Here is a 72,089-nt window from a genome sequence, read left to right on the forward strand (position 1 = left end):
TCTACAGCTTAGCATTTCAATGTAGACAAGTTCCTTCTGGATTTCCATCAAATTCTAAAGGGATAATTAAGTTTCTACTTCACAATGTGCTATCACTCATAGTTATGCATATATGAAAAAAGGAAAATTTTATTCATAGATTTGCCATTTTTAAATGAGCAAAGATGAAATATACATCTTAAATACATAAACCAAAATAATAAAATTGCTGACAGAAATAAAATTATAAAAATACCAATATAAGCATGTGACACAAATCTTCTACTTATTAAATTGCCCACAAGAAATTAACAGTAAAAGTCTGTGTTCTTATGGAATCGCTCAAATGTATATTTCTATGTCTTTTCTCAAAAAAGTAATTGAAAGCAAAGTTATTAAAAGTAATAATTATTTGCTTAACTTAACTGAATTTGTCATAGACATATTGAATTTTTAGTATAGTATTTGATTATAATTTTCTATCTGTTTCTTCCATTCAGCTTAATTTAATCAATATAGGAAAAAATAAAACTTTAACCTCTCTTCTCTGGGAGAATGTCACATCAGCAAAACTGGCACTGAGTCCAAAGGGTAGAAACTATTTTGATTATGCAATTGACTTATTTATTGAAAATACATGACTGTCCTTGTCATCTAAGGATCATCTTAACATAAACTCTGGTAATTTTTATAGTCTTGCCACTACTTAAAAGTAAAAAGGACAATTGAGAAACATAGAAAAAATATTCCTCTAGTTTGCCTTTCCTTAAAGGTCACTGATGGATAAATTGGGGTTGGTGAACAGATCATTTGGCTTCTGTTAATATGTCTGTATGGTAAGTATCCACTCTTGTGAAGCCATAATGTTCACATACACCACCAAGTTTTTTCCAAGATGGAATTCTAAAACTACAAAACTTGCTTATATACCCAGGAAACAAGAGAAGCAATTTTTATTTCCAAAACTATGAGTTGAAATCAGTACTCTAAATAGAACTTGTGAAAGTGGGTATTATTTTTCCTTTTAAGTAATTTAAATTTTTTAATATTTAGTCACAATATTATAAATCCTCCCACTAGAGATTACTTCTAAGATATGTTGTATAAATAATAAACATTTATTGAATATCTACTGTATGTGAGGAATTATGATGTACTTTTGAGGGATAGTGATTCTTAAGCTGTTTTTATGCAAAGTTCCTGTGGTGGTACTAGCTAATGCCTTATGTCTCTAAAGTATATCCACCTTAGAGAATGTTGACATGTCGTTAACTGAGAGAAGTTCTACCAAAATGATACAGTTTTCAGGTATCAGTTAGGGAATGAGTTAGAAAGGAACAACAAAAGGGTCATGTTATATACTAGTTATGAAGTTTAATATACTTTAAAATTTTGCACAAAACAGTCCATGAATGCCATTTGAATGAATAAATTATCAAGGAGTATTGACTTAGGAAGGGGAAAAGATTACTGTAGATATAAATTTTGGAGCTCAAGACTTAAAAAATTGGCACAGTACAGTTCATAATACCCATCAGAAGTCTCTCAATTGGAGATAAAGATTAATTTAAAGAAAACCTAAAATTATTCTTCTCAAATGATTAAAAAAAAACTTCATTAGGAGGGAACATTTCTAAGATTTTTTTAAAAGGCCAGCAATATCCTAATTCCAAAATCAGATAAATGCACTACAAAAAGAAAATTATAGGTTCATATCCCTGATGAGTGTATATGCTAAAATACTCAACAAAATATTAGCAAACTAGATTCAGCAACACATTAAAATGATCTTACACCATGATCAACTGGAATTTAATCCAGGGATGCAAATCATTAAGCATGATATACCACATAAACAAAATGAATGATAAAAAGCACATGATCATATTAATAGGTGCAGAAAAAGCATTTGATTCATCCAGCACCTATTTATAACAAAAACTTTCAGCAAGGCAGGAATAAAAAGATCATATATGATGCCCTAGCTGGGTGGCTCAGTTGGTTGGAGCACCATCATATGCACCAAAAGTTTGCAGGTTTGATTCCTGGTTTGGGCACATAGGGTGTGGGTTGGATCTCCTGTCAGGGTGTGTATGGGATGCAGCTGATTGATGTTTCTCTCTCACATCGATGGTTCTCTCTCTCTCTCTCTCTCCCTTCTCCTTTCTCTAAACATCAATTTAAAAACTATATCCTCAGCTGAGGTTTAAAAAAAAGGTCATATATGACAAACTGACAGCCAACATCACATTTAATGGGCAAAAACCAAAAGCCCTTTTCTTTAAATCAGGGACAAGACAGGAATGTCTGCTTTCACCACTTATTCAACATAGTACTGGAATTATTACCCAAAGGAATCAGACAGGAAGAAGAAATAGAAGACATCTAAATTGGAAAGGATGAAGTAAAACTGTCATTTGCAGATGATATAATATTGTACAAATAAAACCCTAAAGCCTCCACTGAAAGAAATACTAGATTTAACAAATTCGGCAAAGTAGCAGAACATAAAATTAATTTTAAGAAATTGATGGCATTCTTATTCATTAACAATGAATTCCCCTTTTATTTCCTAAATGGGGAATTAAGAAAATAATGTTTACTATTCAATAGCAACAACAAAAATAAGGTACCTAGGAATAAAATTAACCAAGGAAGTAAAACACCTGTACATAGAAAATTAAAGGATATTGGAGGAAGAAATTGAGAAAAATTCACACAAGTGGGATCCTATTCCATTATCATGGATTGCAATAAATAACATCAGTAAAATGTCCATGCCTCCCAAAGCAAGTAATGGATTCAATGCAATTCCTATTAAAATACTAATGGAATATTTCACAGATCTAGAAGAAATATTTCAAGAATTTATGTGGAACCAATAAAGACCCTGAATAGCCTCAGCAATCCTGAGAAAGAAGAAAAATGTTGGAAGAATCATACTATCTGATATCAAACTATACTACAAGGGCATTGTAATCAAAACAGCCTGGTAATAGTGTAAGAACAGGCATATAGATCAATGGAACAGAACAGAAAGCACAGAAATGAACTCACACTTTTATGGATAATTAATATTTGAGAAAAGAGTCAAGAGAATACAATGGAGTAAAGACAATCTTCAATATATAGTGTTGGTCAGAAACATGCAAAAAAATGAAACTAGACCACCAACTTACACTTTACACAAAAATAAACTCATAATGCATAAAAGACATACATGTAAGTTGTGAAAGCTTAAAAATCTTAGAAGAAAGCATACGTAGTGAAATCTCAGATAGCTCTCATATTTCTGCTTATGTATCTCAGGAAAAGGAAACAGAAAAAAATAAACAGAACTCATAAAACTAAAAGGTTTTTGTACAGAAAAAAAATCAACAAAATGAAAAGTGAACCTAATGAAACATATCATAAGGGGTTAATTTCCAATTTCCAAAATATATAAAGATTTTATACAACTCAATTCCAAGAAGATCAAAACCCCAATTAATAAATGGGCAAAGGATATGTTAAAATCTCCTCCAGAGAGGACATACAGATGACCAATAGACATATTAAAAAATGCTCAATGCTAATCATCAGAGAGGTACAAATTAAAGCCACAATAAGATACCCCTTCAAACCTTCCAAAAAGGTTATCATCAATAAATCAACAAACAACCAGTGCTGGTGAGGATATGAAGAAAATGGAACCCTTATGCACTGTTGGATAGAATGCAAATTAATGGCAACCACTGTGAAAAATAATATACAGTTTCCTCAAACAATTACAAATAGAATTTCATTTGACCCACTGATCCTACTTCTGGGGGTATATGCTAAGAATCTCAAAGCACAGAAACAAAACAATATATGCACCCCTATGCTCCTTGCAGCATTATTATACAATAGCCAAGACCTGGAAACAGCACAATTGCCTGTCAATAGATGAGTGGACAAAAAAGTTGTGGTACATTTACACAATGGATACTACTCAGCTATAAAAAATATGGAAATCTTACCTTTTGTGACAGCATGGATGGACCTGGAGATTGTAAAGAATCTAATGAAAAAATTAAACTGACAAACAAAATGCAAATAGTGGCATGGAGACACGGAACAGAGGGATAGCTGTCAAAGGAGAGGGGACCTGGGGGACTGGATAAAAGAAGATAAAGGAACTAAGCAAAATGCATACATGTGTCTATGTATATGTATGTGTGTGTATACATATACCTGTTGTAAGGACTGGAAGGAATTATTTCATATTCAAAAAAATAAAAAATAAAAATAAAAACAGGGAGATTCTCCAAGATGGCTTCCAAGGTAATCATGCCTCACTTCCTCACACAATTGTAACGGAAACCCCTTCGTGGGTCTATTACTCTAGGATCTTTTTGCCCACCACCAATAGAAACTGTGGCTCTCAATGCCAGAGTTTGGTAAAAAGGAAAAGAACTGTTAATCCAAAAGTTATACAGATTCAGAAAATGGTGGAATGTTGCCATTAAATCCCAAAGTCCCTTTAAAACGCCAACAAACACATACAGTTTTGCTTCTCCTTGCCAAACCAGACCAGTCAGATGTACCTTATCTCAGGAAGAGAAAACAGAAGTCTGTAGCTTAGCTAGGCTTCTATTCTTTATCCAAAACCGTGTGGCAGTGGGAGTCCTTCTACATTCTTTCAAAGGACATGGCCCACACTGTGGTGCATGGTCAAGAGTGAGCATAGCTGCTACATCCTTCTTTTCTGCTTCTTTCTAAGCTGTGTGGTCAAGAGAGCACCCTCTCCACTCCTAAACTGCATAGTTATGCCCCATGCAGCATGGTTGATACACCTGTATTTAAATCCCAATGTGGCTTTTCCTCTATAATTCCATTTCCAAATCCTCCCACACTGGGTTACACCTGCCAGTAGTGTGGTTTCTTCTGCCTTTCTCAGCTGCCATTGTTAGTCAGGACAAACATGGTCCTGTGAGGCAGAAACCACCTCCAAATCGCACTTGGAGGTGCAGGAAGTCCCCGTTGCTTCATCATATCTTGGATTAGAGTCAAATCCCTGGCTCTTAGGAGACACACCTTTTAGCAATGCTAAAACACCAGCCAAGTTCTTCAGATATGCAAAGTACTTCTCAAACACTTTTGATTTGCTTCCTACATCCCCCAAGTGACAGCCATGGGTGCTGTGGGATTTGTTGGAGGGAACTCTAGCTCAGCACCCCCTTATACAACCACATCAAAATTACAATTAAACTATAGTACAAACATCACTTAGAACCATCATAAATTATGCTGAATGGAAGTTCTACAACTAAGGAATTAAAGAATAAACCACATCCATCCAGATTGGTAGGAGGGGCAGAGATGAAGAGATAGAGAATGAGACGATCCCACACCCATGTGTGATAGGTTAAAATCAGGAGGTATATCCCAGGAACAAAGAGTCCCAGCCCCACAGCAGGCCAGCCAAACCAGGGATTCGGTGCCTGTAAGTTAAGTCCCCATAACTTCTGGCAATAAAATCCAGTGGGGATTGAGTCATTAAATCAGTGGAAGAAACTGCTGGATTCCCAAGCATTTCCTCTTAAAAGGCCCACCCACATACTTCCTCAGTCTCATTTCTCTGAGCTCCCATACCTGAACAGAAGCTTGACCAGCACCAGTGGTGTAAGGTGCCTTATAGACAGAACTGCTGGCAGAGGCCATTGTTCCTTTTCTGAGCCCTCCATCCACAAAGCCACCAAGTCTGAGACTCCATCATTCTGGCTCGTACTCTTTGCTCCACCATGGTGACTTCCTGAGGCTCTGCCTCACCCAAATTATGGGGACACCAAATCTGCTAACAGTGGCTTTCCATATGAATGTCTTATCTTGGATTATGCTTCAGATCTTTCTATATCCGGAAGCAGCTGGACTCAGTGAGCTCATGTACCTCTTGCTAAGTTGCCCCAGGCCCAGCACTAGTAGCAGCTGGACTTGATTCACAGCCTGGCCACACTTGGGCACCTCCAAGCTCAGCAGAGTAGCATCCATGTGTAGATCAATTTATAGTTTATTCCAAGTTGCCCCATATAAAACACAGGCAGTGGCCGACTGTGGCCTGTACCTACCAGAAACTCTAGAGCCTGTACACCCAGTAGTCAGCCACAGAAAACATCAGAAAACCACCACCCAACCACCTCCACAAGCAACACACTTAAGGAGCAGACTCAGCGGGCACCGGAGCCCTGCTGAAGTTAGTCCTGCTCTGTGGAGTGGGTTCTAGCACAGCTGATCCTCCATGGAGAGTAGAGATTGGTTGTCAATGGTCATAGACAGTCCTTGATTGGCCGGAGTGAATCCCTCCCATTGACATGAGAACAGCAATCAAGGCTCAACTACAAGAGAGGGTGTACTAATCCCACACAGAGGACACACCTTAAGTGCCCAGCTAGGGTGATAAGGCAGGCTGTGCCACTGGACCTTATAGGACACCTACTGCCTTAGACCATATTACCAAGACAGGTAGTTATAGAAGCTCTACCACATACACACACACACACACACACACACACACACACACAGAAAAAAAAAAAACACACAGGTAGGCTGCCAAAATGAGGAGACAAAGAAACATGGTCCAAATGAAAAAAAACAGATGAAAACTCCAAAAAAAGAGCTAAACAAAATGCAGTTAAGCAATCCTTCAGATACAAAGTTCAAAACATTGATTGTAAGAACCCACACAGTAAGTACTTAGTGGGGACCTCAGCAGCATAAAAAAGATCTAGCCAGAAACAAAGGATACATTAATTGAAGTAAAGAACAATTTAGAGGGGAACAATAGTAGAGTGCGCAAAGCTGAGTTTCAAATCAATAATTCAGAACATAGAGAAGCAAAGAAGAGCCAATCAGAACAGATAAAGAAAAAAATCCAAAAAAAAAATAGTGATAGTGTTAGAAGCCTCTGGGGCAACTTCAACAATTTGCATCATAGGGTTGCCTGAAAGAGAAAAGAAAAGAGCAAGAAATTGGAAACCTATTTGAAAAAATAATGAAAGAAAATTTTCCTAACTTGATAATGGAAATAGACATGCAAAGTCAGGAAGCACAGACTCTCAAACAAGATGGATGCAAAGGTCCACAGAAAGGCACACCACACAAGTCAAATGCTAAAGGTTAAGAATAAAAAGAGACTCTTAAAAGCAGCAAGAGAAAAGCAGTTAGTTAGCTACAAGAGAATTCCCATAAACTGTCAGCTGATTTCTCACAAGAAACTTTTCAAGCTAGACAGGGTTGGCAAGAAATAGTCAAAATGATGAAAAACAAGGACCTACAACCAAGGTTACTCTACCCAGCAAATATATCATTTGGAATTGAAGGATAGATAAAGAGTTTCTCAGACAAAAAAAAAGCTGAAGGAGTTCATCATCACCAAACCACTATTTTATGAAATGTTAAAGGAACTTATTTAAGAGAAAGATCAAAACTATGAACAGTAAAATGCCAATAAATACATATCTGTCAACAATTGAATCTAAAAAACAAACTGAGCAAACAAGAACAGAGAGAATCATGGACACAAAAAGTATTTTGATGGTTGTCAGATGGTAGCGGAGTGTGGAGGAATGGGTAAAAAGGTGAGGGGATTAAGAAGTACAAATACGTATACAGAATATCCATGTGGATGGAAAGTACAGAGCAGGAAATGGAGCAGACAAAGAACTTACACTCATGATCCATGTACATGAACAATGCTGTGGGGATTTCCTGAGGGAGTTGGGGTGTGCTGGGTGGAGGGGGAAAAGGAAGGAAATTGGGACAACTGTAATAGCATAATCAATAAAATATTATTTAAAAAAGAAAAACGGGAACGGGAAATATGGAGTATTTTGAGTGGACAGTATCTTTGGGAATATAGTAGTCAGCTATTTTTACAACAATGGTACACAACTAACCACACTAAAAGCTAATGGTTTGCAACAAAAAACATTTATTCTGATGTGCATGGTTTACAGGCTGATTGTGATTTGCCTGATTTGGGTTGAACTGTGTTGCTGTCTTCAGGCTGTTGCTTGGCTGGGCTTTTTCTCCTGCTGCAGGTTGAATTCAAGATTTCTCTACTGTCTTTGCCGCAGTCTAAGCTAACGAGGAAGAGTTATTTATAGTACGCTTTTTTCATGACAGCTGAAGTTAACTGAGCAACCACATTTAAACCCCTCTTTGTGTCACACTTTCATTTCCTTGGCCAGAGCAGGTCAAATGAACAAGCCCAATTTCAAGAACCTATGAAGTGTACAGTGTCTGGCAGAAGTAACACCATTGAGTGGTTGGTAGGGTATGTGAATGTCTCACATGAAACGTAAAGCAATTGGAACACTTCACCTAAACATCATATGGTGTGCTTGAGTGTGATATTGTTATGTTACAGAACTATGTGCATATGATTTCATAATAAAATATTTTTATATAATAAAAGGGGTGTTATTTGTACTGGACCCTGTGTATTTCATACGCAGTGAGTTTGGGATGGAAAGAACATTTGCCAAAATACAATGCAAACTATCACAGAGGAAATACAGGCCCCACTTTTGAAGATAAGATGAGGGTGATTTCTCAGTAAAGATGGTAAGACTTAAAAAATATAAAAACCACCTGCTTATCATCTTTTTCAGTAAATTATTTAATATTAGAAATGTAATGTCTGCCCTCTTATTCTTTATTTCTATCCCTCTGATGCCTCATTCTTGCACATTTCTTATTTTACCACGAAAGTTACCATCATTTTCAGTTTTGCTCATATTCTTCTTAATTTCTGTTCCATGTATATGTATATGTACATGTGTTCTGACTATCTTATTGTTCCAACCAGGGTTTCCAATAGTACAAAAGATGGTGTCTTAAAAGGGAGGTCAGAGTCTACACATGGCTGATGGGGTAATAGGTGATTATTCTGCAGGCTGTGATTGTAGACGGCTGTAGTCTGGGGTGTTGCAAACTACAAGGAAAGTAAGTGGAACAATTGGTTTTCATGGGAAATCTCTGAAAGTTGCATCCTCACATAAGCAGCAAGTGTAGAACAGTTGAGTAGTGTGACTGATCACAAATGTTGCAATTTAATTTACTGCAGCAAAAAACTAACAGAAACTGTTAATATTTTTACATATTTGTATTAAAACATCATTTTAAAAGCTTCTTAAGCTTTAATGTAATTTAAGTAAAAAACTAAATAAAATGAGTAGGCTAGCCTGATTTGTAAAGAATGGGTTTCAGTAACTATTTAAGGAGCATCCAGCATAATTTTGATAATATGGTCAGAGAAAAAATTATATCTCCTGAAAAGTGGCAAAAAATAAACAGGTAATATTATATATTTCAGATATATTAGTATTTATTAGGTAATCTACTTTCCTGCTGGTGGACCTACAGATGATTTTCAGTTTTGGCTATTATGTATTAGTATTTTTGAACATATATTTTCATTTCTCTTGGAATAAAATTGGTGGATAATAGGAGCTGATGTATATTTAAATTCATGAGAAGCTACCAAATAATTCCCAGTGAGGTTCTATCATTTTATCCCAATTGTGATGCTAAAATTCCTAGCTCCTTCACATCTTGCCCTCATTTTATTTTATCAGTATTTTCTAAAGTTTATTTCAGCCATTCTAGCATGTGTCTAGTGCATAGTGGTTTTAATTTGTATGTTTTCTATAAGTAGTGATAGTGAGGTGTTGAAAGACAAATACCATATGATCTCACCTATAAGTGGAACCTAATCAACAAAACAAACAAGCAAGCAAAATATAACCAGAGACATTGAAATAAAAAACTGACAGTAACCAGAGGGTGGGGGAGGGGTTGATGGGGAAAGGAGTCATCAAGGAAGATGTGTAAAGGACTCATGGACAAAGACAACTGGGGGAAGGACTGATTGAATGTGGGAGGTGGGAGTGAGTAGGGCAGGGGAGAGTAATGGGAAATGGAGACAACTGTACTTGAACAACAATAATTTTTTAAATAATTTTTCTGGTGTTTATTGAGCATTCAAAGTGTCTATTCAAAGCTTTTTACAATTTTTTAAATCAGATTGCTCATTTTATTACTGATCAGGGTTTATTTTGTTGTTGTTCTACACATATTCTGAAAACAAGACAGAGTACTGACATGTATATTTAACTGCAAGTATTTTTCCATGTTACATATTGCATTTTCTTAATGGTATCCTTTATAGAGAGGGAAATTTTAAGTTTGATGGTGTTTCACTTACCAATTAGTTTTATTTATGCTTAGTGATTTTCCTGCCGAATTAAGTATGTCATTTTTATACCCCCAAAACATAAAGCTATTGTCTTCTGGGGGGGGTTCCTAAAAATTTTTGGGTCTGACTTTAACATGTAGGTCAATGATCCAGATTTTCTTGTACAGGATAAAGTAGATACTGAGAACTTGCTGCATTTTATTTCCTTCCTTTTTCCCTTTTTCTTTTTCCTTTCTTTTTTGGTTGATGCAGTTATCCAGTTCTACTGCAAAATTATCTGTTAAAAACTCAGTTCTCTCTGAATTGACCTAGTATCTTTGTTAAAAATCAAATTGACTGTTTCTCTTCCCTTCTAGTTCCCCTATAATTCGGATGTTGGAATGTTTAAAGATGTCCTGGAGGTTCCTAAGCCTCTCCTCATTTTTTTGAATTCTCGTTTCTTCATTATTTTCTGTTTGGTCATTTTTTTCTTCCTTCTGGTCCACTCCCTTGATTTGAGTCCCAGTTTCCTTTCCACCACTATTGGTTTCCTGTGCATTTCCCTTCATTTCAATTAGTTTAGCCTTCATTCGTTTTTCTAATTTGTGACTAAAATCAACCAGTTCTGTGAGGCTCCTGATCACCAGTGTTTTGAACTGTGCATCTGATAGGTTGGCTATTTCTTGGTCGCTTAGAGTTATTGGCTCTGGAGCTTTGAGTTCTTCTTGAGCCATAGTGTTTTAGTCTATTCGTGCCTGGTACATATGAGGGGCAGAGCCCTAGGTATCCAGCAAATCTTTCATTTAGAATGAAAGGGCAGATAAAGTGCTTCTCAGATAAGATCAAATTCAAGGAGTTCATCATCACCAAGCCCTTATTATATGAAATGTTAAAGGGACTTGTCTAAGAAAAAGAAGATAAAAAAGATGAACAGTGAAAGGACAGCAAACTCACAGTTATTAAGAACCATACCTAAAACAAAAGCAAACTAAGAGGACAGCTAGATCAGGAGCAGAACCATAGAAATGAAGATCACATGGAGGGTTGGCAACAGGGGAGTGGGAGGAGAAGAAGGGGGTAGAAGGTATAGAGAATAAGTAGCATAGACAGTAGGTAGAAAATAGATAGGGGGAGGGCAAGAATAGTATGGGAAATATAGAATCTAAAGAACTTGAGACACATGGTCATAAACTAAAGGGGTGAAATCTTGGAGGAGGGGATGTGCAGGGTGGAGGGGAATGAAGGGGGAAATGGGACAACTGTAATGGCATAATCAATAAAATATATTTTTAAAAAATCAAATTGACCAATCTAAATGTATACAGGATATTTAGGGTGGTTTTTTCTTAGACAATCTCCCTTTTTCTTTTTTCAATCTCTTTAATCTAAGGTCTTCCTTAAATTTTCAAATTATTAATATTTACCAAATACCTTAACTAAGGCTCTTGGCTCCAGTATTCTACCACCCATTTAAAACTCTAAAATGAATTCCAACTCATAGACAGAAACTATAATAAAGGCTTTTGTACCAACATTCTGGGGGGGTTAAACTCAGTTTCATTAAATGCCAACATTTAAAATATAACTTGTAGTAAAACCTTTGATACTTACCTTGAAGACATACTTCAAGATATCTGTAGTAGTGATGTTAATTATCAAATGATACCCCTACATATATTTTCCAGATAATCTATCAAAAAGATTATAAAACCAAAGTTTTCCCCATATAGAGTGGGAGTTATTAACATGCATTATCTTCAAAAGTTTTACAAAGCCAGTAATAGTGTAGGTGTATATTAGTTTTTATATGTATGCTTTTAGATATGAATTATCCTTATGTCATCATAACAATTTATACATCAAATGGTACTCATATCCAGAACAATTTCTGTGAACATAAATAGTTTCTTCTATATCCAAATTATTAAGTAATAAACAGAGGAAGTATCATAAGAAATGCCTAAGGAGTCATGATGACTAAATGTGATGTGATATGATATTCTGCATAGAATTCTAGAATCAAAATTTCCATTAGGTAAAAACTAAGGAAATATGATGAAAGTATTAATATTAATGAATAAAAATGCATCAATTTATGTTCATTCGTTGTGACAAATGTATCACACTAATATAACATGTTAAGAACAGAGGGAAATAGAGAAATCTCTGTATTATATCTGCAATTTTTCTGTAAATCTGAAATTATTCTAAAATAAACTTTTTATTTTTTAAAAAGTAAACTCAGGGAAATCTCATATTGGACTTACTAAAATTTTTTCTTAGCCATGTATAAGATTATTAGATATTTCCAATTTAATAAATACTCATGGCATAAATCTCAATATTGGCACATAAATTTGTATGGGACTCTTGCTTGTGGGAGTCATTAATCATTTTTTATTCTTCATAGCATTGGCAAATATGTAAATATGTCATATTTCTTTTTTTTTAGTGTCAGGAAATTAAGAAAGGTAACTTTTTTCTCTACATAGACTACTTTAGTCCACTATAATATCACTTAGCATGTAGTAAGATGTAAATGAACCTTGGCTACTTAGATTATTTCTTTATTATGATTTTTTAAAGATATGCAACTTTACACTAATTATCAAGATAATTAGTCCCATGAACTGCATCAACTGTAAAACTTATTTAACAAATAAAAATTAAAAAGTGATAAAAATACAAACCATATCACAGCAAATTTCCCAGGACCTTGTTCACTAAAGCCTTCACTGCTTGTGGCAAACTGCAAAGCCATTAAGGACAACAGTGGCACAGAGGCACGGCTGGTGTGAATACCCATGGAGCCGCACTTCCACAAAGCTAGGAGTGATGAACGAAATGCCAATAAAACCCACACTTCTGATGTCAAAGTCTTGTTCTAATTTTTATTCTTGCTTTCTTTACTTTTTGATGTATAACTGAGAAATAAAATTTTAAATGCAATTCTTGATGATTTGATATACATATACATTGTGAAATGATTACTACAATCAAATTAATTAACCCATCCATTCCCTCCCATAGTTACTCCTTTCTGTGTGTGACATAAGCAACTTAAGACCTACGCTTAGCAATTCAGTATCACTAACTGTGGTTACCAAACTGTATACTACAGCCTCAGATTTATTCATTTTACAGCTGAAAGTTTTTACCCTTTGACCCATGTCTTCTTGTTTCCCCCACCACTTGGTTTCTGGCTAAGTCTCTGTGCTGTGTACTTCCTTGATTTCTGAATTCCCACTGGTCCATTTTTTTCCACTGACATCATCCACTAGGTTTTGTAATGAAACCCTCACTTCTATTCCTGAATGTGTCCAGGTATCTTTTCTTGAATGCATCATATAGATGCAACTGAAAATTTAGCTGTTATTTAAACCACTTCCATGAAAGCAGGAGCTTCCAACCTTGAAAAAATTCAAATTGTATCTGAAGTATTTAGGTCATCTGCTTGGCTGTGGTTATGAACCAGAGTAGATTTCAGGAGTCTTTTGAGGGTCACACAGACACAAATAAGAAAGTAAAGTATATGAATATGTAATATAAATAACCATATTGTGAATTTATGTATAAATTATAGGAACTTAGACTAATGTCTTTAAAATGATCTTATTGATATTTCTAGCCTAAAAATATTCATATCAACTTTTCTCATCTGCCTTGCAGAAAATGTCCAAAAACAGCCTCAAGCTAGAAATATTTCAATAGTCATGATTTTTTTATATATATTGGTGTGTATGCCTCTAGCCAGCTCCAAACATTAATACTTTAGTTTATATTTGAGAAGAATTTTACTGGGTAATTTTGGCACCTTATATGCATGTGCATTAATATGCTTTTAAACCACAGAATCCCTAATCCCAAATTATTCACATCTTCTGACTGGTAAAGTTGTTCATTCATATTAAAATATTTAAAATGGTATTAAATTATTACTTCTTTTCATTTTTATGTCATTCCATGCACTAACATTCACTTGAACTTTTTCTTCTTAACAATAATCTTGAAAGCGATGATAGAGTGTACATATAGACTGCAGCCACTTTTTCTTTCTAACTATACATTAACAATCCTAGCATAAAATCTGCCTGACTCTCCAGAGTTTTCCATTTCAGTAATAATTTGCTATTTTTATATCATTTCTTTTAAAGTTATCTCTGAATAGTGACTTAACTAGCATATTTCTTTGATAGTTTTCATTTCTCATTGAAACTAGTCTGTAGATTTGTCATTTTAACTTCCTTATTATCCCAATAACATCTGCCAGTGTTTGCAATAGAGAGCCTGTGTGTATATATACCATGAATTCGTGTTTGTCAAAACTACCAATAAAAATACATAACTAAAAATCTAAATGAAATTCTATGTACTGGTCAATTCCAACTCCTGATTTTCTCAACAAATTACTACTTAAAAGAAATTTTTAATGGGTTCAGGTAATCCACATTGGTTATTAATTGAATTAAAACCTTTGATATAATCATTTTTGCAAGAGGAGGGTATAATGCTAATTCAAATTGTCAATCAAAATATAATTCATATTTAATTGTATATGTGTTTATAAAGATATATATCTTTGTTAACATTTCATAGAATCACAAATTGCTGGGTTTAAGAAACAAATTATTTATAATTTGATCCAATCTTGTATTAAATGGTTGCATTTATACAACCTCTTGGCAAATAATATCTAAAGCTATAAAAAATTTGGGTCCTGGAAATTGTCACTCAAAATGAATGAAAATTTGCTAGGATTTCCCCAGGAAGAATCTTGTCTGTATAATTAAATTTATTAAGGTGACATTGGTTAATAAAATCATATATTATATTTTGACATGTATAATGTGCATTTTTTGCCCAATTTTTTTAGGAAAAAATAGGATGTGCATTATACATGAGTAGTACTAAAACGTGGGCACACATTGTACACAGTAAAATATGGTAGGTTTCAAGTGTGTTTTTAAATGATATATAATCTGTATAATGCACTGTGTGCCCACCACCCAAAGTCAAATCATCTTCTGCCAGTAGGTATTTGCTCCCCATTTCCTTTTCACTGCTCCTCAGTCCCTCGGGTAACCACTGTCCTGTTGTCTGCATCTATGAGTTTCAGTTTTGTATCCCACATATGAATGAGATCATATGGCTCTTAGTTTTTTCTGACTGAATTATTTCTTAACAAACTATGCGGGGCATTGACTTATATGTTTACATTTCTTTATTTGAAATCTTTGAAGCCATCTGTGCCCTGGAATTCTGAATTGTTAAAGTTTTGGAAAGAGAACATGCAACAGATCCAGCAGGATCAGGGGCAGTTCTTCATAGTCAAATATTTCTGTAGCATACATATGCATTCACAATAAATACCATAAAGAACATAAACATCCTCACAACAGTTCAAGTCGGGTTTTGCTGTCAAACAAGTACAGCGCAGATTAGGTTTTCTCATCAAGTGAATGAAAAATGTTTCTGTTTTCTGAGCTTTTGACATTTCAAAATTATAAAATTCTGGCTCCTTATCTTTCTTTTAAAAAATAATTATCATAAAAAGAATAAATATATTTTATATAATCTATGCAATACAAAATTTGAATTAAATATTGTTTTGTACTCGTATAAAGTAATTTATTGCTGCCTATCTTCTTGTGCTAAGGATAATAGATATTTTTCAGAGACCAATAAAAAGATGACTATCAACATTCATCCAGATTCTTCTCATTCAACCAAAGGCCATGAAGCTGGACATAAGATAGAACAAGAAGGACAGCATAAGTCTCTGTGCACTATGTAAAGGATATTATACTTCTCATGTCTTTACCCCATTAGAAAAATAGATTTTGATTATACCTCTCAGTGGTGTATACTTATAGATGATGTATAGGTCTTTATGTAATACGCATGCTTTAAAACACAAAGATATAAATTAAAAACAATGAAAAACAAATCCATTCAAACCATTTAATATTTTTCAATACTTAATGGATAATTTTGAGCATTTGCTATGATTTAAATCCTTTTGGAACTGACTGACAAAACATATGCACACTCCCTATCCTCTGTCTTATGGCCCAAACTTAAAGCCCTGGGGCGGGAGACAGTGCAGCAGAGTGGCATTGTCCAGTCTAGGGCTTATGCGGCACTGGTGGTACCTGAGGTGATTTTAGGTAATATATGGGGGCACATGTTTTATTGAATAATTATTTAGTAATTTACACTTGTTTAATAAATTTTATTTGATATCCTCATTAAGTTTATTTTAATATTTATTAAAAAGAATTATAAGCCCTGGCCTGATGTTTTAGATGGTTGGATCATCACCCCACACACCAAAGGTTGTGGGTTCGATCCCTGGATCAGGGCTCATAAGGGAGGCAACCAACTGATTTTTCTCTCTCACATCAATGTTTCTCCTTCTCTTTCTCTCTCCCTTCCTCTCTCCTGAAAATCAATAAACATATACTTGGTGAGGATTAAACAATAGGAAAAAATTATAATGAACACATTAAATAATTTTATTGACATCCTACTGGTGTGAAAGATACAACTTTAAAACCTGAATCAATACAAAAATATACTAATTAAAAAATAATATCACAGGTGTTTTGTGACTATAACAAGAATAGAAATTATGGTATGTAAATAAATGGAACTGGGGAAATGAAACCTAGGGGCTAAGAATGTAGATTCTGGAATCAGTCTGACTAAATTTGATGATTGCCTGAGCTAATGCATGGAAAATAGCTAGTAGAGCGCTTGACCCAATGTGAAAATTCAGAGACTGCTAGTATTAAATGAAAACACAGTAATCATTTATCCAGCTTTCTCTTTCATTAATTTACTGGGCTTAAGCCCAAGGACAAAGGCAAATAACATAAAAAGTCTTGGTGTGGAGTGTTAATAACCTCTGGACTACAATTTTCGTCACCCAGGATTAGTGGACAAAGCAGCATAACTCCCCTTCAGTGGGTTACAATGATTGAGCCACTCAAAACTAACCATTTATTTTAATACAGGCCATGTTTGATTTGGTGCATATTGTGTACTTTTTTCTTTAAACCGACTTGTGGAAAGTATGAACCCTATAATGTTGGCAGTGCTGAAGATGCTGACAAAGAGACAAGGGGTAATCTTGCTCTTTTCCTCCCTCCCACAACTATCACAGACTCACCCATTAAAGTCTGAATGTGACATTGAGGGGTGAGCTCCTCACAGCTCAGAATTATACACCTTGGACTTTCAAATCATTCCCCACCCTCTGGATTCTAATTTTCATAGGACTCTACAGTGATTCTTTTGCCCCTTATCTTAACCACACCCATTCCTTCGGTCCTGTGAAACTCAAGCCAAGTTTCAGCAGAATCACTTGTACCCTCAACCTTTCTATGAGAATTCCCTCCATCTTCTTGCTAGAACTGAAACCTAGTTCTCCCCTAATAGCACCACCTTCTTCAAGTCCCTATTTACTGTCTCACATGTCTCATAGCTTAGATCTGGAGGTATAGTCTATTTGCCATCTCTCAGAGCTACCAGACATGATCTCTCTTAGGGCCTTTGTATTTGCTGTTCCTTTTACCTCAAATACGCTTCCATACTCCTCTCTTCACATCCGCAAGACTACGTTCTTCGGTTCACATGAACCTTCCCACTGCACTTTTTCTAGCTCCTATCTAAAGTGTCAGCCTCCCTCGTACAATTCTGAGCTTCCTCTCCCTGCTTTACTTTATCATCTTAGTGCAACATGATCAAGTCAGGAAATAATGAAAACTTGATACATGCTTGATTTCGTGCTGCAGATATTACAGCCATCATTAACAGCCATTTGGCCAGTGCCTGTTGTGTGCCAGGTTCTATACTTTATACAAGATACACAATGGTAAATAAGACAGAGTTCTTAACTTCCGGAGTTTGGAGATGATTGGTTTGTCAACCTTACTACATTTCAGCTGTTTCTCATATAGTCATTGTAATTCATAAAGCAATTCTTACCTGATCTCTTTTCTTCAGCATTTTCCCTTCTATTTTCTCCATATTACCATAGCAGTTGATCTAAAGCACAAACCTTGATTATTTCCTCCTCTTAAAAATATGCAGTTTCCTCCTCTTGGAATGTCCTGATTCACATATTTACCAGGTCATCTTCAACTCACCAATATTCAATGTTAGGTGTAGTATTACCATATTTGAGTCTCTCTCTCCATATGTATGTATGTATCTATGTGTTATATATATATATATTTAGATTTGTTAGATGACTTTTATCTATGCTCTCATTGTTTTCATTATATTGTCTATCACTCCATCAAAAACCATTGATTGAATCCCTTTTACAATTGTGTCACAAGGAATAAAATAAAATGGATCCACAGTTCTCAAACGTAATTTGTTCCAGAAAACTGTTCAAGAAGTGATTTGTTTGAAAACTGTATCTCCTTTGTTTGTCACCTGAGGGATCTGTAACTGATCATATAGGTGTCAGCATGGAAGGGCTGTTGGATAGAGGATCAAGACCTTAAGCTTTCTTAGATAACTGAGACCCTTTTTTTCCCTGAAGGACTTAGTCAAGAAGAAATTGTTCAAGAACCAAGATGTTTGAGAACCAAGGTTGAATATAGACAGAAATAAATTTAACAAGGAGGCGAAAGATATATCCTCTGAAAACTATAAGACATTGAAGAAAGAAAATAAAAGTAACACAAATAAATGGAAAGGTATATTGAGTTATTGGATCAGAAAGATTGATATAATTTAAATTACCATATTACCCAAAGAAAGCTATAGACTCAATGAAATCCCTATCAAAATAACAATTACATTCTTCTCAAAACTAGAACAAAAAAATCCTAAAATTAATATGGAACCACAAAAGACTGCTAAATTTAAAGCAATCTTGAGAAATAAAAACAAACCCGATAGTATCACACTCCTTGATTTCAAATTATACTATAAAGCCATAATAATCAAAACAGTATGGTACTAGCACAAAAAGAGAAACCTAGCTTAATGAAACAGAATACAAAGCACAGAAATAAACCCTTGCTTATACTGTCAATTTGTGACAAAGGGGGAAAAACTACACAATGGAGAAATAACAGCCTCTTCACCGAATGGTGTTGACAATTGGACAGATACATGTAAAAAATGAAAATGAACTACTCTCTTATATCATATACAAAAATAAACTCAAAATGTATTAAAGACTTAAATATGATGCTTGAATCCATAAAATATCTAGGAGAAAATATAGGTAGTAAACTATTTGGCATTAGCTTGAGTAATTGCTTTTGTGATATGTCCCCTCAAGCAATGAAAACAAAGCAAAAATAAACAAGACTTCATCAAACTAAAAAGCTTCTGCACAGCAAAGAAAATTATCAACAAAATAAAAAAATCTACTAAATGGAAGAATATATTTGCAAATGATATATCTAATAAAGGGTTGGTATCCAAAATATATAAGTAACTTACACAAGTCAAACACACACACAAACACACATGCAACAACCTGATCAGAAATTGGGCAGAGAACATGAAGAGACATTTCTCCTAAAAAGACATATAGATGGAAAACAGACATATGAAAAGATGCTCAACAACATGAATCATCAGGAAAATGCAAATCAAAACCAAAATCAGATACCACCTCATACCAGTCAGAATGCTATTAACAAAAAGTCAGCAAATAATGTGTTCGCAAGGATATGGAGAAAATGGAATACTTATACACCATTGGTAAGACTGCAAATTGGTGTGGGACTATGGAAAACAGTATGAAGTTTCCTCAAAAAATTCAAAATAAATCTACCATGTAACTCAGCATTTCCACTCCTGGGCGTTTATCCAAAAAACAAAAAACAAAGAAACAAACAAAAACAAAAAATACTAATTCAAAAAGATATTTATATACCCCTATGTTCACTGGAGCATTATTTACAATAGCCAAGATATGGAAGCAACTTAGGTACCTGCTGATAAATGAATGGATAAAGAAGATGTGTGATATATATATTTATATATATATAAAACATCCTCTTTATAAACATCTTATTTATCAGTTCACATATATATATGAATATTATACAGCAATAAAATAAAATAAAATCTTGCCATTTGTCACAACATAGATACTAAGTGAAATAAGAAAAAAATACCAGATGTGTGCACTTACAAGTAGAATCTAAAACAAATGAAAATACAAAGCAAAACAAAAACAGACAGAAATAATGACTAAATGGCTGGCTGCCAGACAGAGAGGAAGGGGGTGGTGGGGCAGATGAAAAAAGTAAAGGGGAATATAGTCAATAATATTGTGATAAATTTCCCAGTGACATGATTGCTAGAATTAGTGGTGTGATCACATTGCAAGGTATAAAATGTTGAATCATTATATCACACACCTTAAACTGATATAACTAATCTAATATCATATACCAACTCTACTTAAATTTTAAAAAAATAAGTGGCTGAGTGTATAAGGTATCTATGAACTTAGCTGTCTTTGATTTCCCCATCAAATAACACAGACATTTAATAAATTTTAATAAATAACAAAATTAGCATATTGTATGTTCTTCCCTATGAGTGTATTTCGATGGGGATGAATGATGAGAGCTCATGAGACCCAGGAATTGAGCTCAAGTGCACAGGTGAAAGAATTCAGGAAATAAACATTGACTGTGCTTAGCATTCCAATTACGACCATAACTACAAGATCCTTTGTAAAGGATAACTCCAAAGATGAGGAAGAGGCTACTAGCTATTGCCATTTATAGATACCTATGTTAAATGAGAAAAGAAAATGTTTGAAACCATAGAAATTTAGAATGGAGGAGACCTTGAAATGATACAGCTTCACAGATATTATAAACTCCATATTTACAGGGAAAGAAGACTCAGAGATTAAGTGCCCACATCAATGTCATACAGCTGGTGCATTGAAGAATCCTCATTTAAATTCATATAATGAAGACTTCTTACTATACGAACCTCTATTCAGTTTCTGAGAAGTGAACTGACATGTAATTTCATATAGGTGCCTTGGAATATGATACACTTTAGAACTATCTACGCCTTTATTACCACCCATGCCACTGCTAGGAATCAGTCTAGCACTCTAAAAATTCCATATGCTTGGGAGAAAAATAGGTTTCTTTTCATCTCAGGTGCTCTCCTATCCTGTTTTATCTGCTTTATTCTCCTAATCTTTTATTTGACCACTTAACTATAATCAAATATATTATTTTACCACTGCCATCACTTTGTTTCTTCAAGATTTCCTGTTAGACTAGTCTTTAATTCTATTTTCACTTTCTATGTTTTAACTTTCTTTACGATTGTCTTTGCAAGTTGTATTCTTTTTTAAAAAAAGATGATAGTTCATAATAGGGGTCTGTGGTGTCTTTGTAGTTGGCCTGGAGTATAATACCGCTGGCTTCCGAGCTCCTGGTTCCAGCAACACCTGTGCAGAAGTGCACTTGGTTGTCCATATTTCTTTGATATACCTCTCAACAGGCCCCAGCCTACCTATGGATGCACTTACAGTGGGATTTCTTAACTCTTGAGGCCCTAGCAGCCAATTCTTGTGGTGAATAAAAAGCCCCAGTAGAAACAAAAATCTCAGAATAATTCCCTATAAATTCCTAATATCATAGATTTATTGAGTCTCTGTGAGTATGGTTTATCTCAAAGGAGAGCAAAATCTGTACATGAAGCAAGTAAATTTAAATCACAAAAGTATTGGAAGATCTACTTTCTAGGTGGTTTGTGTGAAATACTCTTCTTTTCCCTCTCCTATGGCCAATCTTTCTGGAATCTGTCCACATTGTAGGGTAAATGCTTCTTTCTTGAGCCTCATGTTAGGGTCTTCACCCACTATTTGTTAACACCCATCAATAAGAATATCCCTTTTAAATGTAATTTCAGCCTTTGCTGGGCGTCAACATGTTTGTTCCTATCTTAAGGGCATTTCCTTCCTTTTTTTCTCTATGATGGGAATTCAAATACGTAAAACCAATTAAAAGAGGCTGTTTCTGAGCATGTGCTGTATTCAGTGGGAACCATGTTATTAGTTCATAATACATCTTTAATATAGTAACAATAATTAGTTTTAGATACTGTTAAAGAAGTTTTAAAGCCCCTTTTAATAAGGCAAATATGCTAGAGTCCCTGGTGTTAGGCAATGCTGTTAATAGCAAAGGTTTTGTTAGCTTCCTGGGTTTTTTTTTAATTGTAGGCAGTTGAAAATGCTTACACTCTCTTACTCTTTATGTCTTTGGGGAGTAGGCTCATTCTACTCTTAGTCTAATGCAATTACACATGATATTTCTCTTTTATATATCATGCCTCAAATCTATATAACTTGGACATTAGGTGAAAAATAAATTGCTTAGTAATCAACAAGACCCACCTCCTTTTTTCTGATTTGATGTAAAAGCAAAGGTGCTTTTCACATATTTAATTGGATTTCAGGAGATAGATGATTCAAACTTATCTATACCTTTGTTATTGTTTCTTTAATCATATTCGGAATCACTGGCAACATCTTGAACTTTCTCTTATGTTTTATGGAGAAATAAGAGGCTCGCTCAAATACCTCAGCTTCAGATATTACCATATACAAAGTGGCTAAAATTCTTGTTTCTATTTTCTTCTACATATCTTTTAAAGCTTAACTTTCCTGGAAGCTTTAATTGGCCCATTTTTCGTCCTTTTTGACATCACATAATTATTGGTTTCTATTGTAGAAAAAACATTAAACTCTTATTGTTAAATATAAAATATTTTATTGTGGAACCTCTGTGAGCACTTCAAATTGGCTTTTCGTGTTGTATGTGTGGAATCAGCACCGTACAGTATGACCCCATGTAGTATCTTAATATTTTAAACAGAGCTTTTCCATTCACTGCCCCAGATAATCTCTTGGTTAACTTGCATATCTCTCTAACCTTCCTATCTGCATTGCAATGACCTTGAGGCTATATTCACTTCTGGCCAATTAAGCTGTAAATCAGAATTTATCACTAATAGTGGTGCAATTATAGTCTGCAGTAAAATTGTTTGGCAAAAAGAGATATCTGTATACATTTAGGTTTTGTTTATTCGCCAAAGTACAGACAAAATTAGAGAAACTGCAGCTGGCTCCAATCCCTCAAAAAGGTCTATCTGGCATATTTACATTTTATTCTCTTTCTAAAAAATATGCCTCATTCTGTATTATTTTATATACCTTGTGAAAGATTGACTTGGAGATTAAACTTTATTACACATAAAAAGTAATCTTATAGGTACAATATTAAATGATACCTAACCTTGTAAAACATAAAGCTCTGCTATTTGCTAGCCTATAGTGTTTAAAATTGTTGCACCTGCATTAATTGTACTGACACTGCCAAAAGCACAGGTTTGAATGGTTAATTGCTTTTCTGTTTGTTGGATGAAACAGGCCAGCTGTGTTGAACTTGGTCAAGAGACGTTCTCATTTACATTGGTAATTTCTGTGAGCTCTAGTCAACATAGGCACCAAAGTGGCAGCTCTCTACAAGGAGGTCAGAGATGCAAGTGGACATAGGACAACTATGGAGAAGGTGAACACCTTTGTATGTCTCTATATTTAGACCATGCCAATAGAAAAGAACAAAGTTGGGAGCATGAACAAGTTGCAGCAGAGGTTGAAGTATCAAATGCACCGTGAAGGAGATGTCTCCTAATATTTTTTAAAGGGCTCCCAAAAGTCTGTGATTCCATGAAGTGTTGCTTGATGGCAGTGCTTCTTTTGTGCACATTATTGTGTCATTTAAATATACTTATTATTCAAGGACATCTACCATGAATGTATATTTTACTCCATACTTTATGGGTTATTTTATCACGTGGAATAACATTCAATTATTAGTATGAAGAATATCTATTTTTGGACTGTTACAAATATACGAAATTTAGGTTGATATTTAAAATTGAAGATCACCAATAGAGTTTAATATTCAGTAAGGAGTGCTCGCTTCAGCAGCACATATACTAAAATTGGAATGATACAGAGAAGATTAGCATGGCCCCTGCTCAAGGATGACATGCAAATTCGTGAAACGTTCCATATTTTTTTGGAATTTTCTCATAAAAATAAAAATGGACCTGCCTTTTGACCCAGCAATTCCACTGCTAGGATTATATCCCAAGAATCCTAAAACATCAATTTCAAAGAACCTATGCACCATAATGTTCATAGCAGCACAATTTACAATAGCCAAGATTTGGAAGCAACCTAGGTGCCCATCAGTAAATGAATGGATCAAAAAATTGTGGTACATATACACAATGGAATTCTATGCAGCAGAGAGAAAGAAGAAGCTACTACCCTTTGCAACAGCATAGATGGAACTGGAAAGCATTATGCTGAGTGAAATAGGCCAGGTGTTGAAAGACGAATACCATATGATCTCACCTTTAACAGGAAGCTAAACAACAAAACAAACAAGCAAGCAGAAAAAAAAACAGACACTGAAATAGAGAACAAGGGGACAGTAACCAGAGGGAAGAGGGAAGGGAATTTAAGGGGAAAAAGGAGGAGGGATTTGGAGGAACAAATAGGAAGGACACAGGGACAAGAACTAAGGGGGGTGGAAATGGGAGGGAGGTGGGGAACAAGGGGCGGGGGAGGCTGGGATGGGAGAAATAGACAAAAAACTGTACTTGAAAAATAACTAAATAAAATTTAAAATATTCAGTAAGGAGTATATCTGTTTCTGTTATGTAAATTAATAATGAACCCTTTTTAGAAGTTAGGTATATTAAAAAGATATCAGGCAACTAATTAAATAAGATACAACTTATTAACTTATAAGGATAACATTGAAGTTAATGATTCTGCTATTCAAATAAAATTATAATTGACATGGTATTATAAAATAATAAAATAGCCTAATAGTAGCAAGTCCTTCAGTTAGATAAAAATTTACTATTTCTTCAAGGATTATTTTACAGATATAATTCAATTTTAATAAATATTAATATATATTTGGGGTTAACTAAAGTATAACTGGTTATCTCTTGATCACATTTATCTTTTATTTTTATATTATTTTTAAATTAAATTTAATTTATTTTTAATATATTTTATTGATTATGCTATTGCAGTTGTCCATCCCCCCTTCATTCCCCTCCACCCTGCACACCCTTCCCCCCACATTCCCTGCCTTTAGTTCATGTCCATGTGTCATAAGTTCTTTAGCTTCTACATTTCCCACACTACTCTTGCCCTCCCCCTATTTTCTTCCCACCATCTCTGCTACTTATTCTCTATACCTTCTCCCCCCTTCTTCTCCTCCCACTCCCCTGTTGCTAACCCTCCATGTGATCTTCATTTCTATGGTTCACTCCTGATCTAGCTGTCCTCTTAGTTTGCTTTTGTTTTAGGTATGGTTCTTAATAGCTGTGAGTTTGCTGTCCTTTCACTGTTCATCATTTTTATCTTCTTCTTAGATAAGTCCCTTTAACATTTCATATAATAAGGGCTTGGTGATGATGAACTCCTTGAACTTGACCTTATCTGAGAAGCACTTTATCTGCCCTTCCATTCTAAATGAAAGCTTTGCTGGATAGAGCAATCTCGGATGTAGGCCTTTGGATTTCATGACTTGGAATACTTCTTTCCAGCCCCTTCTTGCCTATAAGGTCTCTTTTGAGAAATCAGCTGAGAGTCTGAAGGGAACCCCTATGTAGGTAACTGTCCCCTTATCTCTTGCTGCTTCTAGAATTCTCTCCTTCATTTTAATCTTGGCTAATGTAATGATGATGTGTCTTGGTGTGTTCCTTCTTGGGTTCACCTTCTTTGGGACTCTCTGAGCTTCCTGGACTTCCTGGAAGTCTATTTCATTTGCCAGATTGGGGAAGTCCTCCTTTATTATTTGTTCAAATAAGTTTTCCACTTGTTGCTCTTCCTCTTCCCCTTCTGGTACCCCTATAATTTGGATATAGGAACATTTAAAGATGTCTTGGAGGTTCCTTAGCCTCTCCTCATTGTTTTGAATTCTTGTTTCTTTATTCTTTTCTGTTTGTTTGGTTGTTTCTTTCTTCCTTCTGGTTTACTCCATTGATTTGAGCCCCAGTTTTCTTTCCATCACTATTGGTTTCCTGTGCATTTTGCTTCATTTCACTTAGTATAGCCTTCATTTTTTCATCTAATTTGTGACCAAAATTAACTAGTTCTATGAGCATCTTGATCACCAGTGTTTTGAACTGTGCATCTGATAGGTTGGCTATCTCTTGGTTGCTTAGATGTATTGGCTCCGGAGCTTTGATCTGTTCTTCTGTTTGAGCCATAGTGTTTTGGTCTGCTTGTGCCTGTTATGTATAATGGGTGGAGCCTTAGGTGTTCACCAGGACGGGTCAACCCAGTCACTGTATGTGGGGGCAGGGTCAGAGAGGGAGCAATGGCACTTGTTTCGATCTCTCTCAGATTTCAGTCCCCTATGCCTCTTCCCACAAGCAAATTGGGTCCTTCTGGTGCTGGTTCCTGGGTGGATGGGCTTGTGTACATTCTAGGGCCCTGTGGGTCTCTCCAACAAAGTCTCCTGGGAGGCACGAGTCTCTCTTGGCACCTCAGCCCCCGAAGTGGTGCTTTTAGGCTTTATTTCCTGGTGCTGAGGCCCTGGGTTGTGAGGTCTGTCTCACTGCCCTTTTTCTTTTGCCTGGTTTATCTGCTCGCAAATGTGTTCATAGTTGCCTTGTGTGCCTCACTGGGTTTGCTAGTTTCCTCCCTGCACCTGGTTCTGCTAACCACCGCCTCTTCCTGCCATGATCCCTCTCTGCTGGCTGCCAACTCCGTCCCTCTTACAGGTCTGGACAAATGGTTCCTCGTTGTCAGATTTCGGTACAGTTCAATTTTCTGTCTGCTCTGGTTGTGTTTTTGTTTCTAAATCTTTGTTGTCCTTAAATTTGGTTGTGCAAGAGGTACAGTATTTCCACCTACACCTCCATCTTGGCTAGAAGTCTCTCTTGATCACATTTAAATCATGAGATATCCTCCTGGGTATTCTCCACTTAAAATCATATCTATATATTCAATTGTTCAGGTTCTCTATAAAAGTAAAGTTATCCCCCATTTTAAATCTCTGGTTAATTTATTTGTTAAAGTTTTTACTTATTTATTTTAGACAGAGGGAAAGGGAGGGAAACATCAATGTACAGTTGCCTCTCTCATGCCCCCTACTGGACACCTGACCTGGCCTGCAACCCAGGTATGTGCCCTGATTGGGAATTTAACTGGTGACCCTTTGGTTTGCAGGATGGCTCTCAATCCACTGAGCCACACCAGCAAGGGCTAAATCTCTGGTTAATTTAAAACATGAAATGCAAGCTATTTTATTTACACTACATATAATCACTCAAAAATAAGCATTTACTATAATCTCTAGAGATACAGGAGTAAATCTAAAAGTTATCCTATAAAGAAAAAAAAAGGAGACCCATGTACCTTTAACTGGAATACAATGTAAAAAAGCATCAGCATAGATTGTGTAAATCCTCAAAGGAGACCATTGGGAAGAGATGGTTTGCAGAGTGGTGTGGAAAAAGGATGGGGCAGTAAAGAGTCAATCTAGGAAATGTTTTCTGAGTTGAGCTTTAATCAAGAAGGCTTGGCACATGGATGTAAAATAGTTCTGTCTGGTTTTTACAGTATTTGCACGATTCGAAACGGTATGTGAATGGGTCGGTGAATGGTCCAGTGTGGTGAGAAAGGACTGCATGTGGACAGGACCTTTGGGAGTCCAGGTGAACAGAAACTACAGGCAGAAGGCTACTAACATTAGGCTCAGTAAGAATCGTGAAATTCGCTTATAGATTCTGGGAAGTGCTGAGGATTTTACATGGATAATTACAATCATACTTGAGAAACTTTAAGTTAACCTCAACTTTCAATATTGACTATAACAGGCAAAGGGGTCATTTGGCAATACCTGGACTAGAAGTGAAAGGCTATAGAAGCCTATTTTACAGCTTGTTAGTGAAATTGAAAACAGGGGACACATTTGAAGTGCATGAGATACAGAGCTATGATAAAAATAATGTGAATTTGTGAGAACACACAAAATACCAAGGGAAGGAGAGGAGTCTGAAGACAAAAATGTTCAGGGAACTTTTTCAGGGGAAGCAGAAAACAGATCATGAAGGAGAGAAGTTGTATAGATTCTTTTTGAGCCAATTCACATTCTCCCACATCTTCATGGAGACATCTTAACCACTATCATTAATGGAGAATTTATTTTGTGAAAAGGCAGGTAAATATAATGTAAGATCATTAGGTTAGAAAACAGACTACCTGGTTTCAATTGTGTAATCAGCTCTGGGATCTCACACAAGTCACTGACACTCTCTGAGCCTCTGATCCCTCACCAGTAAAATGAGGACAATGATTCCACCTTTACAAAGTGATTTATGTTTACCCCTTGCCTCCAGGGTTAATATATCTATTAACTCCAGTACTTTTGTGTGATAAAGTTTTTATAACCTTCACATTTAGCCTGATATTTGTAAAAAGGAATATGCCATATGTGTCATGAATATGCTCCAGTTCCTCCCAATTCACAGGACTATAAGACTGAAAACTTAAGCCAACCTAATAAGTTTTGCCAAAATACAGTGTTAATTTGTTCATTTGTCCATCCATTCAATTAAAATATATTTATTAAGAAAACACTATGTTTCAGATGCTGCGTCAGGGAAGAGGAACCAGCAAAGCTAAGGTCTCTGCCCTGATTAAACTTTAGATCTCACTAAAAGGAAAAAAGCAATAAATAAATAAATAAATAAATAAATAAATAAATAAATACCCTGGGTGGGTGGGGTGGGAGGAGAGGGTGTGAACAGTGAAAAAGCTAGGAGAGTGGTGATGGTAGTGAGCAAAGCAGTAACCTGTGATAGTGTGGCCAGGGAAATTTGACATGAAAAATGAGCAAGAGACAGCCAAGCATGTTGGGAGAACTTTCCAGGAAGATCTTCAACATTCAGTTTTCCATTCACATGTTAGCTATCTCAGTTGCACAGTGTGTCTCAAGCAATGTGTTTCTAACAATGCTAATCATGATCAAGCTATCTGCCTCAGTTATTTCATCCTGAAACTGATCTACATTAGTACATGACTACTAAGATTATTGTGAAGATTAAAAGTGAGTGTTGGGCCCTGACTGCTGTAGCTCAGTAGGTTGGGTGTCATCCTGCAAACTGAAAGGTTACCAGTTTGATTCCCAGTCAGGACGAATGCCCGGGTGGTAGGCCAGGTCGCCCATTGGAAGCATGCAAGGGGCAACCAATTAATGTTTCTCTCCATCTTTCTCCTTCCTTTCTCCCTTTCTAAAAATAAATAAATAAGATTTGGTTTTTAAAAAAGAGGATTGGTAAAGGTTATGGCATTAAATGAATACAGCATTTTACTATTAATAAGTCTTTGAAATTTATACATGATTTTTCATACATGTATGAATACATTTACAAATTTGCATGTATCTATACATATACATTATACGTGTGGACATATACATTTAGATCTATGTAACTATATATTTATACACACAAATAGGCATAGGTTAGTACATTTATACACAAATATATAGTTATTGTAGATACATTATCTTTACATTAATGCTATCCTTGCTTATTTTTAATATATTTTATTATGAACAAAAAAGTGACAGTATTGCAGCTTTCATTAGAATTTACATACAATACACAGTATGCCTGCATTAGTTAAGTAGCCACAGTAACCAAAACCTAGAAATTTCAGTTGATTTATTATACCTAACAGTCCATCTCCGTATCAGTAATTCAGCCATCAAAAACAGGAGGCTTTCAAAGATACCTTAATAGTTCTTGAGAAAGTGTGAGAGAAGATGACAGAGCCATAAAGAGCTGGTTTCACATTTATTCACACACCCTAGTCAGAACTGAGTCATGCGACCTAACCCATATACAAAGGAGATGGGGCAATAGAGGTTTAGAGACTTCCCATGTGCCCAGGAAGAGGAAATGTAAGAACTCGTTAGACTGTCTGCACCACAGTACTTAGTACAGTGTATAGAATACATACTATAATATTTATACTTGTAGTGAAAAATGAGTTTTATTCATGTTTGCTTTAATAGACAAAAATTGCAATCCATAAGTCCAGCATATTGGAATTCAGCTCTATCTCCATAGAGTACAGAGCTAAATCTATTATTTATCTTGTAGTTCTCAATACTAGTTGTTTTCTATTTCTGATTGTTGCGCATATAGTTAAATTAAAGCATAACTATATGTGCATTATAAACTACAACTGCAATGCATTATAAAAACATGTCATTTCTGCCCTTCCATACGATGCAATATTTTAAAAATGTATTTATATACAAGTACACATGCACATACATACACTAACATACACCATCTTCTAGTAACTCTTAAATTGCTCTCTGTCACTGTCATTTAACGCATGTTGAATATTTTCACAAATCTCCACACAGAAAGTGAGACCCTGCAGGGTGTTTGGAGTTATAAGAGACTAAGAATGCTAAACACATGGTCAGCTCTGAAAAAATGTGTCGAATGAGACAATATGGTCAGCTGCTGCAGATTTCATGCCAGCCTGAAGAAATTTTCTTTTATCCCACAAGGACGATCAGAGGAAGATTTTGAGTGGAGAAACAGCGTGATGAAAACAGTAATTTAGAAATGCTACTATGACATTGGATTCAGGAATGATGAAAGAGGAAAGGCTGAAGAGGAAAACTAATCAAGAAGCTATTGCAGTGATTCAGTATGTGTAAGTCTGGGCTTAAAGAGGGGCAGTTGAATGTGAAGTAAGAAACAAATGCTGTGTACATTTTAGATCCAAATTGGTCTACTGCTAAATGGTGAATTATTGATCACATAGAAAAAAGCAGATAAAAATCGAACGTTACTTGAAGATATTAAACTTAGGAGCTAGGAGAGAGTGGCAGGACCGATGATGACCAGGCTGATGAAAGCGAGCAGCAGGCGCTTTGTCAGTTTGAGAGGCAGTTGCGTTACCGCTTGTCATAATGCCTCCATCTAATGCGTGTGTGAAAGGGTGCACACACATTACTCACTTTGAATTGGATTGCCTTTACCCTAAACAACTTCCATTCAAAGAATACTAAACTTTATTTTGGGGATTGTAATTAAATTTTTACTATTAATTTAGGCTACAGGGCCACAAAATACGATCAATACAATGCTTATAAAACAGACTCCTTTGAACACTGCTAAGTAGTAAATAAATTAGAAGAAAAATATTCTCAGTGAATACGTTTTTAAATGTGCCACACAACTTTTGTCATAATTAGGCCTAGGCAAAACTGTTGTAAGAATAATTTTTCATCCCCAAAGTTAAAATTATCCAGAATTTCTTAATTTTACTTTACTTACAGGGATAAAATTTAACTTGTGTTTATCTATACATTAATTCATTGGAATTTATTTGAAATTTCCCTAAGTTTATCAATTAAAAGATTTTGTTTACCAAATTGCTTTGTTTTGAACTAATTTTAATATGGAATGTAGCTGACCCAATAAAATATTTCATTTCAATTGTTCAGGTAAGTAAATTCCCACTATGTATAAAGAGATTCAGGGTCCAAACAGCTTATTATAAAACCTATCCTTCCTTCCTGATAGAATATGCAGAAGAAGAAAAGTGGAAACAAAAAAGGTATAAATAAGAGCATTTCTGGGACTCAGGCTCACCCTGCACTGAGCTTGTCTTCCTAAAGGAAATATCTTATTTGATCCCAAAATAACCTTATTTCGAGTGAAATACACTGGAAATATCTGTCTTCAGATACTTCTATCTGAAGACATACTGAAAATCTATCCTGTTATTATTTTCTAATTGTTCAGAGTGCCTATTATCTACTAAAGGAGGTAATTATGAGTAAAATCATAGAAATATTATTATGTCTAATATTCATAAGACCTGAAGACATAGACATAAGACCTAATAGACATAGATGCTTCTCCAAAGAGGACAGACAGGTGGCCAATAGACATACCAATAGATACTCAATGTCACTGATAATCAGAGAAATGCTAATTAAAACCTGGTGCCTCTCAGACTGGCTATCACCAACCAATCAACAAACAAGTGTTGATGAAGACCCTCTTGCACTGTTGATGGGAATGCAGACTGATGTAGCCACTATGGAAGAAAGTATGGAGGTTCCTCAAAAAATTAAAAGTAGAACCACCTATGACCCAGCAATTTCACTTCTGGGTATTTATCTGAAGGAGCCCAAAACACTTACTCAAGAAATATATACACCTCTATGATTTTTGCAACAGTATTTACAATAGCCAAGATATAGAAACAACATATGTGCCCATAAATAGATGACTGTGTAAGGAAGATATGGTACATATATATACAATGGAATAATACTAGGTTAGAAAAAAAGAATGAAATCTTACCACTTGTGACAACATGGATGGACCTAGAAGGCCTTATGCTAAGTGAAATAAGGCAGAGAAAGACGAGTACCATGTGATTTCACTTAAATGTGGAATCCAAAAACTAAATAAATGAACAAAACAGGAAGAGTCCTAGATACAGAGAACAAACTGGTGGTTGTCAGAGGGGAGGAAGTTTAAGGGGTTGGGGGAAAAAGTGGAGGGATTAAGAAGTAAAAATAGTCATGAAATTGTAAAGTATAGCATAGAGAATATAGTCAATAATATCAAAAACTATTGCCATATTATATCAACAATAGCTATGTTGTCAGATGTGTACTAGACTTATTATGGGCATCACTTCATGAATTATCAAATGTCTAAAATTATGCTGTGAATCTGGAACTAATAAATAATATGGAACATCAAAAGTAACTGACAAATAAAAAATTTTAAAGCATTCAGTTTTTCAGATGCGTAACCAATACACAAAGCTTTTCAGATACCCAATCAATTTACAAAGGTCATAAGTACTTTTTTTGTATAGCAGACACTGCCAGTGGAAACTGTAATGGAAAATGTATTATACAAGTAAACATATTGTATTGTTAAAATATGTATGTATATATATAGAACTCACACAGCTTAATAGCGAAATACAAGTAAGTCAATTGAAATATGAGCAGAGGTACTACTAGAATCTCTAAAAAAACCTACAATAAAAAATTGATGCCTAGCATCAGTGGTTGTCAGAGTATGTTGACAGTTAATAAGGATGTCAAAGGTCAATACCCATCTGATCATAAACAACTTTCTGCTGTAATGTCACCATTTTTAAGTTAAATTATACCCAGGAAAATGAACCATACCAGCTGCACTTGGTTACATGTTACTTAGTAGTTGAAAATCACAGGATTATTTGTAAAAGGCATGTAAGTTTTACAGTTATCTGGAGGAAACATGTGGATTATTTTTCTGATTCCAGTAAGAGTAATTTTGAAAACACATCACAACTTCCTTCCTATAAAGCTTTGAAACACAGTTGATTCCCTTACAATGTTCTCAGTTTTAATTGTTTGATTAACACTGTTACAGGGAAGGCCACTTGAAGGACACAACAAAAGGAACCACAGATGATTTCAGAGTTATTCATTTGGCGCGATGGTGCTTTCCTTCCTATGATCTGTGGGATTTCTGTTGTCAGCAAATGTCCAGCCCATTGTTTTTGCATTTCTGCCTTCAGGGGGCAGCTGTTTCTCCATGAACTCCCATGGAGCTTCTCTGCAAACAGCACTCCATTCCAGGGCTAAACTGTCTCCACTAACAGCATTTTCTCCCGCATTGTGGCTTCCTGATGGGTCTCCTTGTGTTTCATTTTTACTCTGTATGAAAAGTACTGCAAATAGCTATTTATGCTCTGTCTATTTTATGGTGTCATGCCTTCTCTTTGGTGTATTAAGAGCTTGAAAGTCTTCTATTAGCTGTTTTCTACTTTAATTAGTTGCCTGCCACTCTTACATCTTCAAGCTGCGTAATCTCCAATAGGTAGCAAACTAAATTATTTGGCACTTTTCTTTCTGTCAATTTGGTTCTAAATGTGCCTTAGCAGTTTTTAGTGGGTGTATATTATCATTAAGATAACATACTAATAAAGACAAAATATTCTTTCATGCCCACACAAAATATAAATACATATATATACATGCAACCGTGAGGAAGTAAAACAAGTTCATTGCCAAAAAGAAACCGGCTCAAAACTAAACTAGTCAAATTGTAGGTAAGGAGGACTGTTAATAAACAAAGAAAATATGATTCTGGAATATATTTGTAAAAGAGGAATTTATTTGCAAAGTCTCAGCATTTGGCCTGGCAAAAGCAAGTGCAAATAAAATTAATTATATTATACATCATATATAAATGTATGTAGTTATTCATTTAATTAAACATAAACTTTTTGTGGCTATCATGTGTCAGACCTATGCATTTGAATATACTGTGTAACATTACCATGCTCATGTGGCATACTAATTTCAATTAACTGTTGCTTAGGAAATGAACCACAAACTTTTATTAACCATGTAGAACCTGTTTGGGGACAAGCCATGTAAAGGATCATTATATGTGTCCTGAATTCAGAGATTATGTCTCCCATGATGAGTAAATTCTCTTTAAATATCACTGTTCATGGCCTCTTGAAAATTGCCTCTCTTGGCCTCTCTGAACTATCCAACTACTGTTGGTCAGCAAATTTCACTACATTCTAAAGGTGTTAGGTAGTACTGGGGTACAAATAAGCATATCCTTCATATATGAGATATTTAAATTACTCAAACATTTAGAAATCCTATGCAAATTTACACTCATCATAGAAAGCCATTAAAATGTCTTTAGAGGCAGTCCAGTCCTGTGGAGCGGCTAATTCCTCCATTTTCCCCTTCAAATGCATCTGACTTTTACAGGTGGCCACTGTCATGCACTAATGACTCCCAAATACTCACCCACATAGTATGTGATTTTGAATTATGACCGTCAATGATCTATTTCTGCCCACAAAAAGCACAGTATGTGACTTCCACTGATCTTTGCCAAAGAATAAAATAGTAAAGACCTTGACAGTTTACTGTGCTAACTGTCACAAGGTCTTTTACAACCCACAGTTGTAAAATATGGGCCCTTTCATCAAGTGTCTTGTAAATTTTGAAACCTAAGGAACTACAGATAATTTTTGTGTGCGTCTCTAAAACTAAGAGCTTGATGCAGGGTTGAAAGTGTCTTTATATAATTAAGGGTTTAAAGAGATTGCATTCAAAATAGTTAACAACAGTGCTTAAGTCTTTCATTTTCACCACAACCAATGTTATATAATAATGTAAATAAATTCAAATGATATAATATAGATGGGAAAACAGCAAAGTGTTTTTGAGGTATGTTATGTAAATAAAATAATATTAGTTCTTATGTTATTTGTTGATAGATAAAACATAGTTTATCAAATTTGGTTAGGTCGACTTAAATAACTGAGCTATGTGTTTTAACTCAGAACTTAAGATAATCTTAAATAAGATTAATTAAATAGAAGCCACAAAGGTAGGTTGTCAAGATCTCAGATTTGGCTCCACACAGACTAGGCACAGCGTCCAGGCCTGCCACTGTTAGTTCTGTGCCCTTGGCCAAGTAATTAAATCTTTCTGTGCCCCCATGTTTAAATGTGCAAAACTGAGATCATTGGATCTTGTAGTATTATCATTGAAAGTACTAATCCGAGACTTATGAAAGGCTTACATAGAATATTATATACATATATAGTAAGAGTTTAATAAATTGCATATCTTAATAACATTAAAAGTATAGGTAAGTTGGTCTGTAACCTAAACCCATGCCATGTAAGAACAATTCTTATGACATGTTCATATAATAACTGTGAAAATATTATAAACATCATAGGGAAAATTAATAGCCATACTCCAGTGTTTATTTTAATGTACCCATATTTTTCATATGACCTATCAGAATAGTTACGTTCCTGTCATTATATTTCCAACTAATAGTCTATGCAATAGCCAAAAATTAAGAAAGCTTTGAAAATAAAATATGATATGAGTCTCATACCACATTACCATACTACCTTTGTTTCATTATTTTTTGTTCACACTATCACAGATGTCCTAATTTCCCTTCTTTTTGCCCCTCTCCTCATAGGCCCATCCTCCCCCCTCCCTTTGGCCATCAGCACACTGTTATCTGTGTCCATGAGTTATACATATTGTTCTGGAGCTAATCTCTTCACCTTCTTTAACCCAGTCCTCCTCCCTCCTCTCTGACAGCTGCTAGTCTGTTCCATGTATCCACACCTCTGTTTCTACTTTGTTTGTCACCTTATATTGTTAATTAGATTCCACATAAAAGATCACGTGGTATTTGTCTTTCTCTGACTATGTCATTTAGCATAATAATCTCCAGGTCCATCTGTGTTGTCACAAAAGGTAAGATTTCATTCTTTTTTATGGCCATGTATTATTCCATTGTGTAAATGTACCACAGATTTTTTTGTATATTCACTTACTGACGAGCACTTGGATGTCTCCAGATCTTGGCTATTGTAAATAATGCTGCCATGAACATACGCGTGCATATATTCTTTCAAATTGTATTTCTGGCTACTATCAGTAAATCAAACAAGTACTGGCAAGGATGCGGAGACAAGGGAAACTTACTACCCTGTTGGTGGGGATGCAGACTGGTGTAGTCACCATGGAAAACAGTATGGAGTTTCCTCAAGAAATTGAAAATGGAACTGCCTTTTCACCCCATGACTCCACTCACCATACATTTTTTAATTTGATTATTTTCTTTCTCTCGAATCAAAGGTCAGAAAGTGAGGGCAACAGTGGTGTGGCTCCCTTTGAGATGGCATCCAAGTACTTTTGCCCCCCTTACCGAGAAGATTGGAAATTTTATTTCCAAGTCATGGACCACTGCAATCTGATTTATACAATTCCTTTGGGGGGGTGGTACACATAGATTTTAATATATAATATGAGTAGCAATAAATTATTGTGCCCTTTATCTTCATTTAGATAGAATGAAAAACAGGCTGAAATTTTGGACTAGGTGAGAAATTATCCTTTCACCATTTTCTTTGTAGTCAGAGCCTAAGTTGTGATTCATCTATAGCAATTCTTTTCAACAAGTTAACATTTTGATGTTTGAAGGAAAAAATGAAAGTCAGTGTTTAGTAGTCCCAGCCAAAATGGAGGCATAGGCAGAAACACTTCACTTTCTTGCACAACCAAAAGAAAGATAATAATCAATTTAAAAATAAAGAACAACCAGAACTGCCAGAAAAACATTTGCATGGAGATATAAAAACCAAAGAGTTAAAGAAGAAACATTCATCCAGATGGTAGAATATGGAGACGGCAGCCAGGGGTGGGGAGAATGCACAGCAAAGCAGCTAGAGAGAGGTTGGTGAGGCAGGGATCAGAGGACCAATCAGGTGATCCCACATTCTTGGGCAGATGGACCAGGAGGAACAATAGAGCAGTGAGACAGACCAAAAAAAAAAAAAAAAAAAAACCAGGGTTCCAGAGCAGGAAACAAAAGACTCAAAACCCCAGGCTTTAAAAAAATTATTGGGGGTTGTGGCAGTGGGAGAAACTCCCAACCTCACAGGAGAGTTTGCTGGAGAGACCCACAAGGTCCAAAGATACACACCAACTCACCCCTCTGAGAATCAGCACCTAAAAGGGCACAATCCACTTGTGGGACATGAGAAAAGTGTAAGAAAGTGATGGAAAGTGGGATGAGATTGTTCACTCTCTGAGCCCTCCCTCACAGACAGCGCAGCAAAGAGGGTTGACCTGCCCTGGTGAATACCTAAGACTCCTTCCCTTACCATTTAACAGGTGCACCAAGACAAAGATATAGGGCCCAAATGAAAGAGCATATCAAAATTCCAGAAAAAGCACTAAGTGACGAGGAGCAAGACAACCTGTCTGATGTAGAGGTCAAAACACTGTTAATCAGGATGTTCACAGAATAGATTGAGCTTGGTCCCAAAATGAAGGAAGAAATGATGGCTATGTAAAGTGAAATAAAGGAAAATATACAGGGAAACAACACTGAAATGAAGGAAACCAGGACTCAAAGCAACAACTTGGAACAAAGGAAGAAATAAGCATGCAACTGGAGCAGAACGAAGAAACAAGAATGCAAAAAAATGAGGAGAGGCTTAGGAACCTCCAAGACAACCTTAAGGATTCCTACATCTGAATCATGAGAGTGCTGGAAAGAGAGGAGGAAGAGCAAGAAATTGAAAACTTATTTAAACAAATAATGAAGGAAACTTTCTCAGTGAAGGAAATAGACTTCCAAAAAGTCCAGGAAGCTCAGAGAGTCTCAAAGAAGTGGGACCCAAGAAGGACCACATCAAAGCACATCATAATTACATTACCCAAGATTAAAGATAAGGAAAGAATCTTAAAAGCAGCAATCAGAAAAGAGACAGTTACCTACAAAGGAGTTCCCATAAGGCTATCAGCTGATTTATCAAAAGAAACCCAGGCAAGAAGGGGCTGAAAAGAACTATTCGAAGTCATGAAAGGCAAGGACCTGCATTCAAGATGACTCTATCAAGCAAAGCCATCATTTAGAATGGAAAGGCAGATAAAGTGCTTCCCAGATAAGGTAAAGTTAAAAGAGCTCATCATTGCCAAGACCTTATCATATGAAATATTAACAGGACTTGTCTAAAGAATACATCAAAAACTATAAACAATAAAATGACAACAAACTCACAACTATAAACAACTGAACCTAAAAACAAAAATAAACTAAGCAATCACAGAAATGCAGATCACATGGAAGGTTACCAGTGGGGAAGGGGAGGAGGAGAATGGAGGAAAAAGCTGCAGGGAATATGAAGCATAGTTAGTAGGTACAAAATACATGGGGGAGGTTAAGAATAGTAGGGAGAATACAGAAGCCAAAGAACTTATGTGTACAACCCACAGACATGAACTGCTGGGGGGTAGAATGCTGGAGGGTGAGGCATGTGGTTCAGGGAGGAGGGGGATAAAGTGGAGAAAAAAATTGAGACATATCTAATAGCATAATCAATAAAGTATACTTTAAAAAGTTAATGTTCAAGTCCTCTAGAACTACTATTCTCACTACTTTGGTGGGGGAGCAGGAGAGAGAGACAGAGAGAGAGAAATCTAATCTGAAAATAGTCTTTTGAAAGAGAAAGTTTCTGTGAGGTCGTGCTAAAATCTATTTGCCATTGAATTTTGAACATACTCTTAAATTTCATTAGGAAATAATGTATTTTCATTTTTCAACATTAGGTTAAATATCATATTGAGTGACGCTTTTACTAATTCAGGTATGGATTCCACAAGCTATAACCATCCTCTACTTGCTTTAGTAAATCTAAATCAGCTCTATTTCTTCCAGCAATTACTTTCTAATATTCTTCTTTTTCCACTAAAGCAGACTATTTTTTCAATGAAGTTTCATTTTGAAATTCTCATGATATGTTGAATATCCATCAGTGCCTACAGTCTATGTGTTCATAATTCCTCTTTGTGCCTTTCAACTTTCATTTTTCTCAATGCAAATACTTACATACTCTTACTTTCATCTATTCTTTAAGGACTTGAAGTATGACAAAACCACTTTTAAAAAGACCCAGTCAGTAATATAAGACCTTTTTATAAGAGTTTTTACCATGCATAACAGAGCAAAACAGGAAACAAGAGGAAGCAAACTAGAGTTGTGTGAAATTGCTCATTTATTCTTTCTAAATAGTTTTCCGTTTTCATGAAACTGCTGAAATTTCACAAAATATATTCCAATGAGATTAATATTTGTTTTCCAAGTTTTCATCAACACTTTCATCTTCAGGTAAACATTGCATATGCATAAGACATTCTGCCCCATGGAAGATGGTAGCACTTGCTTGTTCATACCCATCAAAAAGGACGAGGTGTATTAAATGGGTACAAACTGACTGAATGGGTAGGGAAGATGCAAACCGTACTGTGTGTAGTGAATGCACACTTATGTGTGGGTGGGCATGCATTTTTCCCCTTAAGCTGTTCCAAAATGAACAGTTTAAACTTAAGATTTTTCTGATTAAAAGAGGTTTTCTAATAGAAAATTTTTGTTCTGATTTGCTCTTTCTACCTTTTTGGCTACATTTATTGTGGGAATTCATCTTATATATTGAAATGTGTTTAATTTACTCATAATAAGGTAAAAATAATAAATTGGCCAGATGCTTTGGCCTTTTCCAGCATTCTTGGTTTCATGTATAACATTTTGTTTTGATGATAATGTAATAATTCATTCATTTCCTCTTTAAAATCATAATTTTCTGAATGAACAACTTTAAATGCCATAGTCCCTTAATGGATCAATAATACGACAGCAAGTTTGGGTGTTTGGTAGTTTGAAATACCACATAAAGGGTACTTTGAAATTGGTTTTCCGCTACATGCATTTAAATGATATTGAAGCATTCCTTAATTTGGATGAGGTAAATTATCCCATCCTACAACTCTGACAGAGCCATTTGTAAGACAGGAGCCTACCCGAAAATGGCATTTTGGGCCCTAGTGAATGAACTGTAAAGCAAATTTCCCTCCCTCCCTCCTTTCCTTCCTCCCCCCTCCCTTCCTTCCTTTCTTCTTTCCTTCTTTCCTATGTATTTCCTAAAATCTCAAAGCTTTGCATATCAAATTTTACACTTCACAAAAAAGTGAGCCATGTCTTGATTTCTTGTACCTTTCCTTGATCACTGGATGAGTTCATACTATTATTTACATCTCATGATTTGCTGATTGACCAAAGCATAATAAGTGATTACCACATATTCACCTATTATGCACTGTCCTCCCAACATAATGCATCTTTGTGAGAATACATCAAAAGTAGGTAGTCAGTCTGGTTTTTTTAGAATTTTAAGAGGAGGGAGAGAGGGATTTTTCCTTTCACTTCCCACACTTTTTGGGTTGTTTACAGACACATGTGTTCTTTTGTTTTACTATCAGATTTTAGAAATAAATTTTAATATAAAATTAATGTAGTGAATTTTTCAAGTTATTTGTTCCTTTTGATATCCCTCCTCTTTATTTCTTATTTTAAGGATTTTACTTGCTCTCTCTGTTTTGTTTTAAGAAGAGTGGTTAAGATACATAAATATTACAATGAAACAAAGTACCTTGTGGCAGACCAGTAAAGTGGGACCTTGAGAGGTAACTATAGACGGTCAGTGTGAATGGAGGTAATAATGCAATCCCTTGTTTTTTACTGTAGAATGTTGAGTTTTTCTAAGTTAAAGGCCTAGCTAGATTATCATCAAGACAATCCTAACTTCCGGGGTATATTAGTTTCTAAGTAGGACCACAGTCAGGATGATTTTGCAGGAGGCAGGGTCAAATTATGAGAGCCCTAAGAGTTTAAAGGCTTTGTGGAGTTGCATTGATACCTTTGCTCCTTTGGAATCTTCCATTTTTACCTTTTCAACGACCTCAAAATATCTATTGAGTATCTGTTATTACCATTGCCTTATAGCATATTGTAAGGTCACATTGGTAAGACACAAATCTTCCTCTCAGAAAGTTTAAAATCTAGTAAGTGAAGAGACAGTTCTAATATGTGGCAAATGCAGGGCCTAGTGAGAGGCACCTGACCCAGCTATGAGAAACCAGAATGGCCACTCAGAACCACACAAGACTCGAGCAAGGTTTTTCTATGATTAGGAGATAACCAGCTAAGGGAAGAAAAGGGAAAGGAAAGTGTCTCAGAATGAGGAACGATGTAAAAAGACTCAGAAGAAAAAGAGAGTATGGATATGAGGAGTAGCAAATTGTTCACTTAGCAGGAGGTTATGGTGTAAGGATGGGGAACTATGAGATGAGTGTGGAAAAATTAAGTTCATGAAAAGCCCATAGATCATAATTACGATTATTCACTATCCTGGTGATTTTGAAGGTAGAGGGTCATTAAAGAATTTTTAAATATTGACCGATTTTAGTAGGGGATATATATGTCATATAGATCATATAGATTTATATTTAGTATACAGTATATATTTAGTATAAATATATATATTTCTATATGATATATATATGTGTATATATGGTGAATTTCCTAAGTCCTGAGGACCGATCAAATATGAAAACAGTTATAAACCTAAGTGAGTGCTCTGAATCATTTTAGTTCAAATACCCCATGTATTTAGTGCTACACTGTCTATAAGAGATGCATTATGATATTCTGCTATCAAGGTATTGGTTCTCTTGTAATCTTCACTCACAGGTTTGACTACTAGTTTTTAGCAGGTAGCATGAGTTGAAAAAAATATTGGCTCCCACATCTTACCAGCTATAAGCCTGGGCAAGTAACTTAATCCCTCTTAATTTTAATTTCTTTTCACTTGTTGATACTAAAAAAATGTTTTGATATCTCTGTTGGTCACTTGTATATCTTCTAGGGAGAAGTATTTGTTCCAGTCCTCTGCCAATATTTTAATTGGTTTGTTTGTCTGTTTGGTGTTGAGTTGCATAAGGTCTTTATATATTTTGGATATTAACCCTTTGCCAATTTTGTTGGTTGGCTTTTTGTTTTGCTGGCAGTTTGTTTTCTCTGAAGAGTTTTTTTTTTTAGTTTGATATAGTCCCATTAATTTATTTTGCCTTTATTTCCCTTGCCTTTTGGGTTGAATTAATAAAATCTTCTCTAAGACCAAGTTCCATAAATTTAGCACCTGTGTTTCTTAATGTAATTCATTGTTTCAGGTCTTATATTTAGGTGTTTGAGTCACTTGGGTTAATTTTTGTGTATGAAGACAAACTGCGGTCTAATTTTGATCTTTTGCAGGTGGCTTTCCAGCTTTCTCAGCACCATTTACTGAAGAGACTTTCTTCTCTTCACTGTATGTCTTTGGCTCCTTGGTCAAAAGTTATTTGTCCATATGTATATGGATTTATTTTGGAGCTCTCAGTTCTCTTCCATTGGTCCATTTATCTGTGTTTCTGCTAATATCATACTGTTTTGATTATCATCACTTTATAGTATAAAGTCAGGAAGGGCAATCGGTACAGCTTTTTGTCAGGTTTGCTTTTAGGGTCTTTTGTGATTCCGTACAAATATAGTGATTTTTTTGTTCTTTCTTTAAAATGTTATTAGAAGTTTAATAGGGATTGCATTAAATACGTATATTGCTTTGGGTAATATGGCCATTTACCTATGTCTATTTTTCCAATCCATGAACACAGAAGATCTTTCCATGTGATTGTGTCATTTTCGATTTCTTTTAATAATATTCACTTTTTAGTACACAGGTTCTTCACATCCTATTTTAGTATATGCTGAAGAAAGCACCCTTCACATCTTTTGGTAAGTTTTTACCTAGGTATTTTTTGTTGCAATAGCAAAAAGAAAGGTTTTTTTTTCATTTCTTTTTTGAAATTACATTGTTAGTTTATAGGAAATAGAGAAATGCAATGGATTTTTATACATAGATTTTATATCCTGCAAGTGAACTGTATTTGTTTATTATTTCTAATAGTTTTTTGATGGAGTCTTTAAGGATTTCTATATAAAAAATCATGTCATCTGCAAAAATAAAAGTGACACTTTTACTTCCTCATTCCCAATTTGGATGTCTTTTATGTCTTTCTCTTGCCTGATTGCTCTGGCTAGGACTTCTGGTACTACATGGAATAACAGTGCTGAGAGTGGGCCTCCTCATCATGTTCTTGATCTCAGAGGAAAAGCTTTCAGTTTTTTTTTTGCCACAGATTGTGATGTTAGTTGAGAGTTTGTCATTTATGTCCTTTAAGATATTGAAATATTTTCCTTCTATACACATTTTATTGAGTATTTTAATTATAAATGTATGTTATAGCTTATCAACTGCTTTTTCTGCATCTGTTGATAAGATCATCTGATTTTTATAATTTGTTAAGGTGTTATATCACATGATCGATTTGCAAATGTTGAACTATCCTGTGCCTCTGTAATGAACCCCACTGACCATGATGTATTATTTTTAATGTTTTATTACATTCGATTTGCTGGTATTTTGTTTAGGATTTTTTCATCTCTATTAATCAGAGGTATTGCTTTATAGTGTTCTTTTTTGTGTTATCTTTGCCAGGTTATGGTATCAGGGTTATGCTGGCCTCATAAAATGCTAGAAAACATTACCTCTTCTTTCATTTTTTGGAAGAGTTTGAGAAGTATAAGTATCAAATATTTTTTAATGTTTAGTAAAACTATCTGGTCCTGGGCTTTTACTTTATGTAAGGTTTTTGATAATTATTTCAATTTCCTTATTGTTGATCGGTCTACTTAGATTTTCCAATGCTTCATGAACCAGTCTAGGAAGGCAAAAATAAAAACAAAGTGGGGGCGACTTCTTCGCGAGTCCCCCCATGTGCCACGAACATGAATGAATATGAGAAAGACATGACGTGATCTGCTTTGGGAGGAGAAGTGGGCAGCAGCCAGTTTCTCCTAGGAGAAAAAGGTCCTGAGCACTCTCTTCCATAGCCTTTTATTGGGCTGTAATACATAGGAATACAGGGCAGCAAGGATCAAACAGTGGATAACATTTCAAAGAAATCTGAGGGCTTCAGAGTCTGAGTCAGTGTCTGTCAGGAAGAGAGTTGCAGAAACTTTGGGAGACATACTCTTTTCCTCTCGGACCCTTATCATATGAATGAAAGCACTCTTAGTAGAGCAGATTTCACAGGTTTATCAGCAAGTCTTTGTGGTGCCAGATTTTTCCCCAGGACACACGCTAGCAAGGCAGGGGGCTGCACCTCTCCCCATCAGGTATTCAGGCTTAAGAGGATTAGAGCCAGGAAGCGCTTCTCCCAGAGAACATGGGGACTCAGGCTATCTCAAAGCCGGGGGGGAGGGGGGGCAGAGTCCATTGCTCTCTGTTGCAGCCCCCTGAGTCCTTCCATGAAGGCCTCTCAGGTGATGGAGTCTGGCTTAGGTTGCCTCCCCGCTGTGAGGGGTCTTACCCGTCATTGACTTCTGACCAAGCTCTGGGGGCAGGGAGAGGAACTGAGGCAGCGTTTGCTACCAGAGACAGGCTTTGTCTCCTGTGGCTGGCATTCCAAAGGTTGTCTCTCGCCCTTAGCCACAAGGGGTAGAGATACAATTCCTAAAATCAGACAGAGTGGTCTACAACAGAACAGCAAGAAGAACAAACAAAAACTCATGGATGCAGGCAACAACAGTATGATGGTTACCAGAAGAAAAGGGTGTGGGAAATGGTAAACGGTAGCAGGAGTCAAATATGGTGACAGAACATTATTTGATTGTGGGTGTGGGCACACAAAGCAATTGACACATAGAGTATCATGGAGATGTAGACTTGAAACCTATAGAATCTTATTAATTAATGCCACCCCAATAAATTTAACTTTAAAAATTATCAAAACAAAATTTAAAAGACTTGATGATATCTCACTGGCACAATATACAATGCTATGAAATATAAAATAATCTGAATATTTAGAGTCTATGATTCATTATTACTGTGTTATGCCAAAGAAATTGTTCAGATAAGGCCATGTCACGTCACAAGCTATGAAAAAGATAAATTAGTTTGTGTGAAGAATGACTGCTGGAGCTGCAAATCCCTTCACTTATTTCTGATTCATCAGTAGCCATAGCAAATAATGAGAATGAAAGAATTTTATATGATTCACAGATGACTGTTGTGGGAGGTGCAAGAATGCACTGTGAAATTGGAAAAGAGAAAGATGATAAAATGTTTAAAAACACCCTGAAATTTATTATTTCTTACAAAGCAGATGCCAGAGAGTATCGTGTATTGTATGTCACTGTAAGAAATAAAGGCAGCAGAATAAATCTCAGTATGTTTTAAACAAGTACAAATAACTGCTTCAGGATGGCACTCTGTGAGCACCTGAGATACATGGGGTTTTCTATCTTTATCAGTGCTCCCAGCTGGGAACAAGGTTGGTGTTCCCTAGTTTATTTCACAGGAAATGAGAAACACGCTTGAAGGTGCTACTGTGCTGTGGTGTAATTAATTGTCTTTGCACCATGGGCAGAAAAATATAAATATATTGCCTTGTTAATATCGAGATTTACATTTTTACTTTGTGGGTGAGTAGTTTTGCCTAGATGAAATGGCAGCATTCCGGGGTCACGGGCTCTTCTTGGGAGACAGCAGAGGTGCTCAGACATCTCTGGTGCGTCAGGAACCCCAGTAAAAACCTGTACACACGAGTTCTGCAAGTCACTGTGGCCCTGCTTCCTCCCGATGCTGGCAGCTATCTCTAACCAGCACATGTGTTTACATTCTCGATTCTTGATAGCAAAGCTTGATCAGGTTCAGAAATCTCATAACTCTATCTGGCAATGCAAGTATTACTTCTAGATGTTTTTATCTTATGGTCTTTCAATTAAATGCATCTTGCTATTTAATGTAGATTTAACTGATTCAACTTCCCCAGGCTATTGAATAGGAACATAAAGCCTCATTTCTTTAAAAGGCTGGAAGAAATCACCAGTTATCATCCCGAATACCTTTTTAGGTAAAGTGATACCTAAACTTTACCAGACTAATGAATTGAGACCATTTCATAGGAATTTTATTCTACTCCATTTATTTAACACAGTACCTAAAATGTTGTACACTCTTTGATTGCCTAGTGGGAGGATGTGTTAGATACACATTTATTCAAAACTCAGAATCACCATGGACTCATTATTAGCCCTTCTCATTGAAAAATATTACTTTCTGCAAACACTTCGCATGGCTTATCAATCAACTCAATTTACATTTATGAGTGTCCCTTATGTGTCTAGCCCGCAGTGTTATGCAGACTTAATATAAAAGTAGATACAATAAATATTTAAAAGGCTAAATCAAACAAATAAGTTTTTAGTTGAAACTTGCAAATCAACAGTAATTTTAAAGTTCTCATGCATAAAAGAATAGATTCCCTGGGTAAAGAGCAAGGTGCAGAAAGATGTGTGATTTATTAGAATCGGACTGCAAGGTGGCAGTTAGAGGTCAGTAATTGTAAATTGTGGCAGAAACTCTCCCAGAATCAGAAAACCATTATGTGACAAGTTTGCATTAGGTAGGCACAGAAAGAAAATTATATAGTTAGTAAAACACACACACACACACATACACCCCACATATATCTTTACAATAAAGCTAAGGTGAAAAGTGTGATTCAAGAGCAAAAAAAATCTCCTCCTTAAGATTACTGCCATAGATTACATTTCAAACATTTATACTAAGGAACCAATCAGTCACAAGCTAATTTTATTTGTACTAAATTCAGGGAAATTTGAAGATATCTATGTTTGAATATCAAACCAACAATTATCCAGAATATCGAGCTGCTTCATGGGTCTGTAGGGACAGAAAGGGACATCTGAGTGTCATCTGCACACCTATGACACAGCTGGATATGGCACTGAATAAAGTTGTTCACTAAAAATACCTAAATACAAAGCTAGGATTTCAGTATTTATATATGTAAATATAAACAGGTTTTCAAACAAGTCCCAGAGGAATCAGAAAGTAACTTAGTAAAGCACACAATATTCTCTAAAGGGTTAAATTGAAAAGAGAATATAGGGGTAAACTACCCAAAGCAATTCCAGAGCAAGCAATTCCATGTTAATTCCAGAAAAATTCAAAAACATAGAGTTCCGTGAAAGAATAACAACACAGTCAACAGCATTCAGTCTAGACAAATAGCCTTAAAAGATTACAATGAAACAGACATTCAGCTAACAAATTGCTCACAGACAGTATGTTCCCATCTAAATCTTAGGGCCAGTAGAGAGCACATTTCACATGAGGCGCTAAGACAGTATCCTAGCAAAATCTCAAGACACATTGCCTTTGTCTCATGACCAATAACATTTTAAAAGTGCTGTTGATGAAAAAATTAAATAGAAAAAAAAAGCTGAAATGGTCTAGCATTCTAGATTCTATTAAAAATTGTGTTGCCTTTATGATCAAAAAGCCTTTATTCAATGCCTCATTTTAGGAAAGGAAAAAAATGTATATATACACACATATTACATATTAATATAAAATACATATTTACATATATAAATATATAAAATAGAAGGATGTATAAAGATATATAATAAGATAAATAAAAATATATTCTTAAGGGAGGAAAAGTGATATAACTACTGTATTATCATTATCATTATCCAATTACTTAACAGTGTAAAAATTATCTAGTAAATTTTCTTTCCACACACAGACCACTCAATCACTATATTTACATTTTAATCATGATCTGTTTCTCTTATAATACCAATTGTTAAAATTTGCCATGTTAAAAAAAACTATGTCAAATGAGTTAAAATAGGCAAGGAAGAAATTATTTCAGAGAGACTGATTAACTTCTCTGATATATAAGTCAATAGGATTTTAAAATGTGGGTATGTAATAATGGAAAAGTACTGAAGGATTCTGCAGGGTGAGGGGGACAATGGTCCTTAATTAGACTGTCTGTCTTTGCTAATTGTCAATCATCTCTTATCAAAGGCAGGCGCCCTCTCACCTCCACCGGGTTTCCCTTGAGCAGGGAAATGCAACCCTGGGTTGTAAAATGGAAAAGGCTGGGGAAACTGTACCTCTCAAAGGAGTAGAGAAAGAATTTAAAGTTGTGAGTTCTCTAAAGTCAATAACCTAAGAAAAAGAGAGGAAGAAACTCATCTAAAGTTTAATCAACTTGAGACAAATTCTAAGGTCCTCTTGGTCAGTCATAGTCATCTCTTAGCACTGCCCAATGGCCCCAGAAACTTTTCTCCTGGGCCGATGGCAGTTGGAGGTATTCTAAATAGATTCTGACTAACAGAATAAAGTTACCAATTTCCATAGCAGAATAAAACAACCACCATTACATCATGGAATAATAGAAGAGTAGGTTTTGTGTATAAAAGTGCTTAGCATAATAAAACAAAATCATATTTAACACCATCATCATGAAGATCAAAAATTAATAAGCCTAGTATATTTCTAACAATATCATATGAAATTTATAGTGTTAATAGACCGATTTCTACTAAGGTTCTAAATCTTCCGTAGTCAATAGTCATGAATGTAATATTTTATAATTTTAAACTTCTCAAATTTTGATGTTCAAAAGAGTAAATATAACGTTACATAGACATGATGCAAATATATGTGTATAATGAATAAAAGAAACTGATTCTTTTAAAATTTTTTTGGTTTTTAATTTATTTCATTTTAGAAAGAGAGGGTGGGAAGGAGAAAGAGAGGGAAACATCAATGTGTGGTTGCTTCTGAAGCACCCCCTCCTGGGGACCTGGCCTGCACCCCAGGAATGTGACCTGACTGGGCATCAAACCAGCAACCCTTTGGTTTTCAGGCCCACACTCAATCCACTGAGCTACATCAGCCAGGGCAAAGGAAATTAATTCTTGGTCACAATTAATTTTAAACAAATGCTGCCACACCAGTGGGGAAAAAAATGAAACTCACTGGACTGATTTTCTTTGCCGTGGATTCTTTGTAACAAAACATATAGTTTGGTAGGACACACCTCGATTAACATACTCCAGGGTTTTCATTTGATGGCTACCAAATTAGAAATTTCAAAAGCCTAATGAGAAAAAAGTCTCTTATGATAAGTAAACCCTGTAGCGATGGGCAAGCTCACATCCTTTTTAGTCTTTTTTCCTGGAAACAGCTGGTAGGTAAGCTGCCTACCTGGCTGCTTAAGCTGGGAGAGGAATCCACCTTCCTTCCCAGAGGAAACTCTAGTCAGTTGTGAAGAGCTTTGTTTAATTTCCTCTTGAAAGAAAAACGAAAACTTGTTGGAAGTTTTTTTCCCCCTAAAGTCACTGCAGGTAGTTAACAGTTCAGTTAAAAATAATTAAGCCAATTTGTTAATATGAAACTTAAACTCCTTCAGATAGAACACTAAGCTCACAGGATAAAAGAGACTGCCTAAGTGGAAGGTTCTCCGGGAGGCTTGGAGCCAGACCCAGCATGAAGTGCTTTATTTTCTACTGTAAATCTTCACACTTCTGCAAAATTGTTTGACGCCAGTACCTCTGTGGGTAGTTTTGCTTATTCTTTTCTGCATGTAACTGGTCTCTAAGGGGAGTACCTCTAGTTGCTCCTAAGCAGATACCCTACAGCTAGCTCAAAGCATTAACAGAATGCAGAGTGAACTGAATACAATGTGACAAATGCCTCCAGAAGGGAGAGCCAGGGTATAAACAAGACAAAAAATAACTGAGATACACTACACTTGCCTCTAACAGTGATGGAACTGAAGCTCATTCTCCCAGAATAGGGAAATGACGACTCAGTTATATTAGTCCTGCCTACATTTCAAATTCTTTCAAGCAAATTGTCCAGCTTTCATCAGTCATAAATGGCCTGTGAGTAAAAGGTCATGTGTTTCTTCTTCAAATAGTACATTATTAATAAATGGCACAATGTTTCTTCGTATCACAGCTAAAAGTTTAATTCAGGCTCAAGCGTTGATATTAATGTGTGTGTGTATATATACTATATTTATTTATTCATTTTTCCTTTTAATATATATTTATTGACTGCTTCGTCTTGTATCCAGCACACTGCCCTCAGCACTACTGATACTGAAGACACTGAGGTACAAACCAACATAGTACTTTTGTCCACACCTCCATTAGATTAAAATAATTCTGTCAAAATAATTATTTTAAAATTCATGATTTTAAAAATTAGCATTTTAGTTCCAAGTCTTCCATTTATTTTTTCTTTCACATGGTGGGATTCCTTTGCCAATCTACACATAAGGCTCAAGGGTGAGAAAGTAGCGATTCTTCCCTGCACGTTGCACCAGGGTGGAAAGCTGCTCATGTTTCTCAGTAGGACTGCACATCCGTCTACCCGTCTGTCATTCGTAACCCTGTGCTTTACTACTACCTAAAATAAGTCCTTAGGATGAAGGACAACTGGTGTTCATGTAAGGCTGTTGAAACCCATCATAAATTATGAGCATGGAGCCTATAAAATACATGTTACAATATTTATATATACATATATTAAATAAGAATAATTAAATAACAATTGTGCTTTCAGGAGTATTTTGAATATAAGCTATATTTATAAGCAACAAAAATTACTTGCCCAATTTCAAAAAAATAATACTGTATTGTTATTTATTCACTAATCTTTTTTTAAATGTATTTATTTTAATTGTTGTTTAATTGCAGAAGTTATATTCTTCTACTCTAACAACTAATGAATCAATTACATTTTATTTTTAATTATACTTTACTGATTATGCTGTTACAGTTGTCTTGATTTTTTTTGCCCCACCTCACACAACACCCCCCCACTCCCTCAGGCAATCCCCCCAACATTGTTCATGGCCATGAGTCATGAGTATAAGTTCTTTGTCTACTCCATTTCCTATACTGTGTTTTACATCCCCATGGCCAGTCTGTAACGACCTATTTGTACTTCTTAATACCATTGCCTTTTTGCCCCATTTTTTACACCCCCCTGCATTCTGGCAACCATCAAAACTCTCTCTGTATCCATGATTCTGTCTATGTTCTTCTTCTTTTTAAAAAATATTTTATTCATTTTTTTTCAGAGAGAGGAGAAAGGAGGGAGAATGAAAGGGAGAGAAATACTGATGTGTGGTTGCCTCTCACGCAGCCCCAACTGGGGACCCTGCCCACAGCACAGTTATGTACCCTGACTGGGAATTAAACCAGCTGCGCTTTGGTTCACAGAACCCACTCAGTCCCCTGAGGCATACCAGCCATGGTGTCTATGTTCTTTTCTTTCTGTTTTCTTAGTTTATTTTTTAGGTTCAATTGTTGATAGATTTGTATTTGCCATTTTATTGTTCATAGTTTTGACCTTTTTTTCTGAAATAAGTCCCTTTAACATTTCATATAATAATGGTTTGGTGATGGTGAACTCCTTTAGTTTTTTTCTTATCTGTGAAGCTCTTTATCTGCCCTTCCATTCTAAATGACAGCTTTGCTGGGTAGAACAATCTTGGCTGTAGGTCTCTGCTTTTCATGACTTTGGGTATTTCTTGCCAATCCCTTCTAGTCTGTAAAGTTTCTTTTGAGAAATCAGCTGATAGTCTTATGGGAACTCCCCTGTAGGTAACTAAGTTCTTTTCTCTTGCTGCTTTTAAGCTTCTCTCTTTATCTTTAACCTTTGGCACTTTCATTATGATGTGTCTTGGAGTGGGCCTCTTTGCATCCATCCTGTTTGGGACTCTGTGCTTCCTGACCTTGCATGTCAATTTCCTTAATCAAATTAAGGAAGTTTTCTCTCATTATATTTTTCAAATAGATTTCCAACTTCTTCTTCTTTCTCTTCTCCTTCTGGCACCTTTATGAAGCCAATTTTGGACTTCTTGAAATCATCCCTGAGGCTACTTATACTATCCTCTTTCTTTGGGATTTGTTTTCTTCTTTTTCTTCTGATTGGTTGTTCTTTGCTTACTTATGTTCCAAATCATTGATTTGATTCTAGGCTTCATCCACTCTACTATCATTTCCTTGTAAAGTGTTCTTTATTTCAATTAGTGTATGCTTCCCTTCTGGTTGGATCTTTTTTTCATTTTTATTTAATTATTTTTCAAGTACAGTTTTCTGTCTTTTACTCCCATCCCAGCCCGCCCCACCCTGTGCTCCCCACCTCCCTTCCATTTGCACCCCCCTTAGTTGTTGTTCATGTGTCCTTTATACTTGTTCCTCTAAATCCCTCCCTTATTTCCCCTGAAATTCCCTCCCCTCTCCTTTCTGGTCACTGCCCTCTGTTCTCTGTTTCAGTGTCTTTGTTTTTATTTTGCTTGCTTGATTGTTTTGTTGTTTAGCTTCCTGTTAAAGGTGAGATCATATGGCATTTATCTTTCAACACCTGACTTATTTCACTCAGCATAATGCTTTCCAGTTCCATCCATGCTATTGCAAAGGATAGTAGCTCCTTCTTTCTTTCTGCTGCATGGAATTCCATTGTGAATATGTACCATAAGTTTTTGAACCATTCATTTACTGATGGGCACGTAGGTTGCTTCCAACTCTTGGCTATTGTAAATTTTGCTGCTATGAACATTGTGGTGCATAGGTTCTTTGGGATTGGTGTTTTAGGATTCTTAGGATATAATCCTAGCAGTGGAATTGCTGGGTCAAAAGGCAGGTCCATTTTAATTTTTCTGAGAAAATTTCACACTGTTTTTTATAATGGTTGTACCAGTCTGCAATCCCACCAACAGTGAACTAAGGACCCCTTTCCCCCACACCCTCTCCAACATTTGTTGTTGGTTGCTTTGTTTATGATAGCCATCCTGACTGGTGTAAAGTGGTATCTCATTGTGGTTTTAATTTGCATCTCTCTGATAGCTAATGATATTGAGCATCTCTTCATGTGTCTCTGGATCCTCTGTATGTCCTCCTTGGAGAAGTGTCTGTTCAAGTCCTTTGCCCATTTTTTAATTGGGTTAGTTGTCTTCATAGAGTGAAGTTGTGTGAGTTCTTTGTATATTTTGGAGATTAAACCTTTGTCTGAGGTATCATTGGCAAATATGTTTTCCCATACAGTTGGTTGTCTTTTTAATTTAATACTGTTTTCTGTAGCCACACAGAAGCTTTTTATTTTGATGAGATCCCATTTGTTTATTCTTTCTTTTATATTCCTTGCTCTAGGGGACATATCAGTAAAAATGTTGCTGCGTGAAATATCTGAGATTTTCTTGCCAATGTTCTCCTCTAGGATTTTAATGTTGTCACGGCTTATATTTAAGTCTTTTAGCCACCTTGAATTTATATTGGTGTATGGTGTAAGCTGGTGCTCAAGCTTCATTTTTTTGCATGTAGCTGTCCAGTTCTCCCAACACCATTTGTTGAAGAGGCTATCTTTACTCCATTTTATGTTACTGCCCCCTTTGTCGAATATTAATTGACCGTGGAGATTTGGGTTGATTTCTGGGCTCTCTGTTCTGTTCCATTGGTCTATGTGCCTGTTTTTATGCCAGTACCAGGCTGTTTTGATTACAGTGGCCTTGTGTAATACAGACAAAATAGACTTTAAAAAAAGGGCCATAAAGAGAGATCCAGAAGGTCACTTCATATTACTCAAGGGAAGAACCCACCAAGAAGACATTAACATTGTAAATATATATGCATCCAACATAGGAGCACCCAAATATATAAATAAAATCTTAGAGGATTTCAAGAAAGATATTGACAGCAACACAATTATAGTAGGGGATTTTAACACCCCACTGTCAAAAATGGTTGGATCTTTTTTATGTTGCTGAGGTCCTAAGTACCTTGAGCATCCTTTTAACCAGTGTTTTGAATTCTAAATCTGGTAGATTGCTTATCTCCATTTCATTTAGTTCTTCTTGAGTTTTAATCTGTTCTTTCATTTGGGCCATGTTTCTTTGTCTGCCTGTTTTGGCAGCCTCCTTGTACTTGTTTCCATGTGTAAGGTAGAGCTGCTTTGATTCTGCGTTTTGGTAATGTGGCCTAATGTAGTAGGTGTCCTGTAGGGTCTGGTGGCACAGCCTCCCCTGTTACTCAAGCTGAGTACTCAAGGTGCAGCCTCTGTGTGGTCTGAGTATACCCTCCTCTTATAGTCTGGCCTTGGTTTATGTTGGTAGGACAATGGGAGGGGCTTACCCAGGCCAGTCAACTGCAGGGACTGGCTGTGACCACTTATCACAAACTTCCACCCTCTGTAGAGAATCAGCTGTGCAGGGGCAGAGTGGTGGTGTGCAATGTTGTCTGTAGCTGTCCACTGGGTACACTGGCCCTGCAGTTTCCTATATGGAACAGGCCAAGGTCAACCCCTACCTCTATTTTTCTGGGGCCACACTTCTTGACCTGTAAAGCAATCTGAAATGGCTGCTACTTGTGCTGGGCTTGGAGATTCTCAGGCAAAGCCAAACTATGAAACTATGCTGCTAGTGCAGAGCCTCAGGCTCACCGTCGAGTGGGGAGGAGGAATCTTCAGGGATCTGCAAGGTGGGTCAAACTCTATTAGACAGGTTGATGGAGTCTCAGATACAGCACCAGCCTACTGGCTCCCTGGGGGGAGGGCTCAGCAAAGAGACAATGCCCTCTGTTTGCCTTGATTTGAGACAGTTCCATTTCTCCCTGTCTACCACTGGTGCCCTTCAAAACTGCTACTCCAGTGCTAAAGCTCAAAGGGAGTGAGTCTCATTAGGTGAGTCTGTGTGTGGGTTCTTTAAGAGGAACTGCTTGGGGCTCCAGAGTTTTCTTCCACCAACTCAATCCTCATGAGTTTTTGAAGCCAGGAGTTGTGGGGGCCTATCTTCCTAGCCCTGGAACTCTGGGCTTGGGGCCCCGGTGTGGGTCTGGGACTCCTCACTCCCAATATATCCCTCCCAAATTTTTAACCACCATATGTGGGTAAGGTACCAGCTCTTTCCACATATGTGCCCCTCCTACCACTCTGGATGGATGTGGTTTCTTTAATTCTATAGTTGTTAGATTTCCATTCAATTCTATTTCTGATGGTTCTGAATATAGGTTGTTCTGTATTTTACTTGTAATTTTGATGTGGTGATGTGAAGAGGTGAGCCATGCCTGCCTACATTGCCATCTTGACCAGAATCATCATGATTCAACTTTAAAAGCTCTATGCTCATCTTAAATCTACCTACAATATGTTTATATATGAAATGTTTACCTCATCGAATCTGATTTAAATAATGTTTGCATGTGAAGGAAAACAGAACACATCGAAAAGTATTGTTTCTCTCTTTTCTGACTATGTTTTATGTGTCCCAGCCTAGTACACATTAATTTTAAAATCTGGAAAAAGTGTATTAATAATTTTAAAAGAACAAATTTGGCTTAAACACTACTGAGTGAAGCATACTGTATTTGGGAAAATAGCCACAGCCATTCCATGATGAATAGGCAGAGCAAAGAAAAAAAAACTCAGTGTGAAACAGTATTGAGATTTCTAAATAAATATGTTGTCCAAGACCCTCAAGCTGGATAAGAATATCCTCTGTAGATTTTAGAAATTATAGAAAATTCAGAAAATAAGATAAACAAGGGACCCTTTTCTTAATTTATATTTTTACTAAAGATAAAGAAAAATAGCTAGGTTAAAACTATTGTAAAATGTAATTACCCTAAAGATTAAGTGGTTTTGGTGTTTTAGAGTGTTTCAAAACTTATTTTCTCTTAAGCAGTGCTTCATGCTTCGAATTGATTTTTACTTTTTTAATTAGCACTCTAACCTAATAAAATTCCTGGTTATTCCACCAATAATTGAAAAGCATTTATTGAACAAATACTGAGTACAGAGGATTTGAGAGGTCCTATAAAAGAGATAGCACAAACCTTGAACAAACTCGAACTATTTTGAGCAGATTAAAGAAACATAAACGTGCACACATCAGAACCAAGCACAGCACATATAGGATCATAACGCTAAGCAGCAGTAACTATGTAGTTAATTAGTAGCTATCATTTTATCTTATAATAAAGAGGTATTTATTATGCACATCTCTATTTTACTCAATGCCAGATGATAAAGAAATGAAAGAGCTACTTCCTATTCTTAAAATTCAAATCACAGAACACCTTAATAGTATAGTACTTAAGACATCACTTAAGCTAAATCCTCACTGTCCTAACAAAGAAATTGATGAGTTTACAATGCAAGAAAATAGATTGTATGGGAAAATAAAATGACTTTAAAATTATGTACAAAAGAACAAGTTAAACTATAATAAGATGTTGAGGAAAACAAAAAACATGTTTAGAAAAACCTTTGAAAAAATGAGTTGAAATTATACATGACATCCCAAATACTTCATACAAGTTGAGAGTCTATCACATATATTTGTAATGCCCAAAATGATGGCTTTGAGGTGGACCCCTGCCAACTACATGCAAAGATCCCATAAATATATTTACTTTTACATAAACTATGTGAAACCCTCAATAAAAAGACAAAGGCTATTTGTCAATATGCATAAGAAAATGAATATAAATGTAATACTTCACCAAAAATCTAAAGTCAGTCACATAATCAATAAGCAACACCTAAGGTCCACCAGATAAAGAAAAAGAATTTCACAACAGGGGGAATACAAATGACTGCTATACATATTGTAAAATGTCCCATCTAGTTTTTGATTAAAAGAATGTTAATGTTAATTGAAACAATGAAGAATCATTTGCTTATATATTATAGTAACAAGGTCCATGATGTTCAGTCTCTTAAGAGATTTATAATACTAGTAATCATTCAGTAATGGAGTATAAATTTGGACAATTTCTATGGGAATGAATCTCCTTCTTAGAAGATGTTCTGAAGAAATCATTAAAAATTTAGGCAAAAGATTATATTATTCTTTTATTTAGATTAGTGTAAAGTTGTAAACAACATAAATAGAAAAATAATTAAATATCATCATTCAGCTTTCCAGTAAAATATTATGTACTATGTTTACCCATTCAAGATGTGCATAACTATTGTCTCTACAAGTGGGATTATTAATAGACATGTTTTACAACTTCTTATATTTCTATCCCTTAAAAAATTCTTTTGTTGAATGTGTTCCTTACAGTATGAAAAGTCTTTGCTCATTTTGGCAAGCAAAATATATGTTCAATGAAATTAATTAATTTTTAATAGGGCTGCAGATAAAAACTGAAAGCAAAATGTGGCAAGGTGTGTCCAGGTCAAATTAAAGTCTCCATTGTAACAGCTAATATATAAGACTTCAAGATATGCAATTATTGTGTGAGGGCTCCTGGTCTCAGTTATTATGTCTCATTGTGACTCGGGGTCCTAAAGAGGTCATTGAACCAAATGTAAAATGCTACTGCGTCACTCAGAGTCCCCCCTCTAAAATCTCAGGAACATTTACCTGAATTTACTTTTGGAAGGGTAAGCTCATCGTACCCTTGATAATAGCTCACACACATTTTCTAGGATTCTGTTTGATGCAAGGCAATGTGCAGGTAATGAGATATCCACCCCCTCATTGTTCAGTTCTTTCAAAACTTTAAGCTCCTGCTCCTATAGCGCCTAAGGCTGTTGCTATATATTAATAGTTTCCAGTATCAATGTGGAAGAAATATTAACATCTCATTACATTAGACATTTTCTATATTAATATTTTATTTTGTAAAGCCAAAAATAGTTTGGCCAATAGTTAGAATTGAAGTTATTTGAAAGTTTCACTTAGTTTATTTATAAAAACCTATCTTTGGTGCTCACTTTAGCAGCACATGTGTAAAAACCTATCTTTGTTTAAAAGTATTTTCCTATTACTGAATTTATTGGGGTGACACTGGTTAACAAAATTATTTCATTTCAGGTGTACAACTCTACAACACATCATCTGCATACTGTATTTTGTGTTTACTACCCCAAATCAATTCTCTTTCCATCACCATTTATTCCCCCCTACATCCTCCCTCACCCCCCACCTCCTGCCAATCCCCACACTGTTGCCCGTGTCCATACATAAAGTGACTTTAAATGAATTCCTTGTCTAAGTAAGTTTTATGTCTCAAGGCAATAAATTGATGAACACATCAGCAGTTGGGCTCCTTATTTTCTGAAAATAGTCAAGACAAATTAAAAATATATACCTGACCGGTGTCATTGCATCAGTAATGTTAACTATGTCACTACACATGTGGAAACTATGTTCATTACCTTTTAAATTTTATTTTTAACCTCTTCAAATTAAGTTGATATTAGCAGTCAATGGTAATATTGTCACCAAAGTGTCAAGACTGAACATCCTCATGTCTGCTGCACAACAACAAGAGATCTGTCAACCTGGAAAAATATTGAAATTCCAGCCAGGAGGTTTCTTTGCATCTACTTTTTGCCATGTTTGCTCTCAGGTTTGTCTCAAGAAAAAAAATAGCAAGTAAGTTAAAAATGGTCAGTGTTCTAGCTATTTTTCTGCAAAAGAATATGAATAATAATTTAATCAACTGTTTGCCTATAAATTAGCCCTATACTTTTTGTTGCCAAATAAAAAAGTAGCCAAGTCACTGTCATCTATCTGTATCTATTTTCAGAAACCCAGAAAAAATATAACCAATATGCATTTATTGTTACTGTATTGGTATCAATTTGTTTGCAGCCATATATATCTTGTCTACTATATGGTGTCTTCATCTGCTAGTGTGTTTTAATCTCAATTAAAATTAAATAGTAAACATTTCTTTAAAAACATTATCTTTTAATTAACCTTGATCATTAATTATTCTTTATATAGTCAACCAATAATTATTTTATAAATAATTCAATTCTGCAAAGTAGTTGTAGTAGGGAGGAAAAGAATACAAAAATGAATGAGGCAAGGCTTTTTCATTGACAAGCTCATAATGCACAAAACAGATTACAGTGTGCTAAATTATACAAGAGGAACATTCATAGAGTACTCTGAGAGCTCATAGCCTGAGCGTGTCAGGAATATTTCCACAGAGAAAGGAGCACATTAGCTAGCCTCAAAGATGAATAAGGGTTTTCTATACATAGAGAAAAGTGGAGGAAATATATCTCTTCAGGCAAGGAAAACAAAAGAAAAAATAAGCAAATGGGACTACATGAAACTAAAAACATTTATGCACAAAAAGGGAAACCATGAACAAAATAAAACAACAACCCACTAAATGGTAGACCATATTTGCCAATGATACATCTGGTAAAGGGGCAATATCCAACATTTGTAAAGAGACCATAAAACTCTACACCAAGAAAAATAAACATTCCCAGTCATCCCTACCTCCCTCTCCTATTTCTGCACATCCCTGTTATTGTCCATGTGAACAACAATACAAAAAAATCAAAATAAATATTTTTAAAAAAGAAAAAGAAACAATCCAATTAAAAATGGGCAAAGGACCTGAATAGACACTTCCCCAAAGAAGTCATAAAGATGACCAATAGACATATAAAAAGTTGCTTAGGGTCATTAATCACCAGAGAAATGCAAATTAAAACCACAATGAAATATCACCTTACTCCTGTCAAAATGGCTATCATCAATAAATCAGCAGGTAACAAGTGCTGATCAGGGTGTAGAGAAAGGGGAACATTTTTGTACTGTTGATAGGAATGCAGATTGGTACAGTCACTTTAAAAAGCAGTTTGGAGATATCTCAAAAAATTAAAAATGAAACTGTCTTATGACACAGCAATTCCACTTTTATAAATTTTTCCAAAGGAATCCAAAACACTAATTTGAAAAAATATAAGCACCCCTATGTTCATTGCAGCATTATTTACAATAGCCCAGATTTGGAAGCAGTCAGAGTGTTTATCATTAGATGAACAAGCAAAACAACTATGGTACATTTACACAATGGAATACTACTTGGCTGTAAAAAGAAAATGTTACCATTTGTGACAGTGTGGATGGGCCTGGAGAACATTATGCTAAGTGAAATAAGCCAGTCAGAGAAAGATAAATACCATATGATTTTACTCATATGTGGATTCTAATGAACAAACTGAACTAATAGCAAAAGACAGACAGACCCATAGATAGAGAGCAGACTGACAGCTCTGGTTCAGGAGTGGGTTGGTGGGGAGAAGGATCAAGCAAAAAGAAAAAAGGACTCATTGACAGACAACAGTGTGGTGGTGGCAGGAGGAAGGGGGGTGGGTAGAAATGGAAGAGGGTGTAAGGGGGATAAATGGTACTGGAAAAATATAATAAAATGTATTTAAATAAACAAATAATTAAAACAAAATTTTAAAAAGATAGCAGTGTAAAGATCTTAAAAGAATATGCTATGTAGGAGAAAAATAAAAATCCGAGTATAGTTACAACTTAGAAATTTGCTTGATATTAAGTGACATAACTTTATAGGAATCATTTCTGCTTCTCTTTCTTGAAAATGGAACTGCCTCGTCTTCATAGGTAAGGCTTCCTCAGACTGATTCAAGAGAAACATCTCTCTTCATTCTCTGTGTTACAGACACATTTCTTTGGAAATACTCAAGTTCACAAAGCTTCTGACTTCTAGGATTTTGACCTTCCTGTTCCATTTCATAGAACCCTCTTTCCAGGCTCTTCACATGATTCGCTCCTTCTCATCACTAAGTCTCAACTTACGGGCATCTGAATTAGCAACCACGTTAGTCTTTCTCACATAACCATATTGTACTTGACTTTTATTTTTATGTTTTTAATTTTTACTTTATTTTTTATTGTTTATGCTATTACAGATGTCCCCATGTTCCCTGCCTCTGCTACCCTCCACCCATCCCCTCCCCTGCTCCCCTCTGGCCATCACCCACTGATGTCTGTAACTATGGGTTATGCATGTATATTCCTTAGTTAATCCCTTCACGTTCTTTCATCACATAACCCTATTTTATTTTTATCATGACAACCATCACTTTTGATGTTATTCCTGTCTTCTTTTTATGTATTATTTGTCCATTGTTAAAAAGATACATAATTTGTCCAGTCAAGAAACAAGTTTATTACACAACATTAAACCTATCACATACATAACACAGGCACAGAGTACACATTGTTAAAAATAGTATGTTTAAATGAAATGAATGATGCAAATGGAAAAGATTATGGAATGTATAGATTCTAAGAACAACTAATCAGATAAATGTATTTAATATGGCGGCACCAAAATTGCGTCCAACCTCAAGGCTTGTTAAAGATTGGACTTCATCAAGGAGCACATAATAAAAGAGGATGGAAGGACTGTTCAGGGAAATAAATGGAGGTCCTATGTTTTGCAAATACAGCTAAATAAGCCAGTAAAATATGTGTATTAGTATTATTTGCTTCCACTTATATTCAAAGGTAGATGAATCCTGGAGATGTTGAGTTTATATTTACCTTGTAAATATCACAGAATGTATGTGAGACTCAAATGACAAATGAATGTAAAAGTATCATAAAATGTAAAAGATTACATTTTCTTGACTTCTAGTAGTACAAAAAAATAAAATACAGATTCTTCTGGAGTAGAAAGGAAAACAATTTAAGATACCAATTAAATAGGCTACCACTGGTATATTTTCCATTACCATCTGGTTCTTCTCAGGCTGTGAATTTAGTCAGGAAAACAATAAATAACAGAATTATAAGAAATAGAGCTTTTGTTGATTTTTGGGAAAATAATTGTATCGTGATGAAAACAGTGTTCTTTTTAAAATGTCACACATAATTGTGCATAGCCAGAATAAATGAGCTAGTAAATGGGCTGGCATTAATAATTATACTGACATGCTTGTGATTACACGTATTGACTAATAAAATGATTAATAATTTTCAGATAATTAAATTTAAAATTATGAAAGAACTTTTAACAAACGTGACTAGGAGCTTTTATAATGTTTAATTAAGTACATGGTAAATGCAGTAATTTATTTTATCAGTAAAACTTTGTGAATAGATATGCAAAGTAAAACAATTTCAACAAGAATATTAGTATCAGAGGGCTTTAAATGTCATTCTTTTTTTAAAAAAATAATGGTTTATGTATAATTTTGCTCTTCATTTTGCATAAGATTTCATACTTCCATTATACTATAGAATTAAGCTTTAATCTTACTATAGACTTATAAACACTTTCTACAGCTTTATCATTAAGAATTTAGAAACAAATTTTAAAACAGCTTATAATATTTTTATTGTTGTTCAAGTACAGTTGTCCCCATTTCCCCCCACCACTCCCCCTGCCCCACCCTACCCTCAATCCTACCTTCTTCGGTTTTGTCCATGTGTCCTTTATATATATTCTTAAAATTTTTTAAGAACAAGAATAATGCAAAAGCAAAAAGACACAATGAGGGGGAAGACCTGACTATTAAATGTAATGTGGTATCTTTGTCGAGAGCTTGAAGCTAAAAAAGAACAGTAGAGGAAAAGCTGAAATGCGGATAAATTAGGGCATTTGGTGAATATTAATGTGTCAATATTTCATCAGTAATGTGAAAACTGTATCATACTAAGGTAAGATACTAATAGTGGAGGAAACTAGGTGTGGGTCATATGTGAACTCTGTAATATCTTCCCAATAATTCTGTAAATTTAAAACTACTCTAAAATGAAAAGCTTATTAAAAACATATAAAAAGGAATATATTTATGGATTTAAAAGTCATCATTATGCTGTCTACTTCTTAACAGATCAAAAATACTTGGTGAGTGATAGATGACAGAAGCAACCACCAAATTTATAAGTAGCAACTTTTAATCTTAATCCTATTAATCATAATAGGAATTTGTTTTACAAATGAAAAATATTGTATTCATATTAATAATGAGTAGCAGGTACATATATTAGAATGTTTCATCAATATCAAACTTTCAATCTCAAAGAGCTACAAATAATAAAATATACATGTATGTACATATGTATTAAGTGTATTTCTAAGAAGACACTTCATTGCCCCTGTTGAGTTGTATACTGTATAATTTCTCTAAACCCTGGTTTCAGCTCATTAGATTAAGTGTTGAAGCCTGATCAAGGAAAATTGATCCATATTCTGACCATGGAATGCAGCTGTGATCTGGTTAAAAAATATAAGCAAAACCAAACAGATTTTCTCTATCGAAAATAAATAATGGACTATAAAATTTGCCACTCCTCAGTAGTGGCAAAAATAATGTACCCTAGGTTGTCATAATATGTAAGAACTGGAGTAATCATTATGGAATATGAATGGGAAAAGTAATCAAGAAAACCTAAAAGCAAGAAAGATATAAAAGGGTATTGATGCAAGAAACAAGCTTGGTATCCACAAGAGATGAGCAATATGAAAGAAAGAGGAAGTAAAAAAGAATAACAAGCAGAATCTGCCTTTGAGAGGATAGCATTCTTTGCCAATTTTCTGCTTTTAACACAGGCCTGAGAGTATTTTGATTTCTGTTCTTATCCTTTTAATTTACAATAAATTCCTTTTTTTCTACAGCAAGTAGAGATCAGCTCTTGTACCTCCAGTCAAAAGAACCCATTTAAGACAGACATCCTATACCCGCCATTATGCATGCCCATTAGAGATCCTCTGTAGACATAATATTTTGATTTCCATGGTACTAGTTGTTTTCTGGTTCTGTCAGAACCTAACTGTGATTATTGCCAATATTTGATCAGTCTTTAAAAGAAGCTTTAAGTATATTTGTAACATCACAAATTCAAAAATTCTATCACCCTCTCAATTATTTTTTAAATAACTCTTACAGAAAACATCTTTCTTATTACTATATAGTTTGGTGTCAAATGTAAAATCACAAACCCGGGGTCTGTGTAGTAACCCATCATCAACAAACTTGTTACCATTTTTCTCATATAGCTCATATATAGACAGTTACATCTAAGATGCTGGGAGCCAGGAAAGTCTTGCATCAACAGAGGATACATATTCCTGACCACTACCACTGGATTCTCATCATCATCTGTGTCACAACTTATTCTGCTGTAATTGCTTCTCAATTTTCTTTTCCTCTGACAAATTTCTAAATTTTATGAGATCAATAAAACTTTTGTCACCTTTGTACCTTCAGAACTTACAATAGTATCTGATAAAATGCGTTGGAAAACCAAATATTGAATGACAAAAGAAGAAGACAGTTATTCCTGTAGCCAACAATACCAAGAACAAAATCCATAATGAAATTAATGATAAAAGTATTTTAATACTTTTTAAAAGATTGAAATTATATATTTTTAAGGAGGGGAAAGGAGAGAGAGAGAGGGAGAGAAATATCAATGTGTGGTTGCCTCTCACGTGCCCCCTACTGGGGACCTGGCCCTCAACCCAGGTGTATGACCTGACTGGGAATTGAACCAGTGACCCTTTGGTACACAGGCCAGCACTCAATTCACTGAGCCACATCAGCCAGTGCTAAGAATAAAAGTCTTAAAACAGTGACATAATGACTTCAAAATGATAAGAAAAAAATATATGTAATATTACTATATACTTCATTAAATCATAGTTTAAGAATGAGAGTGAAATGTATTGTTAATCAAAACAGAATCTATAAAACATGGAAACAAGAAGAAGAAACTCCAAATAGATGCATTTTAGGAATAGGGAAAGTATTTCTAAAACAAAATCTAAGAGGTAAAAGAAAGAATACTGGGCAGAGAAAGGTACAGACAAATAATTAAATCTAACTCAATATTAGAATTTTCTAATTTGCAGGGTTTTAAAATAAGAGAAATAAATAAAAATAAATAGTATGCAACTAAAAAAGGATTAAATTATTTGACCATTCTTGCATATTTTCAGAGAAAAATAAAGATATTAATTATGCTTATTCATTAATAAGGCTTGTTAAAGTTTTAAAGATTCACAATAAATGATTTTAAAACAAATACAAAATAAGTATATTGATATGAATCTAATAACAATAAAGATGAATGTGTTAATAAAAGTACAAAAATAGTCTAATTGCCAAAACTTCAGCTATGTATCATTTATGAGATGTACTGGAATAATAAAATTTAGCTAGAATAAAAGCAAATGTTATACCTTTTGTAGCAAAAAATGGTAGTAGGGACTATTTCAAATACATTCTCCCAGTTTTCCTTAGTAACCGAAAACTGATTTTCTTCAGGATGGCAATTTGTCAAACTTACAACTGTATTTTCCAGGTTCCCCTGCAGTAGGTGTAGCCAATGAAGCATAAATGGTCACTTCAAGGAAATCCCTCTAATAGAGATTTACTCAATTGGAAGGAAGATCCATTTTGTGCTCCCTCCCATTTGGCCCCCTGCTGCCTGGAATGTGGATCTTCGGTGAAAGCGAAAATTAAAGTATCATGCTAAAGATGACAAGAGAAAGAAATAAAGAGCGTTAGTTGTTCCATGGTCACCGAGGAGCTGCCATTTTAGCCCTGGACTGCCTGCTCCAGATTTGTTTTACACAGGAGAAAAAAAGAGACCCTGCAGTTCATTTTGGGTCTTTGGTTGCAGGCAACTCATGTAAATCTTAAGTGACATATTATAGAAATAGTAATCAAAGGAATGTTGATGTGACTAATCATGATCAGGTTATTCTATCGAAACAAAAAAAAATCACCCTGCAAAATAATGCTTTAAAACCATAGATTTTTTAAAAGTCCATGTGTTAGTGTGTTAGTGATCCCCCTATAGTACACAGGAACAATCTGTCTCTGATTCCCAATACTTGGGGCCTTTCCTAAAAAGTTTCAAAGTCTGGGGATGTCCAAGAGTAAGAGTCACTGGGAGAATCTTTACTCTCAGGACTTTCTGTGGATGCTATTATCGTCTTGTTAGACCTCACCTCCATGTGGTCCTTCCATGTCATGCCTCACTGTTCTTCAGTTTGGGCTCCCTTACAGCATGCAGGTGAGAAGAATTGCAGTTGCCTTGTACAACCTCTTCTTGAGAAGTACATAGTATTACCTCCTCCTTAACGACAAGTTTTCCAGATTCAAGAGAAAACACACACCCACCTTTCAGTGGAAGGAGTGTCAAAACACATGTGAAAGGAGCATACGGGTGAGAGATACTGTTGCGCTCGTTTTTCCCAAACCCAGCCTGCCATGCAGAAGAAATAGGTATGTGGGGTCACCAAGTAGTCATGAAATAGTCAATTCATAAGGAAGACGTGCTCATTCAAATTAATCTGTATCAAATAATGTAGTGTTAACACACACGAAACAAAATGAACAAAACTGCATGGAAAAATTAACAAATCCACCTCCGTAACAGGAGAGTTTAACGAACATCTCTCAGTAAACTAAAGATCAGATAAAAAATAAATTAGTGAGAATAACAAATATTCAAGTGACATAATTAACAAGATTGGGAAGAAATGAATTAAAAATAGGACACTGTAGCCCTGGATGGGTGGTTCAGTTGGTTGGAGTGTCATTTCATACACCAAAAGTTGTGGGTTCAGTCCCAGATTGGGGTGTGTACAGTAGGCAACCAATTGATGCTTCTCTCTCACGTCAGTGTCTCTCTCTCTATTTCTTTCTCTCTTGCTCTTCCTCTTCCTTCTTCTCTAAAATCAATAAACATATCCAAATTGAGCATTAAAAATAGGATATTGCCCAATATTGGGGAGTGAGTATTCTTTTCAAGGAGTTTGAACATACACTAGGCCAGAAAGCAGTCAAATTTAATGATGCCTACCTCATGCCATCTTCAAAATTCAATTTCCAAAGATAGTATGGTAGATTACCACGGAATTTTAAAAAGACTCCCAAGACACAAAAGTACAAACCACAAAGAAAAATAATGATAAAAACTAATATGGTAATTGAGAATTATATGTAAAAAGATGCTAAAAGTGGAGACTAAACATAAAAGCCACAAATTATGATAATTTTGCAAGACAAATGCAAAGGACTCTTGTACAGAATAGATAAGAACTTCTACAATGAGTAGGATAAAAGCAAATAACAAAGAAACAAGTCTTGATGTAGCTAAAAATAGTTTGACAATATGATCCACCTCATTTGTGAACAGGAGAATACAAATTAAAACCACAACCAGATATAATTATGCCCCCCAAATTGGCAAAAAAAATGCATACCCTGTTTTAGTAAGAATGTAGAATAGAAAAATTTTATGAATAAGTTCTTATACTCAGCTAGAAGTGTAAATGCATATAACCTTTTTTTTAAAACAATGTTACAATTAATGAAGTGAAACACTCATTGTGTGACTTGACAACTCCATTCATATATGTGTACCAGGAATAATGTACAGGATTTTGTATAATAGGAAAAAACCAATAATCTAAAAGTCTGTCAAAACTAAGTGGATAAATTAAAAATTATAGCACATTAAATCCAGTGAATGTTATGGAATTATGATCACACACATTAATATGACTAAACCCTACAAGCCAAAATTATTTTTAAAGTAAATTATAGGATAATATACACAGCATAATTGGATTTACATAAAGTTCAAAAACATGGGACTGAGCAATATGTTATTTGGGAATAGACATATATGTGATAAAACTATACAGAAAATTTGGGAAGTAATAAACACAACATATATGTCGGAAGATAACTGTGTGCCAGGGTGGCAGTGAACACAGTGGGGAAGTAGCTTATAGAGGCTTTGGAGAATTAGCAGGCATTTGGTGATACCCAGTATACCCATGGGGATATTTTGTTTATGCTAACCCACCTACCTCACTCTATGGGCCATTCCAGCAAAGCTACCAAGACAACAAGTATTATTATCGGCAGTATAGCCACAATACAATTATTGGACCAATAAAACATTATAGTATTTTTTATGTATTAAGCTTGTAAACCAAAAGTATGAATACACTTTATGGGCTGTTTGAACCCAGGGACATTTTCTAAATGTGGACATTTTATACAGGACCAAATATCAAGGACCATTTAGCATGAGCCAAATTTGTTAGTAGATGTTATGCCTCAAGCAAGTATTTTATTGTAAAAATGGTATTTACTTCAAGGCACAAATAATTTCATTAAAGTAATAGCCCACACTCTCATTTAGAAACCCAACCCTTAACAAAATGACATCAGAAGGTAGGTGGATAAATACAAACCCACCTACCTTCTGGCTTACATCATGTTACTCAACTTTTAGGTGGGATTTTAAACAGTACAGAGATAAACGTGGTTAAAATTGACCTTCTACTTGTTTCTGATAACTTTATATTCCCATGAATTAAAAAAATATACACAAAACCCATATAAAATATATGCACCACTATATACATACATAGGTTTAAATATTAGCTATGATAGAAAATGTTTACAGTAAGTTTTAGAGATATAAAATGTTTTTAAAAGGATATGTAATTATAAAATGTAAAAATGAGACAAATATATATTGTCAATTAACTTTAACTCAATTTAAGTATGTATTCAATACTATTTTGGTACAATAATCTGTCTATGAGATTATTAGAATTTTTATATCCTGAGAATAAGCAGTATAACACAATTTATTCATAGACTATAAATGTCTCTTCATCTTTAAAATGGTTTTCATTCATGAAATAAGAAAAAGAAATTGCCTTTTCATTTGTGTTCATTTTTTTATGTAGGATACAGTGTAGAATTACTATGAATAACAGAAAGATAATAATGAAGTAGACAATGGAGCAGCTCTGGCTAATTTCGCATTCTAGCCATAGAAGAAGTGAACACTGATACCTTAGTATAGTCTATCAGCTAAGCAAGTTGGAACTCGAGTGACTGATGAGGCTGACATAACCAAGTCAGATGCTCTCCTAGGCTCTTTCAAGCCATAATAAAGAATTAGCATAAATAGAGATATGTGCCCCTTTAGAGTGGGGATAGGGGTTACAGAAATAACCCATAGCAAGTAGGGTGTAAAATCTGTTTTTTCTATTGCAACAAGGTAAACTATCACTGTAAAAGGAAACAGCCAAAAAGGGAAGATAAGAATAATTCTTCTAATCACCAAGATAAGTGCAGACGTGAAGATCTGCTGCTGTGTGTGCAAATGCTTATGCCTGTTTATGACAGGGCATCTCTCATGTTAATTCAACCTCATGGGATGTTGCCAGATTTCTGAGATGGTTCCATGTGTGGTATAGCAGTTCTAAGGAGCAGTTCCCTGTGGCAAGGCACAAGGTCCTAGTGAGCATACTTGAGACTCCACAGCAGTTGTTCTTGGAGGTTTGGAACAGCAAGTTTGGTCTCTCAAGATTTAAACTTTCTTGCACCTTTCTAAATCTTATTCTACCCATCTAGCAGAAGGACATATCTATAATCTAATTTGAATATGTTATTTAACTGCTTAAAGTAATTCAAAGATTACCCAGGCATTAGCTCTTAACGTTGACTTGTATCACAACCTCCTTTGGGAAATCTTGGAAAACACAAATCTTGGAGGATTCCAGGATGGCTGCAAAGTATAAGTAAGTTGTATCTACTTGCTTTGGGCCCCAGTCGAAATTCACACATAAATCACAGAGCAATCAACCTGAACAACCAACTGAAACCTAGCCAATATGAAATACTATAAGCAAGGAGTTCAAAAGATGCTACATAGAAACTGGTAAGAAGGGTTTAGATGCAGAGGAAGGAAGCCCCTGCATGCAGGTGTTGGGCAGATGAGAAGCTGGAGAGATATAGTAGCTGCAGAGTTCTCTCCCCCAAGGGAAAGGGGTCTTAACTCCATGCAGGGACCCCCCAACCCTCAACAACAGAGACTAAAAGAGCAGTCTGTGTAACACCAAGCAGTGGGAATCAGTTGGGAATTCATCCTACCTGGGAGACTCAGAGTGCACCCTACCAGCATTGAGAGGATTTTACATCCTCCTATATGTTACAGCCCCAGCCTTGAGAATTTATGGTATGGACTCCATCTTCTGGAAAGGCTATGCTGTTGTACTCCAGCCTTGCAGCAGGGGCTGCTGAGTACACCCAGCAGTGACTTAGGGGGCCCTCTATTTTCAGGAGAGGCTTTAGGCAGAGACATAGACAGTCACTTAACTGTGTGGCTGGGGAAAGAGAACTGTTTCCCCCTCCCGTCACCATCTGCACTGCAGCCCCCATATACTGAACCACTCCTGCTGCTGAGTTTGGAGGCACAGGGGGGCTGCACAAGCCTGGGACTTCCAGGCGATCCTAGTGAGTAAAGAGAGGATCCTGAAGAGAGGATGGAGCCTCACCCTGCTGAGAACAGCAACATGGAGTAATCAGAGTGCTGCATAAGGCTGGGATTTTCAGCTCCACCCTGCCTGGCAAGCCAGAGAGATGTATAGAGCTGATTTTTTGTACTGTGTCTCCCAGGGAGACTTCTGCCTGGGAGCCAGGCAGTCAAGTAAGTGCTAGGCTACATGGCTGCATTGCAGAAAGACAAATCCAAAGTCCCCTGTGAGTTTAGCCAGCACTACCTCTGGAAGGGGAGGAAGTGCCCACCCCTCAGCATTGTGTACTCAATCTCAAAGTTAAGTCTCCTTAGACCAGCCACCATTTACTCTCCCTTTGCCTTCTCCTACCCTGCCCCTCTTTCTCTGTAGCAATCACCATATTGTTGTCTGTGTCTGTTTCTTTGCTTCATTCCTTCACTTTTTTACCCAGATCCCCAAGCCCCCACCTTTCTGATAGCTATTAGTGTCTTCTCGGTGTCTATGAGCCATCATCAACAAAATGGAAAGACAACACACTTGAATGGAAGAACATATTTGCCAGTGATACATCTGATAATGGGTTAAGTTTCAAATTTATAAAGAGTTTATACAATTCAACACCCATTAAAAGCAACAGTCCAATTTAAAAATGGAAAAAGAGCCTGAATAGACACTTCTCTAAAGAGGATGTACAGATGACCAATAGACATATGAAAAGATGCTCAACATCATTGATCATCAGATAAGTGCAAATTACAACCAAAATGAGATATCACCTCTCAACGGTCCGAATGGTTATCATTAATAAATCAGCAAACAAGTGCTGGTGAGAGAGTGTGGAGAAAAGGGAATCTTTGTGCACTGTTGATGGAAGTGCAGATTGTTGTGGCCACTGAGAAACACTACGGGGTTTCCTCAAAAAAGTAAAAATGAAAATGCCTTAAGCCCCAGCAATTCCACTTCCGTAAATATATCCAAAGAAACCCGAAACACTGATTTGAAAGAATATATGAACCCCTGTATTCATTGCAGTGCTGTTTACAATAGCCAAGATTTGGAAAGTGCCCATCAGTAAATGAATGGATCAAAAAGCTGAGATATCTTTTCACAGTGGAATACTACATGGTCTTAAAAAAGAAGGAAATCTTACCTTTTTGCGACAGCATGGATGGACCTAGAGAGTATTATGATAAGTGAAATAAGTCAGTCAAAGACAAATAACATATTATTTCACTTAGTATGTGGAATCTAATGAATATAATAAACTAACAAGAAGAATAAAAACAGACTCATAGATACAGACAACAGACTGACCACTATAGTGTTTTTT

General features: G+C 35.5%; 1 non-coding gene across 1 annotated transcript; it reads left to right on the forward strand.

Annotated features, from left to right (window-relative positions):
- Positions 1–24,166: 24,166 nt before the first annotated feature.
- LOC119038268 (U6 spliceosomal RNA) lies at positions 24,167–24,273 on the forward strand. The gene has a single exon (XR_005080390.2). It is a non-coding gene; the product is annotated as a U6 spliceosomal RNA (small nuclear RNA).
- The last annotated feature ends 47,816 nt before the right edge of the window (positions 24,274–72,089 follow it).

Source organism: Artibeus jamaicensis, unplaced genomic scaffold (assembly GCF_021234435.1).
Source record: "Artibeus jamaicensis isolate MK-2021 breed Jamaican fruit bat unplaced genomic scaffold, CSHL_Jam_final contig_415, whole genome shotgun sequence".
NCBI lineage: Eukaryota > Metazoa > Chordata > Mammalia > Chiroptera > Phyllostomidae > Artibeus > Artibeus jamaicensis.